Source organism: Chenopodium album, chromosome 17, assembly GCF_948465745.1.
Source record: "Chenopodium album chromosome 17, dcCheAlbu1.1, whole genome shotgun sequence".
In the NCBI taxonomy this organism is placed as follows: domain Eukaryota; kingdom Viridiplantae; phylum Streptophyta; class Magnoliopsida; order Caryophyllales; family Amaranthaceae; genus Chenopodium; species Chenopodium album.
In genome coordinates this window covers 15,587,206-15,659,294 of record NC_137850.1, presented here as the reverse complement: position 1 = coordinate 15,659,294, position 72,089 = coordinate 15,587,206, and the positions used below count along the sequence as shown (strand labels likewise).

At 36.9% G+C, this 72,089-nt stretch overlaps 1 protein-coding gene, 1 long non-coding RNA gene and 2 other non-coding genes across 4 annotated transcripts; 3 read left to right on the top strand and 1 right to left on the bottom strand.

Annotated features, from left to right (window-relative positions):
* Positions 1 to 12,772: 12,772 nt before the first annotated feature.
* Positions 12,773 to 12,878, top strand: LOC145590243 (small nucleolar RNA R71). The gene has a single exon (XR_014101882.1). It is a non-coding gene; the product is annotated as a small nucleolar RNA R71 (small nucleolar RNA).
* Positions 12,879 to 16,672: 3,794 nt separating this feature from the next.
* LOC145590341 (small nucleolar RNA R71) lies at positions 16,673 to 16,779 on the top strand. The gene has a single exon (XR_014101964.1). It is a non-coding gene; the product is annotated as a small nucleolar RNA R71 (small nucleolar RNA).
* An 8,086-nt stretch (positions 16,780 to 24,865) lies between these two features.
* Positions 24,866 to 46,203, bottom strand: LOC145589518 (SNARE-interacting protein KEULE-like). The gene is made up of 23 exons (XM_081646120.1): positions 46,069 to 46,203; positions 45,900 to 45,990; positions 45,193 to 45,263; positions 44,474 to 44,532; positions 43,427 to 43,508; positions 39,185 to 39,263; positions 37,298 to 37,348; positions 37,050 to 37,146; positions 36,925 to 36,957; positions 33,497 to 33,622; positions 33,234 to 33,425; positions 33,063 to 33,146; positions 32,855 to 32,953; positions 32,706 to 32,782; positions 31,752 to 31,848; positions 28,690 to 28,815; positions 28,506 to 28,601; positions 27,246 to 27,362; positions 27,077 to 27,154; positions 26,457 to 26,656; positions 25,734 to 25,821; positions 25,562 to 25,651; positions 24,866 to 25,366 (listed from the first exon to the last, which is right to left on the bottom strand). Exons 3-23 carry the CDS (start codon positions 45,260 to 45,262, stop codon positions 25,316 to 25,318), a joined length of 1,992 nt encoding a protein of 663 aa, XP_081502246.1. The 5' UTR covers position 45,263; positions 45,900 to 45,990; positions 46,069 to 46,203; the 3' UTR covers positions 24,866 to 25,315.
* Positions 46,204 to 46,238: 35 nt separating this feature from the next.
* On the top strand, positions 46,239 to 48,528 carry LOC145589519 (uncharacterized). Its single transcript, XR_014101703.1, has 3 exons — positions 46,239 to 46,505; positions 48,005 to 48,364; positions 48,480 to 48,528. It is a non-coding gene; the product is annotated as an uncharacterized LOC145589519 (long non-coding RNA).
* Positions 48,529 to 72,089: the final 23,561 nt, after the last annotated feature.

Sequence of the window (72,089 nt, the reverse complement as noted above, 5' to 3'; positions counted from 1 at the left end):
CATATTCTGAAAATGGTCTTTATGTGCTTTCTTTAGACAAACAAGTTTATAATGTGAATAATACTACCAAAAGAGCTAAGACCATGGAGTCAAATCAAACTTACTTGTGGCATTGTCGTCTTGGCGACATTAACGTCAAACACATCAAGAAGCTTCTACAAGAAGGCGTTCTTGACTCTTTCGATTTATAATATTTTGAGAATTGCGAAGGATTTTTATTAGGCAAGATGATAAAACAGCCATTCTCCAAGTTGGGAGAAAGGGTTGGTGACTTATTGGGCCTAATACATACAGATGTATGTGGACCAATGAGCTCCGCCACAAGAAATGGACATCGATATTTCATCACCTTCACAGACGATTATAGTAGATATGGCTATGTCTACCTCATGTCGCATAAATCTAAATCGTTTGACAAGTTCAAAGAATTTCAGAGTGAAGTGGAAAATCAGCTTGGCAAGAAAATCAAAGCCCTTCGATCGGATCGAGGTGGTGAATACTTGAGCTAAGAATTCGATGACCATCTGAAAGATCATGGCATACTTTCAGAACTGACACCTCCGGGAACTCCACAATGGAACGGAGTATCCGAACGGAGAAATCGAACCTTGTTAGGCATGGTACGATCAACCATGGGTCTTAGTGATCTTCCTATCTCTTTCTGGGGACACGCATTTTTTACTGCGGCACTAATACTAAACCGTGCTCCATCGAAAGCTGTAGAAAATACTCCATACAAGTTATGGACAAAGAAACCTCCTAGGTTGTCTTTTCTAAACATTTGGGGATGCGAAGAATATGTCAAGAAATTGATTTCTGACAAACTTCATCCCAAATCTGATAAGGTTTACTTTATGGGCTACCCAAAAGAAACCAAAGGGTATTACTTATACAACAAATGGGAAAACAAAGTGTTTGTTGCTCGCGATGGTGTCTTTTTGGAGAAGGAACACCTTTCCAAAATGACAAGTGGGAGGAAAATCGAACTCGACGAAGTTCGTGAGGATGAGCAACAAAGTGATCAAACAGCATCTGTTGACAAAAGTCAAAGTGATCAAAATATGCAAAGTCGAACCGACAATGCAAATGCTCAGTCTATTACCCTACGTAGGTCTCAAAGGCTGAGATCTCAACCTGATAGATATCTTGGTTTAGTATTAACCGAGAATCAAGACATCCTGATTATGAATGGAGATGAACCGGCAACCTACAAGCAAGCGATGGCAAGCACCAACTCTGCTAAATGGCAAGAAGCCATGAGATCTGAAATGGATTCCATGTTTGAAAATCAAGTGTGGGACTTGGTTGACTTACCCGAAGGTTACACACCTATCGGATGTAAGTGGATTTTCAAGTTGAAAATCGACAAAGATGGAAATGTATTCATTTAAAAAGCTAGATTGGTAGCAAAAGGTTATAAACAAGTTCATGGTATTGATTACGATGAAACCTTTTCTCCAGTCGCAATGCTTAAATCCGTTCGGATCCTCTTAGCGATTAATGCATATTACAACTATGAAATATGGCAGATGGACGTCAAAACCACCTTCCTAAATGGTATTTTGGAAGAAACGGTGTATATGACACAACCTGAAGGTTTTGTTGACCAAAACAACGCTGGAAAGGTATGCAAGCTTAAGAAGTCCATTTATGGATTAAAACAAGCAAGCAGAAGTTGGAATCTGCGATTCGATGAAGCCATCAGTAAGTTTGGTTTTATCAAGAATCCAGATGAATCTTGTGTTTACAAGAAGGTCAGTGGAAGTGACATCGCCTTCCTAGTCTTATATGTCGATGACATATTACTCATTGGAAATAGTATTCCGTTACTACAGTCTGTAAAGGATTGGCTCGAAAAATGTTTTTCAATGAAAGACTTGGGAAAGGCTCAATACATACTAGGCATAAAGATCTATAGGGATAGATCGTAAAGGATGATAGGATTGAGCCAAAGTACTTATATTGATAAGGTACTAACTCGATTCGGCATGGAAGGAGCCAAGAGAGGCCACCTACCCATGTCATATGGCATAACCATAAGCAAGAATCAGTGTCCAAAGACACCCGATGAGTGAGAAAGGATGAATCAGATTCCATATGCTTCGCTTATTGGATCGATCATGTATGCCATGATATGTACTAGGCCAGATGTATCGTATGCCTTGAGAGCTACGAGCCGATACCAATCAGACCCAAGAGAGGCGCATTGGACTGCGGCCAAGAACATCCTAAAGTACCTGAAAAGAAACAAGGATAAATTCCTGGTCTGTAGTGGCAGAGATGAATTAGTTGTTGAGGGTTATACCGACACAAGCTTCCAGACAGACAGAGACGACTTCAAGTCACAATCTGGGTACATATTCTGTCTCAATGGTGGAGCGTTTAGTTGGAAGAGTGCTAAGCAAAGCACAACTGCAGATTCTACAACTTAAGCCGAATACTTGGCAGCATCTGAGGCAGCTAAGGAGGCAGTTTGGATTTCCAAGTTCATTGGTGAATTTGGTGTTGTACCCTCCATCATGGGAACAATAGACCTCTATTGTTAAAACAATGGAGCTATTGCTCAGGCCAGAGAGCCAAAAGAACATCAGAAGGTCAAACATGTCAAGCGGCGGTTTCATATGATTCGAGAATGGAAATCAAAAGGTGAAATCAGAATTTGTAAAGTTGGAACGGAGGACAATGTAGCCGATCCACTGACTAAACCTTTGCCTCAAGTGAAGCACAACAAGCACGTTGAGGCAATGGGAATCAGGCACATCGGAGATTGGCTTTGATTTCCTTATTTTAGTGTTTTAATTAATTTTGGACAATTTTAATGTAAAGCACTATGATGAACCATTCAGTTTTGGAGTAATTAAATTTTTCATGCGATTTAAATCACTCCATTGGCTATTTAATTGTGGTTTAGAATTAAATAATGAGTTCATTCGATTATTGGAATATTCAAAATAGGGTATCAAGACCAGTCTTGGTAAGGAAACACCTATTAAGTGAACATTTAATATTATAATAAAAAATTATCCCTAATCGAGGTCATTTAAACAATAGACGATTAATGACCATTTGAGATTAGTGTGTAGTTTGATTTATAGCACCGTTTCTTGTGCTACAAGGACATGATCGTCATAAATCATTTGCACAGGTATTGGTTTAGAATCATACTGGATCGACCTATGAGAATACTTTAAGAGATTAAAAATATCTTCATAAGTATACTTCTCATTATTGCTATCGGAACCTTTTTTCCTCGACCATGAGTATTGTGAGCTTTCTTGTTTGAGTACTAGTCCGCTTTGACGATTGTCAAACGTATGCCGTAACAGGGGATTATAACGGCATCACTCGGGCGGCTAGGTCCTCTCAGTAAGAGAAGCTACATTACAAGACTGGAAATATCCTCCTATTAAATATAGGGAAGATGCCTTAGTTGTTTACAAGGCCTCTCGTAGAGCGAGACTGTAAAAATGCATGGCCGTGCTCGGATGGATTTTAGAAATCATCTTTTTGTTGACAGTCGGACTCGGAATCGAGAAACACTTCTAGACGTAATAAGGATGACAAATTAATCTTACCTTATAGTTCATGAAGAGGCATTAAGTGACATAGGAAAAGGGTTATACACTAAAACCAAACTTGTCCGGAAGGACAAGTGGGAGATTGAAAGGAATAGTGTCCTTCGAACAAGTGTATTATTCCGATAAGGGGTTCGGAATTATTAGAAAGCTAATTTTTCAGTGAGGTCAAGTGATCGGAATGCCTGGGTGGAGGCCGCTTCCGATCAGTAATATTAATGCATAATTAATATTACAGCTTAATCTTGACTGAACCCTTCGGGTCACACCCAAGCAACTAACGAGCCGAAGCGACGAATTAATTAATAAGTCGACCGAGTTATTAATATTTAGACGCCGGAAATTCGAGCTTGGACGTCGAAACCGAGCATCGGAAGTCGAGTCGAAAACAGTAAAATACGAGACGTGAAAATAATAATAAATCAACAAAGACCAAAATAAAGGGGCATAATGCACAAGCATGGTGGCTAGCATGCGCACCAAGCCGGGGCAAGGCTGGCTGGTGCGTGCTAGCGCACCATTGCTAGGAGCCAAGGCGTCCAAGGGCAGCAAGCTGCAGCAACCCGCACTCGGAGTGCGCGGCATGCTAGCAGCGTGCGGCAGCAACCCGCACTCGGAGTGCGTGGCTTGCTAGCCGCAAGCAGGAGCCCGCATCTCCAAGTGCGGGTCGCTGAGCTGTGACGCGGGCTATGGCGTGGCCTGCTAGGCCGTAGCACATGGCAGCCCACCTTGGGTGCCTTGGTGCCCAAGTGTGGGTGCCACGTGGCGCAAAATAAATGGGAGTTGGGGCATTGAGGTGGTCGGTTATGGGAGTGAGAATGGGAGGCACGTTTGGTCCCCCCTCCTCCAAATGGTCCTCACCTACTCCTCTTTGTGAGCTTGCCACTTGTTGATTTATTACTAGTTTGATTATTAATATTATTTTAGCTTTAAAATAAAATGGGAAAATCAAATTCTCCCACATTGATGGGAGAGCTTTTCACACTCATGATTTTCCTTATAAATACCCAAGTTGGGTTATTGGAAAAATCACTTGAGTAAGAGTTGGAAAAGGCATCACTAGTACTGAAAACCTTTGAACTCAAGAGTTGAAAAGGGCATCACCATTGTGAAACCCTTTGAACTTAATTACTCGGGTTTCGGTCGGGCCTTGCTAACTCTAAGGCATTGGACCTAGTCGGTGTTTGAGTTGTGGGTGGACTTCCGTTGGAGGTCATCGTATTTTCGAGGCTAGCTTTTGAAGTAAGAGCCCCTCGAAGTCGGGCGAAGCACGCGTCAAAGGTATAATTATTATCTTAATCTTGTCATTAAGTTAATTATGTTTATGGTTTTATTTATTCCGAGTGCGGTCTTGGTTTTTGGTTTGTTTCCGCGGTGAGTCGAACTCACCAAACCCCAACACCAAAGATACTCTCAAACCGGCAAACCATTGTTTTTAGGATGAATAATAGCCAATGTGCAAGCTCAAGTGGTACTAAGTTTAAAGCAAAAGCAAAATTTAAGAAAGAAAAGCAATGCCTCAAAAAAAATTTATTCATATTTACAAAATCCTTTTTGGTTTTTAATTTTTTATGTTTACTCTTCTTTTCTTATTTTTTATCTTTTTTTTTCTTCTTTTTTTTCAAAGGAAAGAATAAAATCAAAATATATGAAAGCAAAGTGTAAAAGGAAAGTAGAAGAAAATGGAAAATGGAAACAAAAGGAAAAAGAAAAACATAAGAAAATAGAAAAGGAGGAAAAAGAAATAAAATAAGAAATAGAAAAGCAAAAGAGAAGTAGAAATGCAATAAGGAAGTCATGCTAACACACATAAGTCCCAATCGACAAACAATTGAACATTCGGCTACAACGCCAATTTTCCCAAACACACTAAGGTGTTAGAAAGCAAACATCCTCGAACCGTTCAACTTCTCCTAAGCTAAACCTAAACTAAGAATCCAAGAGAAGAGAATAAAAAGAAGATAAGAAGGATCTCACTAGGCGTCGAAGCTATGCTACATTAAACAAAGTGAGAGAGCACCTTAATGAAGCATCAATATCCAAAGCATCTCATAGCCGGATGAACGATCAATGCGGATTTAGAAGTTTGAGGCTCATATTTCCGCTGATTAGAGATACGCTGCCACCACCTGAGTTCACTATATTCATGGTCGCTAGTCATTTTTCCATTGGCCGGATAGACAAGATGGTCTTCATCAACAGCCCAAGGAAATCGAAAGTAGGAACACAGTTGTGACTCCGACAACCGATGATCATTATTGAAAAGTTGAAAGGTCAAAGTTCTCGAAGAGTCACCACTTGACTCTCGGACCACTTCAAGGGATGATAGAAACTCATACGTCACCCTAGCATAGGTAGGGGCGCTCAAATCCAAGAACTCTAAGAGACCGAGGTTCTTGGCTAGGTAGCGAACGTCATCATCTATTCCAAGTAGCTTGGTTGTTGTTTGATCGTAGAATCTTGTTGATTTGAGCTTCCGCTTGGATAGTTGCTTGAACCTATCCCAATGTAATTCCTTAGAGAATTCAATGACGTATGTCTCTACCACCTCGGGGGGAGGTGGAACAACGTGCCTAGCTTTGCTTGAACTTGTTCTAGCACGCTTCTTATGACGGATGGGAACCATCTACAAGAAGCAAAGCAATTCATGAGCAATTCATTTACAATTATCATTGTTCAAGAATACTCAAAAGAAATTGCTCTAAAATCAAGCACAAACATTATTCAATCAAAAATGAAACAAGAAATGGTCACACATGAACAATGCCATGAATATTGAGACATAAGCTTGAAGCAACTAGTCATGAAGTAAAGGCAAAATTGGATACAAGAGACCAAATCATGAATCATTATGAGCAAATTAATCCCAAAACATTGAATAATCAAATAAATGAAACTATCATATAGAATACCCATGAGAGAGAAAATGACCAACAATGGTGAATCAAGGATTCAAGCAAGGTATACAAATTCATCATGAAAAAGCTTCAATTTAACATCCAATAACATCATTCAACACAAATTACAAGTTAAAAGAACCAATAATGGAGTTCTACCATGAAAGCAAAAACAAGGATTACAAGCTTCAAAAATGAGGAAGAAGATGACTAGAAAATGAGAAATTATACCTCAATGAAGCTTTGAATTACTTGAAAATTGCACAATTGATGAACATAGAACAATTAGAACACCCAAAGTTAAGATTCAAGCACCAAAACAAACCCTCAAAAAGTCGAATTTTAGCCCTAAATTTTCGAAAATAAAATCGAAAATTTCAGTTTTTTTTTTTATTTTTGAAATATTTAAATGAGGTTAATGTAATTTTGTGATGAATTGAAATTAAAAAGGATGAATGTGCTTGAATATTCAAAGTGATTGAAAGGGTTTATGAGCAATGAAAGAGTAGAGGAATGAAGGGGAAATCGAGGTAAGAGAAAGGAGTGAATAAGGGGGTGAACAAGGGAGAAGAGGGCATGAAATAGGGGGGCTTGTGTTGTGGCTGGTGCGTGCGCACAGCTGGGTTGGTGCGTGCGCACCAGCTACGGCAAGGTCAGGGCTTTGCTGCGAGTTCGGGGCTGCAACATAGGCCACAAACGCTACCTACCTGGTGCGTGCGCGCATCCACTAGGTAGGGCCTTGGGGGGGCTGAAATAGCTTGTGACGCACCAAAATGAAGCTAAAAATCTGACCCTCTTGGTGCGCGCGCGCAGGGATGGAGGTGCGTGCGCACCAAGGGGGTACGGGAGGGGTTCAAAAACCATCGAATTTCATAAACATGAGCTAAAATTTCTGACCCCATTGGTGCGCGCACGCAACCCATGATGCGTAGAAAATTTCGACCATGAAAATACTCTCATGTTTGCACTAACGAGATAGTTGAAAACGCACTCGAAAAAGAGTAGAAAATCAATGAAAATGCAAACACGAGAGCATAAAACCCCAACAAACCTCTTCACCTAAACTTAACCAAACCTCGTGAAACCTTTAATTAACACCGAAATTGTTGGAAATTTTCATTGATCCAATCTCATGGCACCTTAAATCAAGAAAACAAAGAAGAATAAGATAAGTTCTCAAAAATAAAAGAGATATAGAAAAGGGTTAGAAAATCGGGTTGCCTCCTGGGAAGCGCTTGTTTAACGTCATAGCTCGAAGTTCTCCACCTATTAAGGTTGTTGTCGGAGAAGCAACATGTGAAAAAGGCCAACAAAAGCACCATCGAAATACTTCTTGAGTCAATGGCCATTGACCTTAAATGGAGACGAAGAATCCATCATTGAAACCTCTACAACACCACTAGGAAAGACATTCTTAACCAAGTAAGGACCGCTCCATCTTGACATGAGCTTTCTTGGAAACAACTTCATTTTTGAATTATAGAGAAGAACTTTATCACCAACACAAAACTCTTTCTTCTCAATAAACTTATCATGAGTTTCCTTGGAACGAGCTTTGTAAATACTAGCACAATCATAAGCATCAAATTGAAGCTCCTCTAGCTCATGAAGATCTAACCACCTTTTCTCCCCCGCACTTTCCAAATCAAAGTTTATCTTCTTGATTGCCCACAAAGCACAGTGTTCGAGCTCAACCGGGAGATGGCATGATTTGCCATAGACTATGCGGTATGGAGTGGTACCTATAGGTGTCTTGAAAGCCGTTCGATAAGCCTAAAGAGCATCATCCAACTTGTCCGACCAATCCTTCCTATTTCTTGCAACCGTCTTTTCAAGGATTAACTTGATTTGACGATTGGAAACCTCAACTTGGCCGCTTGTTTGAGGATGATATGGAAGGCCAAATCGATGATGAACTTCATGCTTTCGCAACATCTTTTGAAAGGCATTGTGAATAAAATGAGAACCATTATCGCTTATCACCGCCTTTGGAACACCAAACCTTGGAAAAATGACCTTCTTGAACAACTTCATTACCACCTTGTGGTCATTAGTTGGGGAAGAAATGGCCTCAACCCATTTAGACACGTAATCCACCGCAACAAGAATATATATTGATTTCCAAAAGATGAGGTAAACGGTCCCATGAAATCAATTCCCCAAACATCAAATACCTCCAATTCAAGAATCGGTTGTTGAGGCATCTCATTTCTCTTGGAGATATTCCCAACTCGTTTACAACGGTCGCATGTCTTAACAAAACCCCATGAATCCTTGAAGAGATGCGGCCACCAAATACTGCTTTGAAGAATCTTAGTGGCGGTTTTAGAAACACCCATATGACCACCACTCGGATCCGAATGGCACATCTTCAAAACATTAGGCACCACTTCATTTGGAACACAACGCCTAAGTAAGCCATCGACTCCTCGCTTGTACAAGATGGGATCATCCCACACATAGTGTCTTGCCTCTCTCGTGAGCTTCTTTCGTTAATTCTTAGAAAAGGAAGGTGGAAACTCCCCACATGCAAGAAAGTTCACTAAGTCGGCGAACCATGGGAGCTCCTTTCCCTCAATAGCATATAAGAAGTCATCAAGCATCCTATCCTCAATTGGAGAACCATCATCATGAATTTGAGAATCTTCAAGACGAGATAGATGATCCGCCACAACATTTTCCACTCCTCTCTTATTCCTAATCTCAATATCAAAGTTTTAACGTTCAAGCACCCACCGGATCAACCTAGGCTTGGATTCTTTCTTGGCAAAAAGGTACTTGAGAGCCGCATGATCCGTGAAGACAATGGTCTTAGAACCTAATAAATAACAACGGAACTTTTCAAAAGCATGAACAATAGCCAAAAACTCCTTTTCCGTTGTGATGTAGTTCCTTTTAGCACCATTTAGTGTCTTGGACATATAATAGATCACATGTAGCTTCTTTTCCACTCTTTGACCCAAGACACCTCCAATTGTCGAATCACTCGCATCGCACATCAACTCAAAAGGTAAATCCCATCTTGGGGCTTGAACAATAGGAGTAGAGATTAGAGCCTTCTTCAACTTATTAAATGCCTCCAAACACTTATCACCAAATACATACTCGGCATCCTTTTGAAGAAGATCATTGAGGGGCTTTACAATGAGCGAGAAATCCTTGATGAATCTTCTATAAAACACAGCATGTCCAAAGAAAGATCTCACTCCTTTCACATTAACCGGAGGTGGAAGCTTCTCAATAACCTCAATTTTTGCTTTGTCCACCTCTATCCCCTTGTGAGAAATCTTATGGCCAAGGACTATGCCTTCTTCCACCATGAAGTGACACTTCTCCCAATTCAAAACCAAGTTCACCTTCTCACACCTTGCCAAACATTTCTCAAGGTTTTTAAGACATGCCTCAAATGAAACACCGCCCACAGAGAAGTCGTCCATAAACACTTCCATTTCCTCATCCAACATATCTCCAAATATACTCATCATGCATCTTTGAAATGTTGCGGGAGCATTACAAAGGCCAAACGGCATTCTCCTATAAGCAAATGTTCCCTATGGACAAGTGAAGGTTGTTTTCTCTTGGTCGTCCGGGTGGATAGGGATTTAAAAAAATCACGAATAACCATCAAGAAAATAATAGAACTTGTGCCTCGTCAGTCTCTCAAGCATTTGATCAATGAAAGGAAGGGGGAAGTGATCTTTCTTGGTGGACGTGTTTAGACGTCTATAGTTCATACACATCCTCTATCCCGTGACCGTCCTCGTCAGAATGAGCTCACCTTTCTCATTCTCGACGACGGTCATGCCTCCTTTCTTTGGGATAACATGAACGGGAGAGACCCACCTAGAACTTGAGATGGGGTATATAATTCCCACATCCAAAAGTTTGGTGATCTCTTTCTTCACTACCTCTCCCATTTGGGGGTGTAGCTTTCGTTGTCTCTCAATAGAAGGTAGAGCACCCTCCTCAAGGATTATGTGATGTGTACATAAAGCGGGGCTTATACCTTTGAGGTCATCAATGGTATAACCCAAAGCACCTTGGTGCTTTCTCAAAACATCACACAACTCTTGAGCTTGGCGCTCACTCAAAGAAAAGCTAACAATCACGGATAGGTGGAGTTGGGTCCCAAGATTTCATACCTAAGGTGTGATGGAAGAGGTTTGAGCTCGACCATTGGAACACCTTTACCTTCCTTTGATGTATCCACTTGCAACGCTTCTTCGCTAGAAATGCTCATACACATTTTCTCTTCAACATCCTCAAGGCTTCCCTTGAACACATCTGCATACAAAGCCATCTCCTTATTAGGAGCACCTATCTTTTCCTTATTCAACAAAACATTCTTAAGAGCATCGTTAGAAGTGAGCAATTGCTCATGCATAAAATACACAACATGGTCAAGAGAATCAATCAACATGCAATTTTCTAAAGAAGAACTTGGATACTTCATACTATCATTCAAGTCAAATTCTATCACCTCATCCCCTACTTTGAGTGAAATTTTATCACTTTTCACATCTATCAAAGCACCCGCAGTAGCAAGGAATGGTCTCCCTAGAATGATAGGAATGTTAGCATCTTCGTCCATCTCAAGCACCAAAAATCCACCGGAATAACAAATTTCCCAACCCTCAAAGGAACATCCTCTACCTTACCCTTAGGAAACTTAATTGACCTATCGGCCAATTGCAAAGTGATGTTAGTAGGTAAGAGTTCCCCTAGCTCAAGTCTTTGGTACACCGAATATGGCATAAGGCTAACACTAGCTCCTAGGTCACACAAGGCATTCTCAATTTGCATTTTATAAATGGCACAAGGGATGGAAAAGTTTCTAGGTTCTTTTAGCTTAGGTGGCATCTTGTTCATTATGATTGCACTACAATTCTCGGTCAAGTTCACCGTCTCTACACCATCACAAGTCCTCCTACCACTCAAAATGTCTTTAAGGAATTTTGCGTAGTTGGGTATTTGGGTGACAACTTCGGTAAATGGTAGAGAAAGGTGAAGTTGCTTGAGCATGTCAATGAATCTTCCAAATTGTTCATCTAACTTGTGTCTAATGAATTAATGTGGATAAGAAAGCTTGGGTTTCACAATTTCTTTCTCCACTCTCACCTCACTAGGCTTCTCAATCTCACCCTCACTCAAAGATGCACCATCTCTCTCATCTTCAACCAAAACCTCTTTTGTCCCTTCCTTGGTCTCACTCTTCCTAGGCAAACTCTCCTCAAGAACCTTACCACTCCTTGTGACAATAGCATTGACCGCTCTCTTGGGATCTAGGCCTTTGGAAGGTAAAGAAGAAGGACTAGCATGGTCTTTCAAAGCATTAGCAAGTTGAGAAATTTGGTTTTCAAGCATCTTATTATTAGTCATCATTTCATTAAATTTCTTGTCACTTACGGCCATGTAAGTGTTCAAAAAATTTGTTTGATTTTCAATGATTTCTTCCAAATTGGTTCTATGTGAAGAATAAAAGGTTTGAACATAGGAATTATCATTTTGAGCCTTTGGAGCAAAACCGGGTGGGGGACCCCTTTGAGAATTATTTTGAAAACTTCCCCTATTTTGATTGTTCCAATTACCTCTACCTTGGTTATAATTACCATAACTTTGGTTATGATTTTGGCCACTATAACCTTGGTTTTTATAGTTACCTCGGGAATTTTGGTTCCCATGGTTCATATTACCACCACCTTGGTTGTAGTTGTCAAAATTGTCATGGTTGTTGTAATTCCTATTCCATTGACCACTTTGATTCTCAAACCTAGAATCATTATTATTTGACACATAGTTCACATGCTCATTCACATTTCCATCTTGATCATCACAAACATCCATACATGCATGAGGGCAACTAGAAACATCATGATCATACGACCCACAATCATACAAAACAAGCATCCACTAGGCATGTTATTAGAAGAGGGAGGGAGTGGAGAATTAGAAGACATACCTCTCTCCTTAGATTGGGAGGGAAGACTTAAAACTTGGTAGGTATCACTTTCCAACTTCGCCTTGATAGCGGACATCTCCTTCCCAAAGTTTGTCATTTGTGAGGATAGATTATTGATTGCATTTAGATGATCAACCGAGTACACCAAAGAGCTACTCTTGCTAGTTGACTCTCTTTCTCCATCTTGCCAACCTCTATTGTACCTCACTATGTCTTCAATTATGTCCACCACTTCCTCTTCCGTTTTGTTCATGATAGGACCTCCGGCTCCTCCATCTAAACATGATATTCCTTGAGGACTAAGGCCTCCATAAAAGATTTGAATAATTTGGTATGTAGGAATTCCATGGTGAGGACACTTTCTTTAATACTCTTTGTATCTCTCCCATGCTTTATAAAGACTCTCACTAGGCTTTTGCTTGAAACCTTGAATCAAAGCTCTAGCCTCGGTCGTTTTCTTTTGTGGATAAAAACGGGATAGAAACTCCTTGGTCACCTCATCCCATGTCCTTAGAGAATTCGGCTTGACATCCTTGTCTAGCCATTCCAAGGCACGCCCTATGAGCGAAAAGGAAAAAAGCTTGAGGCGAATGAATTCTTGGGAAATTCCATTCACCTTGATTGTATTGCAATACTTTTCAAACTCCTTGAGATGATTTAGTGGGCTTTCATGCTTGGCCCCACTAAATTATCGCCTCTCTATCAAAGTGATCATTGCCGGTCTTATTTCAAAGTCATTTGCTGGTGTTGTAGGTGGAGCAATCCCACTCTCAAATCAATATGCACCGAGAATCCCCAATTCTTTCAACGCCACCCTTGGATTTTCTCCCATTTTTGCTTGTTCCTCTTGTTGTGGTTCTTCTCCACTTGAAATGCTAGGGCTTAAAGATCGTCTAGCACCCCTTAACCTTGTAATAGTTCTCTCAATTTTCGGATCAAATGGCACTAGTGAACGACCACGTGCTCTATGCATAAAATCTCAAAAGAAATGGTTAGTATCATGGCTACAAATGTAGCCTAAAAGAAAATATTTTTGTATTTTCAATTAAAGGTGAAATAGACTCAACAACTATAACAAAGCACCAATATCACTCCCCAGCAACAGCGCCATTTTTGACGTAGAGAAAAGTAGGTCGTTTTCCACCCTTTCCTAGAGCCAAAGAAAATTTATAAACACTCAACCAACCTAATACGAGTATATGGTAAGTCAAGGGTCTAACCCAAGGGAATGAGTAGGTGCAAGCTATACCCTAGGTCAAGCTACTTCGAAGATTATGGGAAGATGCGGTTGGTAACTAAGGTATCGAGAAAACTATATTAATCAAGAAATTCAATATACTAAACACTAGGGATATTGGTTCCACATGCAAGCTCAATGATTATGCTAATTGAAGGATCACTCAATCAATTCAAACGTTGCAAAGGACAAACGATAGTTGTAATCAAAGGAATTAAAGGGCTATCTCCTATAAGCCAAGCTAGGGTTCACTATGAATGGCTAACTAGGAAAATCACAATCAAATTCAATCAATTAAAGCAATTCTCAAATCAAGGGTTCATGTCATTGAAATTTGCAATGCAATCTAGATTAATCTTATAGGTTGATCACTCCTAGTCTAATAAATCACATGCACAACAATGTCAACCAATTTAATTGCAACAATTCAATCAATCAAGGATCATCAACTAGCAAAAATCATCAATCTAGCATTCTTCCCCTTCTCCCTAGCAACTAATCTACTTACTAATCATGGTGAAATTAAAAAACAAAACAAATTCAATCAAAATCATATTCATTTCAAGTTTAATCAAGAAGGAATTCAATCTCTCAACAAATTCTAAAGCAAAGAATGAAATTCAAATCAAACATTCAAGAATTAAAGGAAATTGCATTGAAAGTAAATTCAAAGGAAAGAAATCTCACAAACTTTCATTGATGAGAAGAAGAAATCCAAGATCAAGTTGAAATCAAAGATTAAATTCAAGTACAATCAAGTATCTTAAGCTTCTCTCTCTACTTTCTCTCTCTACTAATTCTGGAAAAATATATGGCATGTACAATTAAGTCGTCTCCCTAAGGGTGTAAATAGAAGAAACGAGCGAAGGGGGCGGGGCGCCTGGTGTGCGCGCACCCGTGCTCGGTGCTCGTGGCCTTGTCTCCTTTGCTTGCTCGATAAATCTCCGCGCTCTCGAGCATCCTTATCATTGGTGCACTCGAGGCGATGCTCGTGAGAAGGGCAGCTCCTTTATCTTCCAAGCATTTGAATGCCTCAAGCCAAAGCATAACTTCCAAGGCCCTTGAGCTGCGGAGCTAGCTTGAATTGCGCTTTCGAAATCCCGAACCTTGCTCCATCATCTTTCTTGAATGCGCTCAAGCTTTCTCCTAGGTGATCATACCTCGGGAAACTCAACACACCTACAAAACAAATCAAGGGAACAAATAATCGAGAGGAATAGTCGAGAAATGAACAAAATGACAAAAAAAACCATTAAAAGCATGCCTTTCTCTAAACTTACACACAAAAACGCAAAGCAAGAATTATTATGTAAAAACACGGAAAAAAGACTAAAAATGAGAATAAAACTATAAAGAAAACCTAGCCTAAGAGTGCCATAAATGACACTCATCACCACATTAATGCTAAAACACTTCTCCTCTATCATGGGGCCTTTAGGGGCATTATTCAAATTAAAAATAATATTATCATCCCCTACTGATAGTGATAGTTTACCTATTTTCACATCTATAATTGCTCCTGCAGTATGAAGGAATGGTGGACCCAAAATAATTGGAGTTTGCAAATCTTCCTCCATATCAAGAACAACAAAATCAACAGTTATATAAAATTTACCTACTCTAACAGGAACATCTTCTAAAACACCTAAAGGGTATTTAAAAGAACGATCGGCCATTTGTAGAGTAATATTGGTAGCTTTTATATTATCCATATTTAGCTTAGAGCACATAGACGATGGCATAACACTAACACTAGAGAAACTACCCGGATCTTTTAGTTTAGGTGGAGATTCATTTTGTAGTACAACACTACATTCTGCAGTAAAAGCGACTCTCTGTACCTCACTAATAGATCGTTTCCTAGTCAATATTTCTTTCATGAACTTAGCATACGAAGGAATTTGTGTAATTAACTCTACCTGCAAATTTTTCACCATCTCCAAAAACTTACCAAACGGCTTATTCAATTTAGTCTTCAAATGTCTATTGGGGAATGGTAGTTTGATAACTGGTTTTTAAACATCGCCACACTTATCTTGAGTTGCAACCTTCCTTGGAGTTGTACCCTGCAATGTAGCATCAAAAATATTAGTACTACCCAGGAGCCCTGCAGGGCTAGCGTTAAAATCATTAGATATAACAGAATCATGATTAGCAATTTTTATTAAAACAGGTTCATCATCTCTGGGCATAGGAGGCCTATCATAGTGTGAACCACTCCTCAGGGTAATTGCAAAAGCTTGATCTATAGGTTGTACTAGCTGCGATGGTAGGGCTCCCTGTTGACGAGTTTGTAGAGTAGAGGAAAACTACACAATTTGATTATCCATGATTTTATTATGAGCTAAGATCAAATCAATTTGAGCATCCTTACTCTCCATGTGCTTTTGCATATTTGATAGCATCGCTCTAATTTCTGACACAGCAGGGTCAGAAGATGAGGAGGGTTCTGATTGGGTTTTCTGGCCAGAGTTAGGATGGTAATATTTTTGTTGTGGTGGTTGTTGTGGAGGTGGAGGATTTTGTACATTGTACTCCGATAGGAAAGCTATGGATGGTTCCGGAGGCTAGGATTATAAGTGTTGGAGTATGGGTTATTTTGCCTATAGGTTTGGAAGGCATTAACTTGCTCCATGGAACTCCTACAATCTTGCTCCCAATGTCCTATAATTCCACAATTTTCACAAAAAGCTTCATTAGTATTATTGACAGCAGAAACATTAGCTACAAAATTAGGAATAACAGTACTAAGATTATCTAATTTCTGGCAAATAGATGTTAATTGAGCCTGCACAAAGGATACGGAATCAACATTATGTTTCCCTTTGTTAGAAACCCTCTAGGATTCCCATATTGGGAATTATGAATTGCCATATCTTCGATAACTTGACCTGCATTATCAACATTAAGATTCATAACCCTCCCACTAGCTGCAGAATCTAGAATTGTTCTAGATGTGTTTCCAACCCCATTGTAAAAAGCTTAAATCAACTGCCATTATGCTAAATTATGGTGAGGGCATTCTCTCTGCAGATCCTTGAACCTTTCCCAAGCCTCATATAGAGTTTCATCTGGCTCTTGGGCAAAGTTTTGAATTACACTTTTCAATAAAGCTGTCCTCTCTGTAGGGTAATATTTGTTATAAAAATTCAAAGAAAGTGTCTCCCAGTTAGTAATACCAAGTGTAGTTCTATTTAAACCATTAAACCACAATTTAGCTTTTCCACACAAAGAAAAGGGAAAAAGAATCTTCCTGATTTGGTCCTGTGTGACCCCAGTTTGCCTAAAAGTATTACAATACTGACACAAATCGGCAATATGAAGATTTGGGTCTTCACCCTTAGCTCCACTAAACTACTTCCTTTCAATCATCGTTATGAACTAGGGTTTGATCTCGAATTGTACTCCCTCAAGATCTGGAGCAGGAGAAAGATGTGGAAAATCCGTCAGGGACGACTACGAATAATCGCTAAGCGTTTTAGATGGATTTCCTGTCATCTCTGATTCTAGTTCTGAAGAAACTTCCGAATCAGTAGAATTAGATGGAGGGTCTCTAGGAATATCACCTAAGAACCTGCAGGTATAAATTCTTTTGTCTATGGAAGGAGCGCTCGATCTCAGGATCGAATGGAATGTAACCTGATCTGGAACACCTGGGCATAAACAAAGAACTAGACGACAAATATGAGAACTGTCCCAAAGAACTCACGTTCTCTGGGACTCACGTTCTCTGGGACGAAAGAGAATAATCTAGACTACAAAAATAATCAGAAATAAAAATAAAATCGTTTCCCCGGCAACAGCGCCAAATTTTGACAGGGTAAAGTCGTATCACCTAGTCAAAAATAATTCCTAAGTCCTCTAACTATGCAGATAGGGAAGAAGGGTCGAACCACAGGGAAACGAGTCAAATTATTCTTAATTAAATTAAATAATCTAAATTATTAAGTAACCAATTTATTATTATGAAAAGAACTAAACTACGAAGATTAAAGTTTTAGGAGAAAATCAAATAATAAAAGCCTAGGGTATAGATTCACCAATAAATAATATTCTGGGGTAAAACACAATAATCAATCATCAATGCATCAATTAATCAGATCATAAAGGGCTTTCGCTACGTATTACAATCACAAAATTAATCTACCGGTATTAAATCGCATCTGCCAAATCTTGACTTAACCATTTATAAATTAACATGCCTATTGAAACTAAGCCTAAACATCAATTCTCATATGTCGAATCTCGAATCAATATTTCTAAACTCATACAATTAAACCAGGCCTAATCTAATTGCATAGCATTAAATCAATCAATAGGAAATTAATTAAGCATTGACAATCAACAATAACAAATTACCCCTTCATATTATTTATGGATCCCCACAACCCTAGAATAAAAATCTACTCACACATAATTAAATCTAAACTAATCAAAGCAATTAAGCAAAACATGGTGAACAAAACAAATAAATTATTGGAATAAAAAGGGAAGAAATTGTTACCAAAGTTAACGGAAATAATGAATTGAATTAAATCAAGAGTTGTAGAGAGAGAAACAAGAGAGAAAGTAATACTAAGAGTTTAATTAAGGGGGGAGAGAGAAAAGTTAGTGAGAGAAAGAGAGTGAGAAGTCGTGCTAAACTCGCTCAAAAACGTACTTATACTAAGCTAGAAAATCCTAAGCTAAAACAAAGTAAACCGACACTTAATCTTCCTCCAGAAACACGCGCCCGATCGGGCGAGAAATCACCCGATCGGGCCCGCCTTTTTCATCAGGGACGCTTATCTTGCGCCCGATCGGGCGCGAGACAGGGCGAAGCATGGCCTTTTTCCTCTACCACCCCGCCCGGCCAGGCGCGTCTCAGGCGAGGACCCTTGAACCGGGCGATGACTCTTTGGGCATTCTTGGACTTCGATTGGGCTTCACTTTTTAGCCCACTCCGGATTTTTACTCTTTGGGACTTGATAACTCGGTCCAATGCCTCATCTTCTCATATGTCAAGCCCTTAATCATTAGTTTGATGACTCCAACCGTCCTTGGGCTACGAAAGGTGGTCGTACTCCTCTAATGCTCGTAGTTGCTCCAAATAATCCCAGGAAAATGCTCTAAATGTGCAATTTTCTTACAAAATGCTACCAAAACTACGAAAACACTGGAAAGCGCACATTAGCAATAAAAGTGGCTCTAAAGAGCCAAAAATACTCCTAAATATGACCAAAGGACGAGGGAAAATCACTATGTAAAATAGACATATCAAGAGGTAAGCCACCTCATCTTTCACCGTAGAGCCGAGGTTTGCCTTGAAGAATACGGCGTATTGAAGGAGCCGGGCAAATTATTCTAAAAGTTATATGAATGAAGTTGTTGAATTTTGCAGTGTTGGTGCGAAAAAAAGCCTCGGTGGAGATGCTCCTCCACCATTCTTATTCATTATAAGGGATGCGGCACATTGAGGTCATATTGGAAGGTGATATCATTTAGCTCACTCTCGGTTAAGGAATGGTCTTAGTTGAACATGCAAAAGTGAATAACAATTTGAGATTCATTCCCTTCATCATCTTCCTCTATGACCTCCTTGCGGAAAGAAGCAAGGAACTCCAATGTGACCCGCTCATAGGTGGGAGCGTAGAGGTTGATGAACTCGCCCCAACCAAAGTTTTGTGCGAGCCGGACTACTTCATCCATGATGCCAAGCCTCCTTAAGGTTGTGCTACAAAAGAATGTAGATCGTATAGGACGATCTATGAGAGACTTATAGAAATCCTAAAAGTGCTCATTCGGAGCGATGATTCTATAATCGTTTATGCCGGGTGAAGGTGGAAAAGTGGGTGTTGATGATTCACCCATCCTCTCCCTCTTGGAATTGCCTTTGCCAAAAAAGATGCATTGTGAATCTACAAAATTACCAAGAACTTTCATTAGGAAGATTCAAGCCAAGAGGTGACACAAGAAGCTTGCCAAGATAAAAAGTGTGTGCAATGAGAGTAATAGCCATGAGGTTTGAAACAGATGTAGAAGATAACAACAATATAATTCAAGGAATGTCCTATGGCAATCAAATACAAATCCTAAAAAAGTCTGGTGAATGTGGGCATGATGTCCCCCAAAATTCATGAAAATAACTCAAAACTCACCAAAATCAAACCAAGAACAATGAGTAACAATCAAAAAATACATCCAACTCAAGAATTTCTCGATCAAAATGTAACATGAACAACCTAGTGAAAAATCAACATATTCAAGCAAATACATTGAAATCATGGAATATCAAGGCATACATGCATATTCATCATGAAACAATTTCTACTATCAACAACCAACCAATTACAACAAGGAAATCCCAAGAACCACATAAATCAAACAAGCCATTACTAACAATTTCAATAATACCACAGTTCATACTTTAACATGTAAAACATGGTGAAACTAAGAGAAATCAAAGAAATGAACTTGCATAAGCTAGATTAACCATACCACAATTGATTGGAAGCAAGTAGAAACCCAAAAATACCAAGTCACTCAAACCCTAGAAATTGGGGAAAAATTGAAAATATGGATTTTTGTGAGGAATTTTGGGTGGAAATTGTAGAAATTGAGTAGTAGATGAAAAATAAGTGAGAAATAGAGGAGATTGGAGTGATTTTATGGAGATTTGAGGTTGGAGGAGGTGTGACAATGGAGTTTTAGAGTGAAAAGGAGAAGAGAAGAGAGAGAAAGTGTCGAAAATAATGAAGGACAAATGAGAGTTTTGGCTTTTTTTTAAATTGGGAGCTGCTCGACAAAGGTTCGGCCAAACCATGAAAAGGTTCGGTTGAACCTACCCGGGGTTAGGTCGAACCAACTCAGGGTTCGATCGAACCTGTTCGAAATTCCCAAATTCCGCAAATCTGGTAGAATATAACCTGATTTCATTTCCAGAAGAGGAGCGGCCGAACTCTAGAAAGGTTCGGTCAAACTTTTCAAAAGTTCGACCGAACCTTTACGGAGTTCGGTCAAACCATCCAATTTATCAAAAATTGTCAGTTTGCAACACGATTTCATTTCTAGAGTAAGAGTGGCCGAACCTTGATGGAGTTCGGTCGGACTTCCCCAAAAATGCTTAATTGGGTGGAATCATTTTTTTGGAACAGTTTTAACCCTTTTAGGGCTGTCCATAAGCCAAATTCTGCCTGAAAATGCTATTTTTGAGGCATTTTTTGTTTTGTAGAAAAAATTTTAAATCTTTAAACCTTGATATTTTAATGGCATATTAAGTGTTCAATACGTGTAAGGTTATTTCAATTAATCTACTACATTTATAAGTCTTTTTTAGCATTATTATAAAGTTATAATAGGTGCTTAAATGGTTGGCTCGTTTTTCACAACATTGCAAATCAATTGCTTCAAGTGTGAAAATTTTGTGTTTTTAAAGCCCTTCAGTATTAAAGCTCTAACCTTTAATTATTTTAGTTGGTTAGAATTTTATCTTACTAGATTCCATGTTGTTTATTGAACTACGTTGATTTAATCAATTTTCAAGTTGATTAAAGTCATAAAGGTTTAAACTTGTGATTGAAATTTAATTAATCTTCATATTGGAAGATGTAATTTTTCAAATGAACACAAGTTAGTGTTGGAATTATTTTCTTTGGATGATTATTTTATTTTCCAACATCTTTTAATTTTGTCAAAACTCATTATTAATTTATGTTTGGTTCAATTAATTATGAGATTAGCCCTTTCAATATAAGGCATCAAGTTGAACCAAAATTATTTAAAGATTGGTTCTTGAATTAGTTTTTTGTTCTACACTTAAAATTGAATTTATTTAAGTTGGACTTGTTATATTTTCATTTTTTTCAATATTAATTCTAAAATTAATTTAGAATTACTTATATAAACTTCACACAAATCGGGATAAAATCCCGGGGCAAGTGCACGAAAACCGAAGCACAAATCCCACACAAAGCCTTCGGCTAGCCAGGCTGCTTACGCAGCCTGCATGTGGCTACCGAGCCTGCGGGGAGTGCTTTGGCAGTGTTGTTGTGCATGGGCGCAAGGGCATGTTGCACGCTTGGTGCACATTGTTGCGGGCTAGCAAGCCAAGTGCATGTGGCTACGCACCGAGCAATTAGCAGCGAACGCTGCTAGGATACCCACGACAGCACCTAGCATGTGTTGCTGTGCTGAGGTGCGGGCACACGCACCATGCCATGAAGCCCGAGCTGCTAGGCAGCTGTTGCGGCTAGCAGTGGCGCGCGCCAAGGCTGCCTTGGTGCGCAGCCCACATGCGTATAGTGGCTTACGTGCCATGTTTGGTTCCTAGCAAAATTTTTGGCTCATAGCTACACACTTGACATTATGTAATTTTACAATTTTTGCCAATTTTAATTATTTATTTAATTATTTAATTAATTTTTAATTAAAATGAGGCTAGGCCTCGGGTTTCACCAGCACATTCAAATTATTTGGCAAAATTTGGGTTTACCGGCTTAATTAATCGGATTAATTAAGTTGGATGCGGAATTTAGTGGGATCTTCATTATTTACTTGAGCTATTTTATCGCGTTTAATCACATAATTGGTTAACAACTTTGACTAGTTTAATTAGGCGTGTTAATCGGATTAACCACCTAAGCTAGTTACTATTTTAAGCGTAATATTGCATTGCTACTTGTTTTCGTTGTAAATTGCATGGGCCATTCACATAGTGAATGGATGAATGGAATGAACATTCTATTACAGGTTTTATGAAAATGGAAACTAGTGGGGCCCGATTAGGATAGTAAATACGGACTGCGATCCGTTACGTATTTTTGTAAATCTAAATACGTTTTGGGAACCGTTGTGTATTTTTGTACCTTAATATTTAGATTAGTCCTACTCTAAATCTCTAGTAGTTGCATAATTGATGGTGATGGCTTGAAGACGGCGTTTCTATGAAGACGAAGCCATAAAGATGCATTGAAGACCCTTGAAGACTTGAAGACTCAAGGGGTCTTGCTAGTTGCCAAATGCATCTTTTACTTATGTTTTTGATATATAATTATGCTTATATATGAATGATATGTTAGATGCATGTTTAGGATTTCGAATGTTGTGATGATTAATTAAGTTCACTTAAATCAACCAACATAGAAACCCTAGGTCCCTACAATATTGAGTCAAATTTTCCATTCCAAGACAACACTTACCGAACTAACGAGAGAAGTGATGGGCTACACCAAAGCGAGGCATCACTAGTTTCCTAGGGACGTAAGGTATGTTACATGGGCCAAAAGAAGACATCATATACACGTTGATTTTGGTTAAACTCAACGATATCAGTAAGGAGTCCTTAGATGTCATGGCAATGGAGATAAGCGTCATGAAATCATTAGATGCGACGTCTTATCGAACCGAGCCGGCCCCTACTCCGAAGCTTAGTCGGGGCTAGACTAAAAATTACTTAGATTATTAGAACAAAGGTTTCTCTCTTTGGAGAACCCTTCAAGTTTACCAACTCAAATGTAAATCCCAATACCCCATGATGGGTATTTATAGGGAAATCTCCTTAAGAATTTCCATCACCTTTTAACGTGGGATAGTTGGTAAAGTGAGAAAAAGCATGAATTAATTTAATTCTAAATTAAATTAAAAGCCATGAAACAAATGATCAAATGACAAGTGTCCTCGCACAAAGAGGGAATAGGTGGGAGGACCACCTTGGCCTAGGAGACCAAGGCAAGGGCTGCCCCACATCTACCCGGTCAGCAAGGGCAACTGCCCGGCTTTGGGAAACAACGCTGCCAGCCTTGCGCCCCTTATTGCTAGCCCATGCCTGTTGCAGCAGACCCATGCGCCTACCGCAAGCAAGCAGCAGGATAGGCCCAGCAGCTTCCTCGCAAGATAGATAAAGCCTTAATATGAATATTCAATTCAAGCAGGGATGTCAGAAGAGCAGGTCGAGTAGAAGACCTGCCCCATCCCCACCCTAGTGGAGCTGACATGGTTTTCGATTTGTCAGTGGTGAGATGGGGATAAAGGATAAAAATCATATCCGCCATGGGTGATGGGGTGGGTGGATTTTAAGTTGTACCCACCATATCTCCACCCTGCCCACTCGCCCTACTTCGTACCCGCCACATATCCACCCTATACATATATCTTATAAAATACAATTATTTACCTTTTTATATACTATTTTGAAAAAAAACGTGTAAAATAAAGTATTAAATATAATATTATGTAATAGACTTTCTAAAATAAACAAATATATGTAATATTAACAATGATTTTTATTAAAAAAAAAAATTGTAATCTATAATATTTGCTTAACTTTTTTGTCTAACTTTTTCTTTTTTTTTTAAACACTTTTTCCCCCAACTTTGACCATCTTTTACTGCTATATACTTCCTCTGTTTTTTAATTGTTGCAACACACACTTTTTCACAGTAATTTAAGAATTGTGGGATTCACATAATATAATGCACTTTAATATGAGGTGAGTGGTTGTTAGGAGTGTAATTTAGTGGACCATGTGCTTTAAATAAGGGAAATATTACATCTTTTCCCTAATACGAAGTATAACTTTCCATTTATAGTGTTGCAAATATTATGACATTTCTATTTTAGGAAAGTGTTGCAAGTATTAAAAAACAAATGAACTATATATTATCAATTATTCAGGAATGGAGGAAGTAAAAAAAAATGCATTTATGGACAATAACATTGCTAAAAGTTCCACTTTTTACCTAGTTCAGTAGTTCTCATGTTATGTAAATATGTACAACATTTAAAGCCAAAGTGATAGGTATATAGGTTATTTAATTTATTTAATTTTTCTGTAAACATGTGCTTTCATATTAGGGTTTAATTAATCTTAATTTTAATAATTTCAAGCTATATCACAACACGAGACATAAGAAAGTGAGGTATAGCTCATAGCTCAAGTGGTTAGAGCTTCCCTCTTGAAGGTCCTGGAATCGATTCTCACCCGGTCACCTTGCCCTTGTGGCTCTCAAAAAAAAAAAAAAAAAAAAAAAAACGACACGAGACATAATCAAGAGTACTAACTACAATATGACAACCATGTAAAGCTTAAGTTTGGATGACAAGTAGCACACAGTTGCAGTGAGCATCACAGCTATAAAATAGACATTTCAAGCGACAATCAAACTTGTGCCACCTTAGCCATTAGCCCGTTACCCCAAAAAAAAAAAAATAAATAAATAAATAAAAATAAAAATAAATATATATATTTATATATATATATATATATATATATACACACACACACACTTACAAGTTACAATCAGCAACAATGTACAACAAAGGACAAGATTCACAAGATGGTGCAGGTACGCCGCATAAAAAATGGTGTACCGTGTAGTTACATATAAACTACATACATAGAATTGACTGATGCAACTGAAATTTCAATACATCACTCGGTAGTACAAAATTATTGATAGAGAGATCTCGCTTGATCCACACAACACAGCAAGATAGCTGCAATTCTTCTGGAATCAAAACCACATTTTTTTTCTTTAATAACGGTAAGTATTGATATGAATCATATGATACATTTTACGATGAGAAATAGAATTCAGGAACTAATGGCACACAATTTACACAGTAGGTAAAGAATATGAATGATCAGGACGAACAGTTTCATGCAAAACCTTTATATCTCAAGGTCATCCAACGAAAGTTCGCTTGAAAGCAGCTTCAATTTCTGCACAAAAAACCATAAGTGATAAGTTGAATTGACAAATAGACAAGTGATGCACCACGAGAAACAAAGAAGTGCTAAGTTGAATTGACAAATAGACAAGCTGATGCACCACGAGAAATAAAGAAGTGCTAACCCATCAAGTACCAGACTTGAGAAATAAAAATAACAATTAAAAATGAAGCCATGAGTTCTTACCGTGATAAATTGTGGAGGATCATCAACACTAGAGGAGCCCAAAATGACTTCCCTGTTCAACTTTGTCGTAAGCTTGTGGCAAGCTCGCAGCTGTAAGAACCATAGATTTTCAGCTACAAATCAAAACCACTAAAAGAATTGCAATAGCATAAATGCACCAAACTTCACTTACCTCCGACCTAGTAGCACCACCCACAATAAATACAAAGATACGCCTGCCCATCTTAAAATCACTAGAAGCGTGTCTGAGAATTGAATCACTAAACACAAAAAGAAAATCAAATTTAAATTATAAATTTCAAAAGAACACAACACTCGAAAGTACAAGGAAAATATGAATTGAGCCACCCTTAATTTGCAATAGAGTCAGCCACATAATAGGTAATTGGAAGAGAGTTAACATACACTAATTTCGGATAGAGTAATATGGAGGGAAAGGGAGAGAAGAGATAGCGAGGGATTCATCTTTCCCAGGTTTAATCTGAATCAGGGAGGTATTAAAGATATCCATATTCTTTCCCTATTATTAAATCAAATGAATCAAACACTTCCATTGTTGGAAACATTTTAAAGGTAAATGAAAGCTCACTCTTCCCTACCCTCACCTCCCTTTCTTCTCTCTCTTCTTCCCTCCCCTCCATTTCCTCCTACAATAGCTATCCAAACATGACAAAAGTAGACAGGGAATGGAAATGTATATGAACGTATAAGGAAATAACGAAAAACTGCATTTAATAGTCTGACCTCTAGCAGAGACTAGAATAGCCAGACAACCATTAGAGGATTTGACTTGTTCAATAAAATAATAATACTCCATTGCCCAAAAGCATGAAAAAATATTAACAAGTGGCCAACTACAGTAATCTACTATTCAATAGAAAATACCAAGTGTTACCTCGAATAACCATCATCAGAATTACGAGGTCGAGAAGCCCATGTTGGGGTACGTCTTGACCTCATGGAGTGTGCAACTGGGGTCTCAGTATATTGTATCGCAGCAGGATGTGTAGCACCATGAAATGTAGGACTTGGGTCATTCATACATGGGTACTCATTCTTAGGAAGCTCACCTTTACTGAGTTTTTCAACAAGTTCCTGGAAAGATTTATTGGGTCAAGCTCCCTTACTGTAATCAGAATATATACACATTTTATAGGTAAAATAAGTAAATTGCCACAATGATACAAACATTCAATAACTAAAACCACCATGACATGTCATCTAAGGTAACAACGTACCTTGAATACGATGACAAGTGCCCCCACAAACTCAAGAAACCCAAAAATTAAAATAAAGTAATAATAATAATAAATAATAAGGAAAAAAAACACAGGGTAAAACGGAACAAGCTAAAATGAATAAATCAGAACACAAATCCTTTCTCCTGGTTTCAAACGAGATCATGAGCAATCTTCAATGTTCAAAGCACCTTAACGATTTCATAAACAAATCACCAAAGTCATGAATTAACGAAGCAGTCTTTCTTCTACATGGTACATGACACATTATGCATACCTCAACCATTGGATAAAATCGAGATAATTGCCATGCTGTTTCTTCTCCAACACGTTCCTTTCTGACTCCATGTTTTTTCTGATTACAAAAAAAATTTATGGGAGGGGGAGAAGATGCAGTCAGAACAAGACATAGTAAGAACAAAGAAATTTTTAAGAAAATGGCACACCTTATTATCAAATTTTAACGCAAAAGCTCCTATAGAGCTTTTCTTTGTTTCAGGATGTGTGCCAAGCAGTTTCATGTTATTAACTGCATTTGTATCATCTGATAATAACCCTGCTAGCTGAATAAATCAAGAACCAAGTAATATAGTTAACTAAAACTGAAAGTAAAAATCTAATTTTAAAATGTAGAAGACTTGAAACAGTGAAAACATTTTTGCACCAATATGATAAAAACTTAACCTACTTCCCCTTATTTTTCCCCTCTTTTCTCACTTGTCAGGCAAGTAGCACACATACACCCCTCTATCCAGCAAAAATAAAAGGCAAAATTGTGACAAATTGACAAAGGATCCTCTCGTGACAAATAAGAGATGAAACAGCCGTAGAGATTTATAAATATAACACATCTGCAAGTGCATTGCAAGTCATATAAACTTATACCCACCCTTCACCTACCCCTAAACAGACACAAAGGAAGAGAAAACTTTATGCTAAATTGCTAATCAGTATCACACAACGTGTAACTTTCATTGAAACAACTTTCAGAAAGAAAATTTAGCATACATTCAATTGTGGAGAAAATATAGAGGCAACGATGTAAAAAATCCTCCCAAAAAAGTTCTCTCATTTTTCGTAATTAATAATAGGATTAAGTACCCAGAAGTTTTCCGATTTTTCAACCTAGGGTAAATGCTTTCCAGAACACTCACCCTCTACTTTACATAGAAATCCAAAACAGTCTACCATGACCATCAAACAACTGGGGGTGAAAAATGTCACACAGGAAATGGCATGGCTAGGGAGAGGAGGTGAACCGTGAACGTGCTTGGACAGCAGTGACAGTGGAGGGTGTGTGACTATAGGAAAAGGGGGATTTTAAAATATCGTCCAGAAATATGATTGCTTTTGAATATTTTCACTCTTTAAGAGAACACTTGGAAATTGATAACAGGAAACTAAAGAATATGGAAGACATATTTTTGACTAAACGCACCCTTAAGAAGTTTCCAGCTCCAACACAAACACTTAACTGCATAATTCTGAACCCTTTTATCACCCTTGATTGGACTAGACTGTGACTAGAAGAAGAGGGAACTCAAACTTATTCAAGGCTTTCTATAGCTATAAATATTTATATTCTTTAAAAGCACTTGGAAACTCATAACAGGAAAACAAAAGAAAATGAACGGCAGAGAGAGAATATATAAATTTAACAGAACACACCCAGTATATTTTTTTGCAGCATTAATACAAACACTTACCTGCATCAACTGTGAACCTTTGTCACCCTCAAATTTCTCAGGGTAAATAGCCGCATAAACCATCAATAATCGCAACTTATTTTCACGGCTCAAATCCTGTCAAAGGGGCTTCTACATTGTCAGAAAAGTATTATAAACTTCATATTAGAGAAAAGTTGCATAATTCAGACCACACAGTCCCTACCGCATGCATGCTTAAAAATTTGATAACTTCTTTAGTTCCAGCATCACCAAAGACAAGATCCTGTTCCAGTTTTCCAACCTCCCTAAGTTTTTGCTCTCTTATGATACGGTTTATTTTTCCAGCAATCTGTAGGACCAAATTGAGTTATCATAAGCACCATGGAGAAAAAAAATTACAATTATCTCCATTCTCTATCTATTACAACATATAGTTGGGCGAAAAAAATTTAAAAAAAAATGGAGGATGGGGATGGACCACTTGAACCATAGGATTATGTTAACGGGAGAGAGACCATTGGACCAATGGCAAGAATGTCATATTGGATGTCAAAATCGAAATTGACATGAAAGATGAAACTTGCAAAGGAGATAAATGTTGCGACAGAAAAAGAACAAAGGAAATATAATGGAAAATTTTAACATTTTTACGATTTGACAATGTACATAAACTTCAGTTTTGCATTAATTTCCATACCATAGCAGTTCTCAGATAGTGTAATGGTCTAAACTAAGATACATTGTCAGAGCTCTGATTATGCCACAACTAACTAGTTTTCTGAATTTAGAGAGGAATATTTAAAAAAAAATGCAAAAGATTTCCACTACCATAGATCTGGTTCTATAAACAAGAATAAAGTTTGCATCGCCATGCTAAAAGAGCCTATCAAAGAGGAACTAGAACTTATAATAGCCCCATCTGCAATGTCACCTCCAACCTATCCTTGATGAATAAAAACATATTCCCTCCGTACCCAAATAATAATCTCATTTCACCCAGAACTCTTGTCCCTAAATAAAAGTTCCATTTCACTTATAATCAACCAAACCCCACTATATTCCTTTTTTATTCACTTTTGATCAACCAAACGCCACTATCTTGTTTTTTTATACTCACCTTTTATCAACCAAACCCCATTATCTTATAATTTTATTCACTTTCTGAAAAACTTGTGGAAAAGGCAAATGGGACTTTTATTTGGGGGCAGAGGAGCATTAAACAAGAAGATAGACTTGGTAATGGATGCATTGCAAAGTCACAATTCATGTGGTCTTGCTGTTGTTTGCAGGAAAGCATCACTTGGACTATTGCTCATGGCTGTGATGCCATAAATGAAAGAGTGGAGAAGTAACACATGGTTCATGGAGGCGTTAGTGTGTGACACTACAGCTTTATTATTGTGATTGCAAACAAACTGGGCAATGACACCACAGGTTGGCTGTGACCTTCCCATGATTTCCATGTATCAGAAGTGCAGCATGAAGTACAAATGATACATGAAGCTTTATTGTTTAGTTAGAAAAAGTTTAAATAGGAGAATAAAAGTCAGCCAAAGCATTTGTTAATGCACTAAATTAAGTCGTAACTGTGGCAGAGTTATTACTATTCGTTTGAAAGAGAAGGCGAAGAAAGAAGGAAGACAAGAGGAGCCAAGGATAAGATGGTGGACTCTAAGGGATGAAAATGATAAGGTTTTTACAGAAAAAGTAATCCAGGAGGCGGATTAGGGTGGAGAGGCGGATCCAGACATGACTTGGTTACAAATGAAGAACCGTTTCTTGAGAATGGACAAAGAGGTCTTAGGGGAATTAAGGGGGGGAAATGAAGAGGAAAAAGCAGTAATTAAGCAAAAAACGGAAAGCAATGAAACCTTTGCAACGTATAAGGAAGCTAAGAGTAAGGCAAAGGCAGCTTTTCGCCAAGCGAAAGAAAAATTTATTTTTTAGCGCACTAATGTTGAACTGATTTTTTTTTTTTTTTTTTTTTTTTTTTTTTTTTTGCTAAAATTTTCTGAAACCTTTTTTTAATTTATTTATTCTTTTACTCCAACGTTTTAACAACTCTTTTAAAACTTTCTTGTTCGTTCGCTTTTATAACTTCCTCAATTATTCTTAAATGTTCTTTCGTTAACTCACTTTACTTATCTTTTTCCATACTCTTTCAATTGTTTATTTTGTAATGCCCTTTTCTTTATATCGTATAAATCCTTATGGCAATTCATGTTAGCCAACCCCAAACATTTTGGGACTAAGGCTTTGGTGTTGTTGTAGAGTAAAGCATGTAACACTACCTCTGGTTGGGAATCAAACAAATACAATAAAGCCCATGAGCACAAGGCAGTGAAGAACCCAATACTTGCACCACCACTTTGAAGAAGGAAGGGAGGAGGGGCGCATGTACAAAAGGAGGGAGACAAACAGAAGTCACCAGAGGGGACAACGGAAAGCAGGGCAGACTCGGCAGAGGACAAAGTTACTTAATGATACACAAAGGGGAGGTGACACAACCCACAAGAATATTGCAAGTCTGATATAATAGAGACAAAAGTTAATTGATGCTAGGGTATTCTTGTCTTGTAGTTGCTTGAGTATATAGATACAGAGATTGTAACTCAGTAGTAAGCTATTATGAGAATTTGTAAGAATTACTTTTAGGAGATGAGATTAGTAGCCTTCAGCTACTAGGCAAGAGATTGATAGCCTCAAGCTATCCGTTTGAATTTTGGTTATTATTAATCAAACACCTCTAGCTTTCACCTTTAATCTTGTTGTTTGTTCTTCAACTTACAGATCAGAATACTAGATTATTACATTAGTATTCCAGAAAACAAAGAAATTTCATTTGGGAAATCAGCAGAAATAGACCGTGAACAAAACTATACAATGAGCATACTCCAATCACGCATATGAACCTCTAAATAATAGGCTAAGAAGCCAATGAAACATCCCATGAGAAAGCTTGAGGCAAATAATCTAATTCATATTTTCCCTGAAACAAAATTTCCATCAATGCTTTGCAACAAACGTGCTTTTTTATTTTATACTAGGTCTAAGTCGCACAAGTTCTGATACTTCATCAATAAGGAATGAAACAAAAGAAATGAACATTTTCAAGGCCATTCTCATGAAACGGACACCAACTCCATCAATAGGGAATAAACAAACCAAATGAACATTTTCAAGGCAATTGTTCATGAAACGGATACCAGCTCCAGAACAACAATTATAAAGGCGATCATAAAAGCAGCCACAAAAAGCTTGGTGCTTGCCCATCTGGAAACTAACCTCAACATGCAGAGAAAGCTTGTCAATTTGTTCACTATATTGGGGCAAAGCTTGAACCATCCTTTGCAACTCACGTGTCGACAATTCACCACTTTCTCTGAAAAATAATTCAAGCTCAAGGGTAAGATGCACATTGAAAAAAAAAAGTCTTAGTAAAAGACTAAAAGCAGCTCAACGATTACTTATATATCCAAATGCAGCTTTGCCCAACCCGAAGTAGTTTAAAATAGATGTAAGCTTATATGTTCATAATATGAGCCAACAGATATAACAATGTTCAAGGTCAAATCAATATCTATTTTTCACCCCTCACTTCCCTATCATTATGGTGAACTTCAAAGCCTAGCGGTATCCAAAGAGATACAAAAAAATAGTCAATGGCACAACTGTGAAATTTCAATTAGAAAGTCATAAAAATAAACAACAAAGATTCAAAAACATATATATATTTTTTACTACACAAGCTCAAAATTGTGCTTTTTGAATCCACTTTCACTTGAAACTTTTTTTGGATCATAGAAAATGGAGAGAAAGGAAGGGAAGGGAAGGGAAAGGGAGGGTAACAAGTTTTCCTTGTTTGGAGAAGGTAGGGAAAAGAAGGGGAGGGAAAGGGAAGAATCTATTTAAACACCATCTCCCCAAAATTGAAGAGAATTGGAGGGAAAATGAACTCCACCCTCCCCTTTCCTATCGATCTTGCTATCCAAACAAAGTGTGTCAAAATGCCAAAAAGTTGCACCTAATTTCCAAAATTCGGAGATCAGAATCAAATTACAATCACAAACAGCACAGTCCTACGCATCCACATGAATAATCTTTCTCCCATCCCTCAAAGAAAGCATGTTTCCACTATAAGAGACTTTCCACTTGAAAGCTAGCATAAATATCTCACAAAATAACAGCTGAGGAAGGCAATTGTTCTTTTGACTCACTGGCATAAGATCAACAGCTAACCTTGAACTATGATGGATTTGCGCGGCTTTGTTCTTTGATACAAAGTTGGTCATTTTCTCGTGTAGTCGTTCGCTAGCCTGACACCACAGATTAAGATCAAAATATATTCACACATCTTAATCGAACAATAAATTAAGGATAGCACGCACATCAGCTATATGTAGATGTCGAAGCTCACACCAGATAGGATCATGCTCCTCCAAAAGGACCTCCTTTTTCTCTGGAGGCCCTCCAGTTTTGCTTGGAACCTGAACAGTTTACTCTTTAGATATATAAATATAAATATGAAAACAATAAAGTAGAAGAAAAAATGCAGAATTAAAAAACAGGGATGAACATTTGATACCTACAACACACCTCATAAACATACTTATTCCCTTCCAAAAACAGAAGGTCATGGCACATGGCATCATAAGTCCACTCATGTATGACAGGAGCAATCTGAAAAATAGAGTGGCAAATATACTCAACAGGTAAAGAGTAACAATTATTGGATCTAGCATAAAATCAAGCAACAAACTTGTATACCTGATCAACAGATCGATCTAGAACAAGCAACTCACAAGTTTCTGTCTGGGGAAAGTTAGCAATGCTTGTCTTATATTTTGTCAGATGATTCCAGATTCCAGCAGCTAGCTTTGTAGGAACTAAATCACGATAGGTGGTCATTGTGTTGGTATCAAGAGATTTAGCAGCACGGTAGCGAACAAAAGGAAGCTCCTAAAGGCAACACAAAGTGAGCTAAAAACCTTTTAACATATCCTAAATCATTGATAGGATGATATATATACCCTCATAGAAGCAAACGCTGTAGCAGCTCGAGCAGCCATTATACTTAAACATGCGTCAGCTTTACGGTGATTCTCGTCATTTCCAAAGAGCTCCTCCATAGCCATTCCATTATCAGTGACAAAACCCTAGACAATTTTACAAACTATAATTAGGCTTTATTAAATAAACGAGACAAAAATAGGGGACAACATCCATAAATAGAAGAACAGTCAAAACAAATAAGAGCTAGTGTGTTCGAAAACAACAGTATAGGAATTTTGAACCTATGTTGCAGTAAGCTACCTATCAGACACATAGCCACAAGAATACAAATAAATTCTTTGCTCTTCGGGATAACTGTAACTTAGCCTTAACAAACCTCCTACATGGGGACATAATATTAAGTTCAACTAAAATAACTATGAGTTCAAATAATAATCAGTAAAAATTTGGCTTTCTTTTCCTCACCTTATTCAAATAATATTCAATTAAATAATAAGTAGAGCCAGTAAAAATAAGTTCAATTTAGTAACCTTTAAGAACATATATAAATAAAAAGAGGATACACCAAATACAAACTTTTTCCCTCTCCTCCAAACTCTCTGTTCTTTCTCCTCCTCCAAAACAAAGCTACTGCCGGAAACCTAGGGTCTCGTCGGAGTTCCGGCGTCGCGACTGGTTCTCCGACAAGCATCCCCATAATTTTCCTTTATTTTGTGGTGAATCTTCCCTGATTCAGATTCTCGTCCCTTGTCGTAATCGAGCTCCCCACCTCTTTAAGTCTCTTGCGGTTCCACCGGCGGTGAAAAGGAAGCAGAACCAAGTCGACCTTACACCAAAAATCTCCACCTCCATTAAGCTTCAACCTCGTTTCGCCGGCAAGTATCTTCTTTTGTTTGGTCAATTAGAGAAGATTCTTTGGCTTGTTAACCTCGTGGGAAGCGTTCAGTGTTGTTAATTTCTTTAGTTCAAGGTTTGTGGACTTGTGTTCCCTTATTTTGTTCATTTTATGGAAGCATATTATTTGCTCTTTATGGCATTAAATATCTAGCTACCAGTGTTGTTCTTTGTTTTTCTGTTCTTATTTCAAGTACTATGGATGTGTTTGACGAATTAGGGGGGGATTCGTGTTTTGCTCAGTTTGAAGAGGAGGATTTCTCTTCTCATAGGTTAGAGAAAATAGTTGGGAATTGGGGAATCCTTTTGGTATTCTGAAATTTGTTAGGAGTTTAAAAGATGAGGGTAACTTATTGTACAAGCAGAGTAATATGGTTTTAGCCATTGCAAAATACTCTTGCACTCAAGATCTTGTCCTTTGTTCTGGTTTGTAATGATGATGATAAATCAGTTTTTTCGAGCCTTGTTGTGTCTCTTAATATGAACTTGGGGGCATGTTATGTCAAAGAGAGGAAATTTGACAAGGTTGGTCAATTGTGCTAGGTGGTGTTTTGTGACGATAACTCAAATGTGAAAGCTTACTTTAGAAGAGCGGTAGCAACTTTAGAGCTAAACAAACTTGAATTAGCTTTCATGGATCTTTCGCAAGCAATTAGGATTGATCCCAACAACAAAGAGTTTCAACAAAAACTCAAGGAGGTGACGTCTAGATTAGGCTGGTCTCAAAATTTTGTTGATGATGCACTTATGGTTACAACAGAGGATGAGAGGTTTACAGACTTTGTTCAATTTGGGAAGGAAGGAAAAAAAAAAAAAAAAGGAAAGGTAGGAAGGAAAGAAGGGGAAAAGGAAAGAAGGAGATTGTCATGAAAATGGGTATGTACGTAGATGTATTGGTGTAAAAGATGAATCCAAAGAAAAGAATCTTTGGATTTGGAAGGTAAGGTCGACCCCTCCGATCAAGATGAAAGGCCCAACATTATTGATAACATTTCTATTTTGAAGTCAACTTCAGAAAAGAAAGAGAAAGAGAGGAGAAAAAAAAAAAAAAAACCAAATCTTGCACACCAAGTCATCAGTTTTCAAATCGAAAACAAACTGAATCCTATTTGCATCTCCCCCCGACAATGTATGGGGCGGTTTCCAAGGGATGAACACTACTCTACTATTGTTCTTCCCGGAAGAATTTTATTAGCATTCAAGTACTTGATCATCCAAAGAAGAAGGATAGTGTTGAAACTCAAGTTTCTACACCATAGAATAAGTCACCCCTCTTTTGAAGGGCATGATAGGCGTGAAAAAATTCTCCAATCTTGACGCAAGAAGATCCGACTATAGGTATAGTCACTCATGCGTCATCATGCAGTTGAACTCTACTACGAATCCCAAAACGTGCTCCTCTAAGACATCAAAGATATATGCCTCCTCCCACCGCTCCAAAGTTCGAAGGAAAATTGTTTGTCAAAGAAAACTCCCTGAAATATTACTAACTCCTTATTTTGCAAGATGAGTGGATCTAAAAGAGGAGCATCTTGTTCCTCCGAAGGCATTTGGTTCCCCAATAAAAAAAGATTGTATGGTCCTACCCCTAATGTTTTAGTGTGTAACTTGTTTTATGATTAATATAATGCTTTTTCCAATGTAAAAAAAAAAAAAGAAAAATAAAAAGAAAAAAGAAAAAAATAACATATATAAAAAAGAATCAGTAACAAACTAACAATCAAAGTCATCATAAACAAGACTCAACTATGAATCAAAAACAGTTTTCAAAATTGAATCGTAAAATCAATCGAACATGCATAATCAAGATGTCATACTCAAATTTCATTAAATGCGTTTATATTATATTATATTATAGTTGTGAAGCCAATAATTGACAAATTATATGTATACAAATAACTTTATAGGCATTTTTTAAACTTGTAAGGTTTTCGCTAGGTTAAGAGAAATATGAAAAAACTAGGTAGAAAAGTAAATCGAATCATAAGGCCATACATTAATTGTAAAATCATAATTTTCTAAGATTTAAATCGCAAATTCTATAACTATGATTACAATAATCTAAGATAAGTAAAACTATTTTAAATTGAGTACATATAATTTAAGTTCAATAAAAAAAAAAAAAAAAAAAAAAAAAAAAAAAAAAAAAAAAAAAATCAATTCAGTACAAACAATTTTAGTTCAACAAAAAAATAATATAAGTTCAACAAAATCAAGGTTGAGAGAACATGTCCTTAGTCACTACAATTCCAACTGATTTTAAAGAAGACAGATAAAAGTATTTATCACATTTATCACAAATTATTAGCAAGAAGAAAGATACTGCGGAGTATTATATTAAAAACCATATGCTAAGATACAAATAAGTGAACAAGAAGTCAAACAATCTTATAAGATGGCCCAAAAAAGGGCTGCCTTGGCCTATATAAATAGTGTAAGATGGAGGGATAGAGAGAGATCAAATTTAATCAAAATTGTCTGATTAATGTAGGTATCGGTAACAAATATAGCAGAAACAAAAACAAGTAAATAAGGAATCAACATTATTTACCTGTCTATCAAAAGCAAAATACTCCAGATTCATCTGCAATTGATAACAAAAAAGCAGTTATACATCTTTTAGGTAAATCAAGAACCAATAAAATCAATACAATACCCAAAAACAAAAAAAACAACCTCACTCAATGCTCCTATTCGAGGCAAAACTGTAGCATCCTTCTTGATAAGACCAACCAATTCTCTAGTAATAGGTGAACTAAAGAAAACAAAAGCTCTAGTCCCAAAAAAAGAAGGAACAAAAAAGTAAATTAGATGGATAAAATAAAGAAACCTAAATCACATTTTTTATGTTCAAGGTTCACAATAAAACAAAGAACAAAAGAAGTGTTTATAAAGATGACATTTATAAAAGAATTGGAACTTACTTCTTGTATAAAGGCTTTTTCCCGGCCATATCAGACAAAAACATGATAACACTGAAAATTATCGGAAAAATAAAAGGGAAAAGTTAAGAATGTACATGCCACTCTATTTTATAAAGTGTTAACACACAATATAATGAAAGAACTTATAGCATCAGGGAGAAAAGGGGGCAAAGAATGATAAGAAAAAATGCAAATTAACACCCAAGGGTTTTCTCTTTTTCTTTTTATTTTTATTTTTTTTGTTGGTGAGATAAAACACATTTGCGTCTCATTTTTCAAAAATGTCACTGATATATACTTATGTCATGTGTGCCACTATGTTTAACAACTAATTTCAAAAGCACCATTATTTTTCTAATACTGCATATTACTGTCTTTGCTTATCATTCCCTTCGAATTATTTCAGTAAGAGGCCTTTTTATGGGGAAAGGTTCTTTCTTACAATAAACATTAATCATATTTAAATTACATATACTATGTGTTTAAATTTAAATCCCTGAGTCCACAACTTAATATGAACACCTATTAATGCTATCCCCATCTTCAGTTACAATGTTTTTTGATCCATACCCAAGCTTAACATAATTATCTGAATGCAACCAACAGAAGTTTGGGCAAGCCAAATTGATTCAGTCCATTGTATTCCAAAAAACAAAATATGTTCTTAAACTCCATTAACAAGAGAGAATTCTACAGAAACATATATCAGTTCCAAACTGTGAAGAGAAAGCACTTTTGCATGTTATCCAATAATCATATAGCAAAACAGCTAGCCTCAAGCATTCATCTAGATTTGTGACCTCTTTCTTAAAAGCAAGAAACACAATATACGGCTTCGAAAAAATGGGGCCAAGAATAAGACAGAAAAACGAAAACACACATCATGTGATGGTCCTGACTAAGCATCACCGCTGAAAAGTAAGGTGTTCGGGACCTTATGCACAAACTAACCACCAAGACTGCACTGGTTATTGAAGCCAAAAACAGCATCATTGACATACACTTCTCCCCTAAATTCTAATACTTTAGCTCATCCTGCATGGACTCTTGGCCTTTTTCTTTCTGATTCTCTTTGTACCCAAGTCCACAGGAACAACGTTTTCTTATTTATTAGTTCAGTGTCCAGCTCTAGCTTTAGAGTACTATGATTTATAATGTCAAATATGACATTTAAACTAATTGTCAAAAGTCATCACCTCATGGAATAAGGACAAAGAAGTATGAGAATATTCAAAATTTGCAGTTACACTGATGGCATGGCAAACATAAACTAAGGTTTTTTGCTCACTAACAGCCACTGCAATAAGAAACTGGCCATGAACATATATAGAAAACAACAAAAAGATGTAATAGACTAGCCAAGGGGTAGGGGTACTATTGGTCTGACAATATTAGTTCGTTAGAGTTAACTTGGAGCCTGTACATAGTGCCTGACAATATTGTTCAGGGGGATTGTCATAGTTAAGAGCCTGGAGGAAGTCAGAAAATGCCTGTATATAGTGCCACTGATCAGTGAAGGTCACTGCAGTAATAAGCTAGCCATAAACATATATAGAAATCAACAAAAGTAGAAAGATGTAATAGACTGCCATTGTAGCCAAGGGAGAGGGGTACCTATTGGTGTGGGCAATATCAGTTGGTTATAAGTAGTTTGGAGGAAAAGTCAGTGAGTTTGTCAGAGGTGAGACTGAGAGAGGGAAGTAAGCTGGAATATGCATATAAAGAGAGCCATAGAGCCGTTAAGAGGAAAACAAGCATTGTTCCCCAGTTCTCATTTTCCTCATTTCTATATTCTGACTTTCCAGTCTATTACAGAAGAATAGAACATACATAATTTAAAAATTAGCAACATGACAGACAACAGTAATGAAAGAGCAGAAACATTACTTCTCCTTAGATGGCTGGATAAAATATATAGCATCCATTGTGGGTAATGGCTGCCTTCTTTTATATATGTCTTCCACCACTGTTTCAGCAAATAAAATAAATAATTAAATAATTAAACAACAACAACAAAGCCTTAGTGCCAAAATGATTTGAGGTAGGCTAACATGAATCGTCATAAGGAACCCTGCGATATAAAGAAAGGTACATAACAAGATAATCAAATGAAAGAGTTTGAAAAAAAAAGGTGAGAAAAGAAAGAGCATCCAAGAAAAATTTAGGGATTTTTAAAAGAGAACCAAGAAAAAAATCCAAAAAACTTTTGAAGGAATGGTTAAAATGTTGGAGCGCAAAAACGATAAAGGTTTGAGAAAACTTTAGCAAAGGAAATCAATATTGTTCATAAAACACTAATGGGAGAAAAATAATAATGGTAAATACTAAGATAAATTTTAAAAAGTATATATATATATATATATATATATATATATATATATATATATATATATATAATCATGACACGTCGTTGACGTGAATTTTCTCCCTCCACACCACCCTATCTAGCATCAGATTTTCCTCAATCCCCAAAGCACTCATGTCACTCTTAATCACCTTCTTCCAAGTTTTCTTAGGTTTTCCCCTACCTCTTGCAACCCCAACATTTTGCCATTCTTCAAGCCTCCTTACCGGAGCATCACTTGGTCCCCTTACATGGCCAAACCATCTTAACCAATTTTCCCTCATCTTGTATTCAATCAATGTAACCTCTACTTTCTTCCTAATTACCTCATTCCTTAATCGATCCTTTCTTGTATGGCCACACATCCATCGCAACATACGCAACTCCGCCACATTCATCTTATGGACATGGCAATGCTTTACGGCCAACATTCTCTAGCATATAACAACAAAGCAGGCTTTATTGTCATAGAATTTCCTCTATAATCTATGGGGCATGCCGGGATCACATAAAAAAACTCGTTGCACTCTTCCACTCTTCCACTTCAACCAACCCATTGTGATCCTATGAGCAACATCTCCATCCTTTTGAATAATAAATCCATATATTCGACAAAAGACACAAAAGCAATAAAATGGCAAGTTTATCGTCAATCAAACTTTAAACCATAGGTGGTCAATGCAGTTCTAAATCAAAGTAATCTTATTTTGACACAACGTAATCTTGTAAATGTTCTATATAATAATTTTTGAAGAAAAATAAGTAAATTAAATAAAACCATAGGTGGTCAATGCAGTTCGAAATCAAAGTTCAAGCTCATTTTAGTTTTCGAGTTGAAATGCAGCTTTAATGTTTCAAACTAGTTTAAGTAATATTCATAAGGCCCCTAGTAAGCATAGCAATAATCTACAACTATATAACAAATTCTTAATCTATGAAAATCTACTATGGATGGCTCTTCTTCCATCCCTCTTTATTTCTTCTTATCTGGTGAAAGAGATTAGATTTGTTTATCATTGACAACAACTTTGCCTAAACATCGAATCCTATTCAATCCATGTAATTTCTTGATCACTTACATTGTATATATTCTTAATATAAGTCTCTATCTCATAACGTTACAGATCAATCTTTTTTACTCTTTCCTTTTTTTTATGTTCTTACTCGTTATCTGTTTAGGTCCCTTCTTTTGTCCTATTCACCTCTACTTTATTCTATTTTTGTCGAGTCTCTTTTACTATCAATCTCCACATACACTATCTAAAAACTTTGCCAAGAACAAGGTTTTGCCGTTATGGGTAATCATTCGAAATTGGAAAACCAACTTACATCATGAATTATTTGATTCATTTCACATAATTCCTCCGTTCTCTTTTATTGCAGCATTTTGACCTTCATGTTTGACAACGCATTACTTAAACTCTTTATATCTCTAATTATAGATATTTAAAAATATATAAAAATTTGATATTATGAAAATATATATCTATACAAATCTAACAAGATCCACATGAATATATGTTACCTAACATATAATACAACAAAAAAGATCAAATACAAGAACGTGATAAGTGCAAACTTCAAAATGTTGCAACCAAAAGAAAAAGAGGTAGTTTTTTCACATTTCTAGAGCGTGTCGAATGACACAACAACCAAATATAGAGTGGCCTTATATGAAATTTATTAAATCTAGAGGGTCCATCACCATGTCGGACACGACACCCAAATCCAAATATGAGTATCATAGTTTTCATTTATCTATGTGGCATCATTACTATGAGAGCTTAAAAGAGGCATAATTTCCTTTTCAATTTAATCTACTTCACTTTGCATATGTGCACCACTTTTGTCTGTGGAAAGTAATTTCACTTCTACAAACAAACTGATCACCATCTCAACTTTATCTAATATCTAGTTCGTTTAGTTTAAAAAGCACATCCTCAATAACGGCGAGGTCAAACACCTAGATCTTGTTAGGGGCAACACATTCCAAAAGCCAAGTAAAAGCGCACACCACAAGCCAGCGCAACGCCTAGCCACTCAGGTTCAAAAGCGAGAGAAAGTATAGAGTAGAACTGAGTCAAAATTGTAAGGAACCATCAATTCTTTTTCCAATTACACCTTTCCCGGTCTTTAAGAAGCTATTTCCCCCAATTGAAAAGCCCTAATTTTATAAAACCCTAATTCTAAAGATCTGTAGGTCATATATCTATAAAAATCCAACCATTTGTAGATCGCAATACATATTACCAATCTAATCGGCAACCACCACAATAATTCGCTCACATAACTAGCCTCATTTTTTTCTACGAGAATCTAGTGTTCACACTTTAAAGATACGAAATTTTGTGAGTAATTACCAACTAATTATCGAGCTTTGAACTAAAAATTATTATTTTTGAAAATCGACTACCGATTAAGTGATTAAAAAATCTTTATTTGAATAGCACTAAAAGCTAACGATTGCTTAAACTTCCAATGATGGTGGGTTCTTAGTAAAAGTTAAATAATTTTGATGGAGGATATTGGAGTTACAGAGAAAAGGAAAAGTTAAAAAATTTAAGGGGAGTTAATTATGATAAGTGGAGATGTGGGGCCTAACAACAACAACAAAGCCTCAATCCCAACACGATGATGCAGGGCCTACTTGCAAAAGTTATTAACAGATAACATTAATAAAATTTCCTAGCGAGTTAAAAAAAAAAAAAACGTATCCATTGTGCACAAGTATTTGAATCTCATAAAACTATCCATCAATAGAAGGGCAAAAAAAAATCAAAGACTTTTATAGGGCACCCATTTCATTATTTAATCTAATATAATTACAAACATGTATAAGAAGTCATTTACATTTTAACCTTATAGAACAAAAACAATCATCTTAACATGAGTCCATGACATCATCACCTTCTTAAGCACAATACATTTTAGTTTAAAGTTTAAACAATTTCAACTAAAAATAAGATACCCTTATAAACAAGATGATATTATAAACACAATGACATTATAAACAAATGAAAGCACGATTTAGGTCTAGAGTCCCATAAATGACAATTTCCGCTCCCAAGAATGCAAGTCTTGTTATTCAAGTCAATTTTGTAAACATCATTTTCCTCCATTATAAGACAATTATTCCTGACATCCTCCACATGATATAAATCCCTCAATTCTATGATGGATTGATTTTTAGCTTGAGTATTCCTAATTGAAACTACCTTTTATCTACTCTAGTAACCCAAAGCCCCCAGACAATTACCACTATCAGGCTAACTAAACAGCCCCTAGACCCCAATCATAGTCCCTTACAATGAATTATGATGCAGCTTCGGCATAACTGAAGGTGTACAAGCAGAAGGTAGGCATTCTCAAAAAAAATCTAGCTCTCATTTCCAAAATGGTCTTCAAATATTAAAGACATGATACCCCCACCTCCCTAAACTATTCTATCAACAACATCAACTCTCACTAAAAGCTATAAACAACAAGGCATAAAATTGAGGGCATACTTTATTTCAGGCCTTGCACAAGATTCCAGAGAGACTCACAGACACTAGAGAATTCAAGGAATAATACTATAAAAACCCTTGAATCAGCACAGCTACAAAATGTTAAAAATAAACTAAAGATAGCAAGAAATTTAACGGGAACAAGATAGTAACAGCACTATGAATTAACTGCTGTAAGCACCTTGTTTTCTGTTTCCATAAGGTCACAAATAACATCATGAGCTTGGTTAGCTATATAGGTCCAAAATTCAGAGGAATAAGTGGGTTTTATTTACTTACATGAGACTCCCGCTTCAGTGATGTCAGCCATTTTGCAAGCATAAGACATTATCTTAACCGTTAATCTGTCCATGATGAGAACCTAAATAAGGTGCACAGGTCAGACAGATATGAATTATGATCACATAAAACCTGCGAAGCTCGGACTCGGCCAACCACCCCACCGTACCGGTGTCGACGCGACGCGACCCGGGTGCGGACACGGAATCCGGGTCGGACGCTTGGGAGAAAAAGTGGACTCGTCAGTCATAAACCCTAGATCTAAAATAGAAGGTCGGATTCACCAAAACAAGAGTCGAAATCTTAGGGCTTTTGATCGGAAGGGAAAGACGAACAGGCAGCACCAAGAAGTTGCCGGTTTTCTTAGCCGGTGACGGGAGGCTGGGTTGTTCTAATTCTTCGACGTTTTCAAGTTGCAATTTCTGTTTTCTTTTTTTTTTTTTTTAATTGTGGAGGTGGGAGTAGGTGGGGATAATAACGTGTCCTCTAACTCCTCTTTACCAAGTTTACCTTTTCTTTTTTCCCTTTTCTTTTATCTTTACTTTAATCTGAACAATAAATGTACTTTGACTTTTCTTTCTTACTTTGTTTTTTTTCCTGTCGGGTACAGAACTAAACAAAAAATTTAAAATAAAATTAAAAAATCATTGAATAATTAACTATTTTTTTTATTATTATAGTATTTTTTTTTTTTTGCATTTCCGTGTCTCCGAGTCCAAATCCAAAATTTGGACTCTTTAAAAGCGTGTCCCCGGATCCTTAATTTTAGAATTTTCCGAGTCTGACACTTAGACCCATACCCGAGTCCGACACCCGTACCCGAGTCCGTGCATCCTAGCATAAAACGCCTACCATAAGTCACCCGAATGATAGGGATAGAGATAAATACAAAACAACAAACTAACAGAATTTTTGCGGAGACCATATATACTGCAGTCTCCTCAACTAAATGGACAACTTAATTTTCTATTTCAGAATTTTTGAGCTATATCATCAAATAAAAAAGAGGAAAAGGAGCCATCAACACCAAATGTAATCCAAATATACCTTCCAAGTTGACCGAGAGTCCCCCTTCTTTGTTGATCCAAGCATTTCATGAAGCAACCCTGATTCAAACATAACACAAAAATGGAAGGGAACTTCAATTAAGTTTGACGAATAACAGATAATAAAACCGTGTTTATTTGAAATTGACCTTTTTCTTTTTCATTTGCATGATAGACTAGTTGATCATCTTTCTATTTCTATTTGAATGTGGTCTACAATGAGATACAAGGAGGGAAAACTAAATAAATTAAATTATTCACTGCTGTAATAGTAACTAGGACATATTAAATTGAATAGTAACTCAAAAGCTGATACAAAATCTGTTAGTTAGTTCCCTCCATCAAAGATATCATAACCTAAATAACGACGGTCGTCTCAACCTTTATGGAGTCTTTGTGCAGATACCATTCTAAAAACTAGTACAAATTTTTAACTCATCAATCATTGCTAATCCAAAATAAGCTTTTGATACTCCCTGCCTTTTTTTTTATTGAAATAGACTCACCATTCCTATAAAAGTGACAGCTGGTTAACCATCCCACAAAATCTAACAATAATTTAGTATTTAAATACCAAAATATCAGTTATTTTCTAAGTTCAGATGTAATTCGACAAGTAGATTCCTATTCAACATATTTACACTAGTTCATTAGATTGCCTTAAACCTTAAAAATATCACAAATCATCAGCTCGGGTGTAACAGTAGACAAGAGACTTACGATCACGAGTAATTTGCCGAAAGTACTTATGATCGCCAGTATGTGAACTATCTGAATCCGACATCGACATCCTAAAAATAAAGGCAAATATAAATCAATTATCAAATTAGGCTCAAAAATTCACATAATTTTCTTATCTAGCAATAAAATCGCTCATTATGAACTGGCTGCACCCCACTTAATCAGCCTGAGAAACAAAATGGTGTAAATCAGGTGGCATTTTGGTTATCATTTGCATTGGGATGCACAATATATTCATATAATATTATTTTGTACATTCATTTACATGAATAACAGAAAAGGCTTTACGAAGTTGGAGTTACGGCCGTTAGTAACGTCATTTGTTGATTGTGAAGGTAAAACAATTCTATGTTCCTCGAACACATCTGTTTGAAGAGGGATAAGGGGGCACCATATGAGGCGCTCTGCAGCGACATCTGGGAGATCGTGATCTACTGTGTTTCTAGAACTAACATACCTATTTTTACTGATTGAAATTCAAATTCAAAACTAATTTCAACACTTTCAACACTACCATATACATAATCAAATGCTATTCAGGTTCCATACCCAGGTCAATAACTTTTACACAAATGATTAACTACACAATTCAAATCAATACCAACTTCAACAGATTGAAACTCAAATTAAAAACCTTTTTCTTCATATTATACACTGGTATTGCTCTAATCGAATCAAATACATACCTGGAAGATGAAATCAATGCCAATTCGACCTCAACGCCTAGCTTCGATTACCAACAGTTCAAAAATCCACTTGAGAAGAACCCTAAATAGACTAAACTGACAATTAAAATTTCGCTTAACCCTAGATTGCAAAATTGATGTTCAATTATCACAAAATGAAACCTCTTACCTCAGAAGCAGCTTCAATGAAGAATAGAAAAATTAGAAGTCGCCTCAATTCAAACTTGGAGTCCGATTTAATGGGAAACTAGAGGGAAAGAGCGTGGAGGAGAACAGACGTAGTTATGTGCTTCGTGTTTTTTTTATTTTGGGATTTTTCATATGTTATAACTAAGGGTATGTTTGGCATCATTGCTGTTTTTGGTTTTTTTGTTTTTTACCCCCAAAATAAAACAAAACAGTGTTTGGTAAAATAGCTTAAAAAATAACTTTTCAGCTATTTTGTAAAAATTACAACGATAAACCTAAAACACCTCAAAGCAGTTTTAGAGGTTTTGTTTTTTTTTTCCCCTATCAAAGCGTCGTAGTACTCATCTCCTTCACATAGTATCTCATCTTTCTTCCTCAAACCTTAATTCTCAAGATTCAAGGAGCAAGCAATTACAGGTATAGAGCGTTCTCCTCTCTCTTTTCTTTTAATTTCTTTATAATCACAATGTTTTTCCCCTGTTTTTCTTTCTCAATTTACAAATTTATTGATGCTTTTGTTGCTTAAAAATTTCGTTGTATTCAATTTCTCTGATCAAAATTGGTGATCTTTGTTCGTTATTTTTCTTAATTTTAATCGTTCTTTGTCTAATTTGTATATAATTTACTGGGGTTAGTGTTAAGGTTTTCTTCGTTTGGTTGAATATTGTTGAAGTGAGAAGGAATGATGATGAACTTGAGTTTTTTGTTGGAATTGCTTCTGCTAATTTCCCTATTGATAATTTCGAGGAGTGTCCGCAATGTGGGTGCGTCAATCATGGTGAAAATGATCAGGTTAGGCTAATGTGGGTTTGAGGGGTTTTAATTTGAGGGGTTTTAATTTGTGGGTTTGTTTTGTTTTGGGGTTAATTTTAATGGGTTTTCTTTGCATTTTAATGTTTTGTTGGATCTTGCTGTGATTAAGCAAGAAAGATTGAAATTAACCCTTGTTGTATGTAAATTTGGATAACGAGAAATAATGATATCATAAATCTGTTTTGCTTTGATGTTGTATAGTTTTTAATGGTTGGTTGACTTTATGCTTTGTGAAATTTATTGCTTGAATGTGCATATCGATTGTTACTTTGTTAGTACTGAATTACCAACAGGTACTTGAATCAGCCGGTAAGCGGTTGTTCCTTCCCCCCACCTATGGTTTTGGGTGATCTGGGATGGATAGCATGTTAGATCATTTCTTTTTATCAAACATTTTTCTACTCTATGCTCTTAATACCTTGTGGCAAGTCTTGGCTCCTAGAAACTTACTTTATACTTGGATAGTATGTATGAATTTGAATAAGAATGAGAGCTATGTAACAACTAATAACATAAGTTTACGTGTTGTGTCAATTTGCTGTAATATGTAGTGGCAATCTCAGCCTAGTTGAATCGAGTATTATGAATCCATCACCCTATCTTCTATCTGCGTGTCTTTTTTGCTTATTCCTTCTTTTTGGCTTAGAAATCAGAAACCTACACTTTAGAGCATATCTGTTCTAAATCTTAAAATAAACTAGTCACTGAGTCATTTTTTTTCTGGAATTAACACTTTGGCAGGGTATTATGTATTTGTGCTTATCAAATTAGGTTAATTGGTATTAGCAAGCTATTACTATTTTGGAGCTTTAGTAATTTGTAGACACGGAAGTTTAGTGTGTTTTGCTTAGAGTACTAGTGTGGATTGTTGTATTTTACACCCCTTTCTTATTTAGTGGAGGAGTTTCATTTGTGGTATAGTTTATTAGAGTTATATGCCAAGGTAGCTTATATAAAATCAGTTCTTTATGAAGTTTGTATATTTAACATAATGGTAATGGGAGACAAATGGATATGTTGTGCTCTTGTTTTTCTAGTTGCTGCACATTGGTTGTTTCATTGAATTAGATGATTATTATGTCTAATAGTGAATTACTTTATAGATGTCAAATTTGAAAAATGATGAGTGCGAAGATGAAGTTGTTGAGATTGAATCTACTGGAGTAGTTGGAGTATGGAATGAAAATATTGAATCTTACCTTATAAGCTTGATAGAGGAGGAGGTAAAAAAAGGAAATAGACCAACAACCACTCTAACCAAGCAAGCTTGGAGGCTTATCAAGCAAAAACTAAAGGAGAAGACAAAAAAGGATTATAGTCAAGAGCAACTTAAGAACAAATATAATCAACTAAGACAAAGGTGGAAGGAATTTAGTAAACTAGTACAAGAAACTGGAATGGGATACAATGCTATGACTTTTCAACTTTCTGCTGAGGATGTTGTATGGAAAAAGTTGTATGAGGTAATTGTCAATAAGTTTATTTTTATTCTATCCTTTTATGGATCAAGTAGGGACATTTTTAAACTAATAAGATTTTATGTTTGTGATATTTGATGTGAATGTATGGATGTTACAGAAACATAAGTCTGCCAAAACTTTTAGAAAGAAGGGATGTAAGCATTATGCACAATTTATGGGGATACAACCGCTACTGGTGCTAGTTCACATCCTTCTACTAAAAGCCCTTCTGAGAGTGAGGATGAAGATGACATAGATGGAGAAGGGGGTGACTCAAGAAAACAATGTGAAGAGGGTCCTAAAAACAAAAAAAATCAAGCCTAATGTCAATCGTAAGAAACTTAGGGAAAGTGTTAATGTAGCAATGGCGGATGCCTTGGTTACAATGAGTGAAAATTCCAAGAAAAAACTTGAACTTATCGAGAGAAAATTTAATGGCAATGATGAAGGTGGGCATCAGTCCAAGGAGGATCATGATTTGCTCATGGAATGTGTAGATGCACTAAGTGCTCTTGAGGGAATTGATGGAGCTTCATTTGCAAAGGCAACTAAACTAATACATGATGATCCATTGTGGAGGAAAATGTTTCTTAGATTTCCAAATGATAGGAAGATAGATTTTGTGCTCAACCTTTAAGCATTATCTCATTAGTACAAATTATTTTTCCCTTCAATAATGCATGTTTGAGTGTTTAAACTCAATTTAGATCTTGTCGTAAGTATGCTTTTTTTTTTTTTTGGATTTTGTATTTGGGTTTGATTTAATAAGAGTAATAATGGTGATCTTATTCTATATGCTTGCTTATAACATTTATATATACTGATAGTATTCTATCTGCTTGCTCATAACATTTATATGTAAAAAATGCAGACAGTTATGGATTTCGACATTGAAGAAATTTTATCGGATTCTGATGAGGAAGATTTTCAACAAATTTTGACAATTTATATTAACTTACAAAATAATGGGTTCCTTAAAAAGAAACCCCGTTTGCAAAGAATTTCAAAGTTAACAGGTCACCAATATGTCCTTGAATTGCTTAACGGTCATCCAATGACATGTTATGATATGCTTCGAATGACTCCTGAGATCTTTATTAGCTTGTGTGAAGAATTGAAAAAAAGGGAAAAGTTGAAAGATTCCAAATTTATATCAATTCAAGAACAGGTTGCAATGTTTCTTCTTATTATTTCTCATAATTCGAGGCACAGACTTATAGCGGATAGATTTCAACATTCCTTAGAATCTACTCACCGCCATTTTCGAAAGGTTTTGTATGCCATTGCATCATTATCGAAGCATTGGATTGTTCCTCCGGCATTTGACGAAACACCTCCTGAAATAAAAAATAACCCAAGATACTATCCGATTTTCAAGGTAATATAATTTTTTGTCATTAATTTTTAATTTATACATATTATCTATGTATTAATTCTTAAAGTATGTAGTTTGAATTTAACGATTTATTATAGAATTGCATAGGAGCTATTGATGGAACTCATGTATCAGCACGTGTGCCACAAGATGATCAAATTCCCTATCGTGGAAAAGAAAAAAAGCCTACGATGAATGTAATGTGTGCTTGCTCATTTGACATGAAATTTACATTTGTGATGGCTGGATGGGAAGGTTCGGCAAATGATTCAAGAATTTTTTGGGAAACAATTACAAATGTTGAAGAGACCAAGTTTCCGATGCCTCCTACTAGAAAGTATTATCTTGTAGACTCAGGCTATACAAATATGCCAGGATTTCTTTCACCGTATCGTGGAGAACGATATCATTTGCGTGATTATAGAGGAGCAACGAGCCCACAAGGTCCTGAGGAAATATTTAATTATACACATTCTTCATTGCGAAATGTTATTGAAAGATGTTTTGGGGTATTAAAAGCTAGATTTCCCATTCTCAGAGATATGCCTTCATATGACTTGAAACGACAAAAATATATAATTTTGTCGTGCTGTGTTATCCACAATTTCATCAAAATGTGCAAGGACGGAGATCCTTTGTTTATACAGTATGCAGATGAAAATGTCGAACTAGAAGATGATGCAAGAAACAATAATGGATCCGAGGACCTAGTGACTCCTTCTGTAAGTCAACAAGAACTACAAAGAATGGCTCAGTTTCGAGATCGTTTGGCAACACGATTGTGGGAAAGACAAAATTCATAATGAAAGTCTTCAACGAAAAATAAATATTACATTGCATTTGACTATTTTATTGTTACTTTTTTTATTTCCGTAGTTGTTCCTTTAAATTTTGTTACAACCTTATTCGATCAATAAATTTATTATTGAAATATATGTATATTTTTTTTTTGTGAAAATAAATATGCAGCTATTAAAAAAATTTAAAAAAAATAATAAATAATAATTATAGGTAGTATATATAAGAGTTGATTAAAGCTATAAATGATGTGGTAGTATTTTGAGAGTTGATTGTAAACTCAAAACTGAAAAATGAAAACAGTTTTTAAAAACAAAGAATCAAAAACTGAAATCAGTTTTCAGTTTTGAAAAAACAAAAAACTGAAAACTGAAAACGATGCCAAACAAACCCTAAAATTTTGGTTTTTTCATATGGTACCCAAATATATACTTTCTTCCACGTGGTACCGCCCAAGATTATAATTAATTATTAAAGTGACACTCTGTTAATTAAAACGGTTAAAATTGGCAAACTTGAAAACTTGAATAAATTATGAAGTATAAAAAAAGCCAAAGAGGGATATAGTTATATTATTACCAAACCCCCAATTTTCATCGAGAACGATATTGCTATTCAATTCTTTTATGCATCGTAGGGTCATGTTTAGTTTCAAGTCAGGTTTGGTTCAAATCAATAATTTGCGGGTTATGATTAGGTCAAGTCAGTTCCAAGTCGGGTCATGTTCGAGTTTAGGTCTCAAATATTGGGTTAATTTGGGTTTCCGGTTGATTTCGGGTCGAGTCATCTTGGGTTCGGGTACATTTTTTGGGTCAGTTTGTTAACTGTTCATGTAATGACGTTCACGTTTAATCATTATCAATTACTTCATTTATTGTAAAATAAATAATTTTAGATAAGTTTAAATTCGAGCTAATAAGTTTATATAAGATCTACATAATATGGCATAAGGCTAACACTAGCTCCTAAGTCACACAAGGCATTATCAATTTGCATCTTATAGATAGCACAAGGGATAGAAAAGTTTTCGGGGTCCTTTAACTTGGGCGGCATCTTGTTCATAATGATTGCACTACAATTCTCGGTCAAGCTAATTGTTTCTGCCACATCACAACTTCTTTTTCCACTCAAGACGTCCTCAAGGAATTTTGCATAATTCAGCATTTGGTCAATGACATCGGTAAATGGAAGGGTAAGATGAAATTGCCTAAGCATCTCTAAGAATTTGCCAAATTGTTCATCTAATTTGTGCCTATTGAACTTTTGGGGATATAGAAGCTTGGGTTTGACAACTTCTCTTTCTTTCTCTTGTTCTTTTTCAATTGGTTTCTCACTTACATCCTCACTCAAAAAGTTTTTTCCTTCCTCATCCTCAACAAAAACTTCCTTAAAACTCTCCTTAGCCTCACTCTTCTTAGGCACTACATTCTCAAGAATCCTACCACTCCTTGTCACTATGGCATTAATTGGTCTCTTGGGATGGCGATCTAAACCTTGAGATGGTAGAGAAGAAGGGCTAGCATGCCCTTTCAAAACATTTGCCAATTGAGAAATTTGATTCTCCAACATCTTACTATGAGCCATCATGTCATTAAACTTCTTATCACTAGATGACATGTAAGTATTCAACACCTTGATTTAATTTTCAATGACATCCTCCAAACTACCTCTAGAAGAAGATGGTTGGGCATAAGAGCTATCATTTTGTCCTTGAGCCTTTGGAGTGAACCGGGTGGGGGACCCCTTTGATTGTTGTTTTGAAAATTACCCCGATTTTGGTTACTTCAATTGCCCCGACCATGATTTTGTCCATTTTGGTTATGATTACCATAATTTTGATTATGGTTCCCATATCCTTGGCCTTGGTTTTGACCACCATAACCTTGGTGGTTATAGTTGCCTCGGAAACCTTGGTTTCCTTAGTTTCTATAACCCCCATTGTGGTTATAATTATCAAAATTCCCATTATGATAGTTCTTATTCACATTATTTCTTTGACTATCAAATCTAGGTCTAACATTGTTATTAGACACATAATTCACATGTTCATTCTCATTGCCAACATAGTAATCACATCCATCAAAACAAGCATTAGGACAATTTGAAGCATCATGATATATGAATCACACAAATCACAAAACATATAGCCACTAGACATGTTTCTAGAAGAGGGAAGGGGATTTGAGTTAGGAAATGTACCTCTCCCCTTATTTTGGGAGGGAAGAATCGGTGCTTAAGATGAAGCACTCTCAAGTTTGGCTTTGATGGAGGTCATTTCCTTCCCTAATTCCGAGATCTGTGAGGATAAGTTGTTGATGACATTGATGTGATCAACCGAGTACACCAAAGTACCACTTTTGCTTATTGTTTCACGCTCGTCATCTTACCAATCCATATAATGTCTCACTACATCTTCAATGATGTCCACCACTTCCTCCTCCGTCTTATTCATTATTAGTCCTTCGGCTCCCGCATTAAGGCAAGATTTTCCTCAAGGACTTAGACTTCCATAGAAGATTTGGATGACTTGATAAATAGGAATCCCATGGTTTGGGCACTCTCTTTGGTATTCCTTGTATCTCTCCATGCCTCCTAAAGACTTTCATTGGGTTTTTGCTTGAAGCTTTGAATGAGAGCTCTTGCTTCGGCCATCTTCTTTTGAGAATAGAACCGAGATAAAAACTCTTTTGTCACCTCATCCCATGTCCTCAAGGAGTTTGGTTTCACCTCCTTGTCTAACCACTCCAATGCACGTCCAATGAGAGAAAAAAGGAAAAGCTTAAGGAGAATAAACTCTTGAGAAACCCCACTCACTTTGATAGTGTTGCAATACTTCTCAAATTCCTTAAGATGGTTGAGGGGACTCTCATGCTTTGCACTACTAAATTGACGCCTTTCTATCAAGGTAATCATGGCCGGTCTAATCTCAAAGTCGTTTGCCGGTGTCGTAGGTAGAGCAATCCCACTTTCATACCTATAGGCTCCCAGAACTCCTAACTCTTTTAATGTCACTCTTTGGTTATCTCCCATGATGACTTGCTAGGAAGTAGCTAGGAAGTGTTCCTGTTACAGTTTGGTGAATCTCCGATCCTTATAAAATCTCTTTGACAGGGTTGCTTTTGCTTGTCTGCCTCATAGGAGGATGTTTACTTTACTCCCTTTTGCCACACAAAAGTTTCATTTCTATTTTGTAAGTGAAAGTCAAGTAGTTGTCCCTTATGGTCTTGTAGGATATAGAACTTTTACATGTGGGATCAAAGAAATTTGAAGATTTATTAAAGTTAATTCTAATAAAATTGAAGTTCCTTACTTGCACAAAACAAACCTAACCCGTGTCCCTTTATTCATTACAGATAACTCAGAATGTCATAGTTGGAGAAGATGGGTTAGATATATGGATTGATTTACGACATAGCTCTGTTGTTAAATACTAGTGATTTCTTTTTAAAAAAAATTCCTTACTAGTGATGCGTTGATATGTAGGCCTTCACCTGCATTTCTATTTTGGTTTATGCCTTTATAAGCATGTTGATTTTTTTGGGTGCATTATTAACTTATGGTATTAAAATAGTAGTATATGGAGTTTATATAAACTAATTCTTATTACATACATGCAGGGTCAAAGAAATGATGATGAATTTGATGGAGTAGTGCATTTTGAGATCAAAAGACATATACACATGCATGGAACAATATGATTGAAGATGGATAAGAACAATTTAGAACTACTAGATCTTTGCTATATTTTTTTGTATAAACAAAATTGAGAATAATGTATGGTTACTTAATTACATAGTGTCACTGATGTATAATATATTATTGTTAAAAGTCCACTTGTATATTTGCATAAGATATAAAATAATAAATCAATATAATTTATTTAATTGTACATTATTTTTTTCCTCCTTCTCCTCAATAATAATAATAATAATAATAATAATAATACTATATAATAGATGTTACCTATTGATTAAAAAGATGTTACATTAGTTTACAAAAAATGATACATAATGTCGAATATAGTGTTACTTTATGTCAAAAGATGATTAAAATGTGTTACCTAATAATCAATAGTGTTACATTAGTTTATAAAAGTGATACATAATGTTTGAAAAACTACTACTATAGGATTGAAAAATGTTACTAAAGATAAGTGCTACATAAGAAATAAAAAGTAACACTTTAATAATAATACTAATAGTATAAAAAGTGTTACATAAGAGGGTTTATAGTAACACTCTTTAAAGTGTTACCATACGTCACCCAAAGTGTTACATAAGACCTTAGGTAACATGGGCGGATGTATCACCCACTAAAGTGTTACCTATTGTCTAAACACTTTTACTACTTTATATAACACTTTTTGGGTGTTACTTAAGGTTAAATATGTACTAGTGGACCATTGTCTTCACGGATCATGCGGCTCTCAAATACCTTTTAACCAAAAAGGAATCCAGGCCTAGGTTGATCCGTTGGGTGCTCGAGCTTCAAATTTTTGATATAGAGATTAGAGATAAAAAAGGAGCGGAAAATAATGTGGCGGACCATCTTTCTCGCCTTGAAAATTCCCAAATCCAAGATGATGGTTCTCCAATTGAAGATAGGATACTTGATGACTCCTTGTATGCCATTAATGTGAAGGAGCTCCCATGGTTTGCCGATTTTGTAAATTACCTTGCATGTGGGGAGTTTCCGCCTTCATTCTCCAAGAATCAAAGAAAGAAGCTCAAGAAAGAGGCTAGACACTATTTGTGGGATGATCCCATCTTGTACAAACAAAGAGTTGATGGCTTGCTAAGGCGTTGTATTCCAAATGAGGAGGTGCCAAATGTTTTGAAGATGTGCCACTCGGATCCTGGTGGTGGTCATATGGGTATTTCTAAGACCGCTACTAAGATTCTTCAAAGTGGTTTGTGGTAGCCTCATATCTTCAAGGATACATGGGGTTTTGTTAAGTCATGTGATCGATGTCAACATACCGGGAACATCTCAAAGCACAATGAGATGCCTCAACAACCTATCCTTGAGTTGGAAGTATTTGATGTTTAGGGAATTGATTTCATGGGACCGTTCCCTTCTTCATTTGGGAACCAATACATATTTGTGGCGGTGGATTATGTGTCGAAATGGGTTGAGGCCATTGCCTCCCCAACAAATGACCACAAGGTGGTGATGAAATTGTTCAAAAAGATCATTTTCCCAAGATTCGGTGTTCCCAAGGCGATGATTAATGACAATGGCTCACATTTTGTGCACAATGCCTTTCGAAAGATGTTGAAAAAGTATGGGGTTCATCAACGTTTTGGCCTTCCTTATCATCCTCAAACAAGTGGACAAGTTGAGGTATCCAATCGTCAAATCAAGTTAATTCTTGAGAAGACGGTTGCTAGAAATAGGAAAGATTGGGCGGACAAGCTTGATGATGCCTTATGGGCATATCGAACGGCTTTTAAGACTCCTATCGGCACCACTCCATATCATCTTGTCTATGGCAAATCTTGCCATCTTCCAGTGAAACTTGAGCACCGTGCTCTTTGGGCGATCAAGAAAATCAATTTTGATTTAGCTAGTGCAGGAGAGCAAAGGTGGCTAGATCTTAATGAATTAGAGGAGCTTAGACTTGATGCATATGATTGTGCTAGCACTTACAAGGCGCGCTTTAAGGAAGCTCATGACAAGCTTATCGAGAAAAAGGATTTTTGTGTTGGTGACAAGGTCCTCCTCTACAATTCCAAGATGAAGTTGTTCTTTGGAAAACTCATGTCTAGGTGGAGTGGTCCTTTCATGGTGCAAGGTGTTTTTCCTAATGGAGTTGTGGAAATTTCTTCGATGGATTCATCATCTCCTTTCAAAGTCAATGGTCATCGGCTCAAGAAGTATTTCGATGGTGTTTTTGTTGGCCTTATTCACAGAATGACTCTTTATGATCCACCTTGAGAAACGGTGGAGAACATCAAGCTAATGACGTTAAACAAGCGCTTCTTGGAAGGCAACCCGACTTTCTAACCTTCTTTCCATTTTTCTTTTGATTTTATCTTTCTTCTTGATGCTTAACCAATTTTCTTTGTTTGTTGTGATTTTAGGTAGTTTTAATATGATGGAGTTTAGTTTTCCAACGATCTTGGTAACAAATTTTGAAGATTAAGTGTGCTTCACTAGTAGAAAAACAGCAAAGGGCACCCTTATATTGCCACCGGTTCAAGGCAAACTGGTGGCAAAAAGGCTAAGATTGAAGCAGCATTAAACCGGGCTAGACATTTGGCACCGGTTCAGTGTGAACTGGTGGCAAAAATGTAAAGGCCATCGGTTTGAACCGGTGCCTTTTAAAAAAAAAACGCGCCTTTTCTTCTCCTTCCTCTCTTTCTCTTTCATTTCCCTAGCTTCAATTCCCCGACTTCCTTCACTGTTTCATCAGAGAAACGAACCCTCCCCCTTTTTCCCTCCACCACAGCCGCCACCTTCACCGGTCATCAGGGGTGTCGAAAACCACCGCCCTTCTCTTTCAATTCTCCCCTGCCCTTCTCTTTTCCCTTTCTTTCTTTTTCAAAGTTGCTGCCTCCACCAGCATTGTTTGAAAACAGCAGCTCCACTGCCGCGCACCGCCTCCACCACTCCACCGCCGCGCTGCCTCCACCATTGCGCATCACCGCTGCTACCTCCACCACCGAGGGTCGTCCTCAATCTCTCCTCCCCTTAGCTTCTTCCACCTCCAACTAGTTTAGGGTACGTTTTTATTTTTTTTGTTAAAAATTGAACAATTATTTTGAAATATGTAATTCTATTATTTTCAATAGCATTTTGAACAATTATTGTTAAGCAAATTAAAGTCAAGGAATGTATATAATTTTACCCTAATTTTTTTAATTTTTGAATTGGTTGTTTATTTAGAAATTTTGAATACATATTATAGATTAGAGTAATTTTGTATGTTTAGAGTAATTTTGTATGTTTAAAGTAATTTGAATACATATTATAGATTAAAGTAATTTTGCATTACCTTTTTCCTTAGTTGAAAAATTTGTATGTTTTAATGGGTTATTTTGAGGCTGATTTAATGAGTAATTTTGAATATAATAGAGATTAGTAAAAATGTTACTTAATTAGTCCAATTTTGGTATGTTTTAATGTGTAATTTTAGGTTATTTTAATGGGTAATTGTGAATATATTAGAGAATTAGTGACCTTGCTACTAATTAGTTGTGATTAAATTAGAGAATTGTGAATAAATTAGAGAATTGTGATTACATTAGAGAATTGTGAATAATTTAGAGAATTGTGATTAAATTAGAGAATTGTGCATAAATTAGAGAAATAGTGATATTGCCACTTAATTAGTTGTGAATAAATTAGAGAATTGTGAATACATTAGAGAATTGTGAACATATTAGAGAATTAGTGACGTTGCTAATTTTTGTTTTTTTTAATAGATTCATATGTGAATTGAAGCACGAGTTTAGCTTGAGGACTACATATTGAGCTCAAGTGGGTAGTTCATAAGTGTACATCCATTATACTTGCTATATTGGTATGACTTATAAACTTTACTAAGCTATATTTTTTTCTATTTATCCATTTAATAAAAGTTTATTCATGATATTGCAACTTGTGTATTGTTTGATTGCAAATAAATACAACAATATATAGAATACTTGCATCATTATATGCCTGGATACCCGTTCCCCAGTTGGGACTGTTCTTGAATGTGTACTCTCAATTAGGTGGTGAATGTATGTTTTCTTTTCGATTTTAAGGAACATCTTGGCTTATCATTTCCTCACCATGTTCTCTGGGTACATATGTGGGTAATTAATTATCTACATCGTGTACTTGGAGAACTAGGGGGAAATGCTGCCAGATTTTCCTTAAAATTGGAAAGTTGACATACATTCACTAGTGAGAGTAGACATTCAAGGAGGAGTTAGGTTGGAGTGATAAAGACCCTTTGGAAACATGCATTTTTTCACTATATGAATGGTATGTTCACGTTTTGTACTTGAATTTGATTTACATAAAATATGTAGCAATTACACATTATTCATTATATGTTGCTATATATGTTTAGAGACAATTTACTAAATGGAGAAGGATCATGGTTGGATGTATGGTAAACGCGATACATTGGAATTTTGGAATGGGGTTCAAGAGTTTTGCGAGAGGGCTTTAGCTTATCAACGCAAACTGGGTGACAAAGGCCTTTATTGTCCTTGTGTTAATTGTAATAATGTGAATGTGGTCGATAGTGTTGAAATCATTAGAGATCATGTATTATGTCGTGGGTTTAGGCATAAATACCATGTGTGGATTTGGCACGGAGAAGGTGGAGAGTACAGTGGGGATCTTGATCGGATTGATGTGCGTGTTAGAAGCAGTGAGATTCATGTGGACGAGGAATACGAGAATGATGACTATATTGTTGATAATGGTGAGGATGGAGCCGATGATGATCAGGCGGATGAGGTCGAGGATGAACACATGGATGAGATGTTTCATGGTGTTGAAGGTGGAGTGTTTGAGTTATTATCGGAGGCTTCCAAAAAGCCTTTGTATCCTAGGTGCAAAAAATACTCCAAACTATCGGCCGTGCTAACACTTTTCAACAATAAGTCGAAGCATGGGTGGACGGACATTAGTTTTACTTCTTTGTTGACTGCATTAAGTGATATGTTGCCTGATGGGAATGAAATTCCTAAGTCTTACTATTACGCAAAGAAGCTCATGTGTCCCTTTGGTTTAGAGTATAAGAAGATACATGCATGTCCTAATTATTGTATTCTGTATCGAAATGAGTATGAACAATTGCAGGAGTGTCCACGATGCAAGCTGTCGCGCTACAAGCGCATGAGTTGCAATCCTGGTACGGAGGGACCTCCTGCTAAGGTGTTGTGGTATCTTCCCATTATTCCAAGGTTTAAGCGTCTATTCTTAATACCAAAAGACGCTAAAAACTTGAGGTGGCATGCAGAGGGAAGAAAGAAAAACAGAATGCTGAAGCATCCAGCTGACTCTCCACAGTGGAAGAACATTGATTTGAAGTTTGAGAAATTTGGTGATGAAGTAAGAAATTTAAGGCTTGGGTTGTGCATGGACGGGATGAATCCATTTGGCACTCTTATTACCCAACACAGCACATGGCCGTACTTTTAGTGATTTATAATTTGCCTCCTTGGCTGTGCATGAAACGTAAGTATGTAATGCTTTCATTGCTAATAACGGGGCCTAGGCAACCTGGAAACGACATAGATGTTTACCTTGCGCCGCTTATTGACGACTTGAGAAAGATGTGGGACGAAGGGGTTTTCGTTTTCGATGCTTATCAGAACAAGACGTTCACATTGCGTGCAGCCCTTATGTGGACCATGAATGACTTCCCTGCATATGGCAACTTGTGTGGGTACAAGGTCAAAGGGAAAAAAAGCATGCCCCATATGTATTGATGACACATCAAGCGTATACCATCCAGGATGTCTACTTGCGGACTCGAAGGTTCCTTAGGCGTGATCACCCGTACCGTAGGCAGAAAAAGGCTTTCGATGGAACAGTGGAAGAGGATACTGCACCTAGACCATTGACTGGTGCTGAGATTTGTGCTCGGGTGAAAGGGATACGAACGGTGTTTGGAAAATCAGAAAAAACTGTGGTCTCAGCTGCTCTGTTTAAGAAAGAATCAATCTTTTGGAAGCTTCCGTACTGGAGAGAACATGACGTTAGGCACTGTCTTGATGTGATGCATATAGAGAAGAAAGTGTGTGATGCTCTTTTGAGAACTCTTATGAATATCCAAGGCAAAACAAAGGACGGAAAGGGTGCACGGTTAGATTTGAAAGAGATGGGGATTCGTCCAGAATTGTGGCCTCAGGAAAAGGTTAGAAAAGGGAAGGAACCGAGAAAAGAAGATGAAAATGTTTTGAAAAAAGGGAAGGAGAAGAGCAAGGGAAAGGGAAAGGGAAAGGCCACAGATGCGTCAAAGAAGAAAGTTGAGGGTAAAGGGAAGGATGAAAAGATTTATTTACCCCCGGCTTGCTATAAATTGTCAAGGGTAGAGAAACATATGTTTTGTGCATGTCTGTACGGCATTAAGGTTCCATCAGGGTACTCATCTAACATGAAAAGATTTGTAACCTTGAATGGAGAATTGAAGCTGACAAGTATGAAATCCCATGATTGTCACATTATGATGCAAGTATTCCTACCGATTGCAATCCGTGGTATTTTACCGAAGCTTGTGAGGGAAGCGATTACAAGCCTTTGTTCGTTTTTCAATACAATTTGTAGCAAAGTGCTTGATCCTTGTACACTGGATGCTTTGCAAGTAGATGTGGTTGTGACTTTGTGCAAATTTGAGTGTATTTCCCACCCTCATTTTTTGACATAATGGTTCATCTGATTCTTCATTTGGTGCGTGAGATTAAGTTGTGCGGTCTAGTGTTCATGAGGTGGTGCTACCCTTTTGAAAGACACATGGGTATATTACAAGATAAAGTACGGAACCGGGCTCACCCTGAAGGAAGTATGATGCAAGGGACCGTGGGTGAGGAGATAGGTAACTTTGTGGCGGACTATATAGCCCTTGCTCAACCTATTGGTCTTCCTACTTCTCGACATGAAGGTAGACTTGATGGTCATGGCACAATTGGGTCGAAACGAATGTCACCTGACCGAGATCAGTTCTTACAAGCACACCTTTATGTGTTGCACCATGTTTCAGATGTGCACCCATATTTAGACGAGCACATGGCTAGTTTGCGTGACGAATTTCCATTGAAAAGTGAAAGGGCACTTATGCAGTTGCATAATAAGAGGTTTGTTAATTGGTTTCGTGATCGAGTAATGAGTCGATTGGATGATACTAATGTGACCGATACGGTACGGTGGCTTGCGTACGGTCCTAGGGATGATGTTCGTTCATTTGAGGGATATGACATCAATGGATACACTTTTTGGACCAAGGGTCGTGATTTGAAATCTTCCTCCACCAAAACAGTGGTGTAACGCTTGTGGCATCATTAAGGGAGTTTGCAAGTGCTAAGGATAAATCACCTGTCGATGTAGAGTTGTCATACTATGGTCGAATTCAAGAAATATGGGAGCTTGATTATTGTAACTTCACGGTTGCTCTTTTCAAGCGTAAGTGGGTTGATAATATCATGCGTAACGTCAAATATGAGGACTTTACTCTTGTAGATCTTGGCCACTTGAATGATAGTGCGGAACCATTTATCCTTGCATCTCAAGCTAAGCAAGTGTTCTACGTAACTGACCCAGTCGATTCAAAATGGTCTATAGTGCTAGTTGGCAAAAGAAGAATCCTAGGCATTAGAGATGTTGAGGATGAGGAAGAATATGATGCGTTTGATGATTCCACACCTTTCACTGTTCCTGGACCTGTTGTACTAAATGACATAGACAACGAAGAAGGTTATGTGCGATCAGACCACAACGAAGGAATTTCAGATTGAGGTAGTATGATTAAAATTTAGTAATGACCACAACATGTTTGTAGTTCGAAATTGCCTAAGTGTACTCATTATCATGCATGTACAAGGTTATAGGACCATAAGTACGTGAAAATGGCTTAAATGAGCTTCTAGTTAACCCAAGTCCTTTGTTTTGTGTATGAACTAACATTTAATCATTCTAACAACTCATATTCATTATATTTAACATGTTTGTAGTTTGAAATTGCCTAAGTGTACTCATTATCATGCATATACAAGGTTATAGGACCATAAGAAGGTGAAAATGGCTTAAATGACCTTCTACTTAACCCAAGTCCTTTGTTTTGTGTATGAACTAACATTTAATCATTCTAACAACTCATATTCATTATGTTTAACATGTTTGTATTTTGAAATTGCCTAATTGTACTCATTATCATGTATATACAAGGTTATAGGACCATAAGTAGGTGAAAATGGCTTAAATGAGCTTCTAGTTAACCCAAGTCCTTTGTTTTGTGTATGAACTAACATTTACTCATTCTAACAACTCATATTCATTATATTTAACATGTTTGTAGTTTGAAATTGCCTAGGTGTACTCATTATCATGCATATACAAGGTTATAGGACCATAAGTAGGTGAAAATGGCTTAAATGACCTTCTACTTAACCCAAGTCCTTTGTTTTGTGTATGAACTAACATTTAATCATTATAACAACTCATATTCATTATATTTAACATGTTTGTAGTTTGATTTTGCCTAAGTGTACTCATTTGCACTAATACTTTACTATAAACTAATATTGTTTTATGTTTGTTTTGACAGGTGCTTATATCTCATGGAGGACGATCATGACCCTGATTGTGTAGAGGACATTGAGGATGATGACTATGATGACGAGTACGAGGATGAGGACGAGGATGAGCCTTATGATGTGAACAAGGAGGTTGACTTGGGTGAGCCAGAGGATCAGGCTCAAGATGAGTTTGAGCGTAGGCTTGAAGAATTTGAAATTTCAGCTGAACGTGCACCGCCTATTGTAAATACAACATGTGAGATTGTTGGTGAGAACTCGACTCCTAAAACTCATGGCCAAGGAAAAGATCAAAACAACACAGGTGGTGGAGGGGGGGGGGGGTAAAGGCACCGGCTCAAAGAAAGGGAAGGGGTCCGATGAGAAGTTTTAAGAAACCGGACGGTCCCATGGTCTTGGAGTATGACAACAACGGCCAACTCGGGGGTGAATGGCATCGACAATATGCTAATCATGTTGGCATGTGTGCGCAGAAAATCCCCATTACACTTGTAATGCGACAAGTACCTCCGGGTTTGATTCAAACCTTTTGGGATGATACAAGGGTAAGTGTGTTTTTGGCACATTTAAACAATTTAAGAAACCTTCACCTTATGGTTGTTAGTAAATAGAAACTAAAAATCGGTTTGTATTTGTGCTTGCAGAGGCTGTTTTCTATTCCTAATGATGCCGAGAAGAGAAGGGTGTTTGAATCTTTATTAGCGGAAAGATTCGGAGGCTTTAAGACCACCTTGACTAATGGATGGATCTATAAGAAGAAGAAATCAAAGAAGAAGAAAGCTGTTGAGGATGACCTTCTCCCGTGGCAAAAATGGCCGACCGTGTCAAAAGAAGACTAGGAAGAGTTCGTTATTCAGAAGACTCAAAAGAAAGCCATTGTAAGTTTGTGTAAATCTGATCTCAATTGAATAATAGCTTTACTCTTTTTGTAGTACTGATACTAAAATTTGTTTTTATGTAGGAACTTCGAGAGCAAAATAAAAAAAATGCATTGAAGAAGGAGTACACCCATCATATGGGGGCTAAGACATTTGCTGAAAAGAGACCTGAGTGGATCAAAAAGGGTTTATACCCTACATCGCTTCTAGTGGCATCGAAGGAACCCTCTAGTTCCACGGTCACTACTTTGGTGAGTCGTGCTGGTGATTTCTTTTGTTCTCTCCATACGTTTGATAAGGAAACCGGAAAATGGGTCATCAAGGGTCGGAAACCAAAAAAATGGCAGATAAACTTGTAAGTTACCTATGAACTGTTGAAATTTAAGTCGCTTTTGCATCAAAATCACTATACAAACCATTAACAGTATTACTGATCCTTTTTCCTTTTGCTACAACTTGAGCACATTCAAGAACTGGTGGAGGGCAAATTGGTCCCAAGTGTGGAGAATGACCCTTTCACCATGGCTTTAGGAAGGCCATACCATCCAGGACGAGTAGTAGGTTCGGGAGGGTCATTTCTAGGATGGCAAAAGGTGATGGGTCCAGAATACACGAAATTGGGTAGATCTCAAGCCAGTGTTAACTCACCGGGGGAGTTGGATGCCAAGGTGGCATCAATTAAGGAACAAGTACGCAACGAGTTAATAGGTGAATTCAATGCTTGGGCAAAGCAGATGAACTTACCGACTTTGCCGTTCCTCGCGACTACACCGGTCGACTCATGTTCTCAACCAAAAGGACAAGGAGAAGGTGATAGACATGGAGGAGATGAGATAAATGGAGAAGATGTGCTACCTAATGTAATTTCAATTGGATTATTAAAAGTTTTAAAATACTAAGTTAATTGAGATCTGAGGTGGCATGATTGATGAACTGTTGCAGGTTCCTACTCCTACACATGCGGACTCGAGGGAGATTGATAATCCAACAACGCATGAATATCCAGATTTACAGGTGATTTGTAACCCTCTACCTTAATGAATTTTGTTATATTATCAATGGTGTAGTAAAAGACCTATTTAGATAATTTCTTTTTGTACAAGTGTAGGAAGACACCCGGTGTGCACTTCTAGCCCCGGGGCATGCAAATAGTGTGCAATTGAGTTTCGTGGCGTATGGTAGTGCACAAGCGACGACCGGTGCTACGGCGGGGCCACATCATTACTCGGTTGGGATCGCTTCGGTGGTTGAGGGGTTCAAAGACATCCCACTACCCGTACCAATAGAGGAGGTTGAGATAACAAAGCTTTGGCAAGTTATAGGTAGCTGCGTTGATTGGCCACCTACGTGGGTGAAGTTGATTAACGAGGTAATTTATTTATTTTCTTTTTTTTTTTAGTGTTAAATAACCGCTAGGCACTCTCTAACTGCACCTTTGAAAATAAAACCGCCGAAATAGCACGACTCCCTAGCCCCCATCTCCGATGCCGAGGCAGCGGCGGCCTCGGCTGGTGCTCCCTGCGCTGCTCCGGCCTCCGGAGCGGCTGCCCGGGCTGCTCCGGCCTCGGCAGCCGCTGCCGGGGCTGCTCCGGCCTCGGAAGCAGCTGGCCGCCTGGCCTGCAACAGCCCCGGTAGCCTGTTGCCTTGGTTACAGCAGCCTCGACAGCGGCTGGTTGGGCTGCTGCAGCCTCGGCAGGTGGCTGTCGGGGCTGCTGTGGCCTCAGCCTCGGCGGCGGCTGCCTGGGCTGTTCCGGCCTCGGCGGAAGGTGCACTTTTTTTTTTTTTTTTTAATATTTTGAGCCATTATTTTTTTTCTTAACTCACTCAGTCGTTGAATTTATATCATAATTACATATTTATAAGTGATTGTGACTTGCAATAACATAAAAGAAGCTAAGTTTTAAGTTTTTGGGTCCATTTCATCAAAATAAAGCCATTTTGAGCCGAAATGGCTTCTCACATGCCTATTTTCTTCATTTCTCAACTTATGAACTTATTCATTCTCAAACCATATCATAATTACATATTTATAAGTGAATGTGACTTGAAATGACATAAAAGAAGCTAATTTTTAAGTTTTTTGCTCCATTACATCAAAATAAAGCCATTTTGAGGCAAAATGGCTTCTCACTTGCTTATTTTCTTCAATTCTCAACTTATAAACTTATTTTTTCTCAAACCATCTCAAAATTACATATTTATAAGTGATTGTGACTTAAAATGACATAAAAGAATCTAATTTCTAAGTTTTTGGGTCCATTTCATCAAAATAAAGCCATATTGAGCCAATTTGGCTTCTAACATGCCTATTTTCTTCGTTTCTCAACTTATAAACTTATTATTTCTAAAACCATCTCATAATTACATATTTATAAGTGATTGTGACTTGAAATGACATAAAAGAAGCTAAGTTCTAAGTTTTTGGGTCCATTTCATCAAAATAAAGCCATTTTGAGCCGAAATGGCTTCTCACATGCCTATTTTCTTCATTCCTCAACTTATGAACTTATTCTTTCTCAAACCATCTCATAATTACATATTTATAAGTTAATGTGAGTTGAAATGACATAAAAGAAGCTAATTTCTATGGTTTTGGCTCCATTTCATCAAAATAAAGCCATTTTGGGCAAAATGGCTTCTCACTTGCCTATTTTCTTCATTTCTCAACTTATAAACTTATTGTTTCTCAAACCATCTCATAATTACATATTTATAAGTGATTGTTAGTTGAAATTACATAAAAGAAGATCATTTCTAAGTTTATGGGTCCATTTCATCAAAATAAAACCATTTTAACCCAAAATAACTTATAATGTGCCTATTTTCTTCATTTCTCAACTTATAAACTTATTCTTTCTCAAACTATATCAGATTTCGCATGGAAGCAAAACTTCATAGAGAAAGAGGGTGGAGAAGCCTAAAAGCATTGATCAACCTAACAAGAAGCTAAGTGAACAACGGTCCAACAGTGAACAAGCATCGAAGTTGCACTCTTCGAAAGGTTCACCCATGCAACCTACTCCACTTGTTGAAGACATTGTTCTTCAATCGTTCTCTGCTGACATGACCTTTCTTCACAACCGTGCTTGTCATTTGGTCGATCCCATGGAAATTGCACTTCCTAAGGCAATGTTCCACTATGATGAGGATGTAGTTGCATGAATTAGCAAAGAAGATGTGAAGGAATTTCTACGTGGTGCAAAGCTTAACATTTCCCTCATTCAAACATTCATGAGGTACTTCAATGCCCACATAATCTACACTTTTTTCAAGTTATTCAAATTTGTGGTGATTATCATTCATTTGATTAATTATTCAATGTTCATGCACGCAGAGCACTACAGGAGCACTTAACTGAAACTGATTCTCCTTGTAAAGTTGGGCGGTTATGCCCCGAGCAGTTATCCACTACTAGAATCATAGGCAACCCCCGTGACGTGTTGTACTATGTTGAACAGAGTATCAGGGAATCAGTGCGTGCGGGAGACAAGTTCATATTCGCCCCATGTTATAGAGAGTAAGTCTAACCATGTCAAATTCAATCGATTTGGCCTCATTATATGTTGACTCCTTATTATTAATTTGCTTGTATATTGTGAAATTATGTAGGGAGCATTGGAGCCTCATGGTTATTTGTAATTCCAATAACACAATTTATCACCTTGATTCAGCTCGATCATCGGAGAAGTGGCTAGTGAAGTCTATATTGTAAAAGTAAATATATATAGCTACCTAGTGATGATTATTGCTAATAATAACTAATTTAGTAGTCAAACGACTAATCAAAGTTGAATGTACTTTATTTACTACAGTGTTATGAAGAAGCTACGTTGTCGTGCTCCTCAGGGTCCAACATGGAAGTCACCGTTGGTAATTTACATGATATTGTGATTATCTTCAAAAACTATGTTAGTAAATATTTGCTAATTTCCTTTGCTAGTTTCACTAATGTGATTTGTTCGTCATATGATAGTGCGCACAACAAGAAAATGGACTTGATTGTGCTTTGTATGTGATGAGATTCATGCTTGACATAGTGACTCATTGTACGGACAATCAACAGCTTGATGAGGTAAGTCCTAAAACTTAATGAAATGCTATTTTGATGTGATTTCTAGCCTTAGACCCCTAATATTACCCAACATTGACATGTTATGAGAATTAAGTGGGTCATTTGATAAGAAAGGTAGAAAATGGGCTGAATAGAAGTCATATGGGCCATATTTGGGCCATTTTTGTGTCAATATGCTCTTTTGATGAGATTTCATTCCTTATACACCTATAACTAGATAATATTGACATGTTATGAGATAAATAAAGTTCATTTGATAAGAAATGTAGGAAACGGGCAAAGTAAAGTCATATAGGCCATATTTGGGCCATTTTGAGTAAAAAGCGTCTTACACCTTAATAAAATGCTCTTTTGATTCAATTTTAGGGCTTAGACACATAAAACTAGGTGACATTGACATGTTTTGAGAAAGAAATAGTTCATTTGATAAGAAATGTAGGAAATGGGCTAAATAGAAGTCATATAGGTCATATTTGATAAAATACATATTGTTTAGCCTAATTAATTAATTCTATAATTTTTTTGTATTTCAAGTTTTGCAAGGTACAAAAGGATGGTCCGTTGACAATCAAGGAACTTAATGAAGTTCGTGACATGTTGGCGTCTTTTATCACCTTCAACATGTAAATGTCATTTTAATTGTAAATTTATGTTAACTTTTTAACTATAAATTATTATTCATTATTTAATTACTATCATTTGTATATATATAACACCTTTTTTTTTATTGTATTGCATTTGGAAATATTTATATCGATACATATATGAATTCTTGTTTTTAATATTATTTGTATCCTATTATAATATTTAATAATATTATTATTATTAGTAATAATAATATTATTATTATTAATTATTTTATTTAATATTATTGCTGGAATTACAGGTTATTATTGCTGGAATAACAGGGTGTTTTTTTTTTTTAATATTATTGCAAGAAAAAAGGAAATATATATATATATATATATATATATATATATATATATATATATATATAATTGAAAAGGCACCGGTTAACCGGTGCCAAAACCGGTTTATGGCACCGGTTTTGAACCGGTGGCAAAAAGGGGGGTAATTGGCACCCCCCACATTGTAACCGGTTCAAACTGGTGCCTTAAGCCGGGTTTGAACCGGTGCCCTTTGCTGTTTTTCTACTAGTGTTTATTGGAAGTTTTGAGTAAGAATTGAACTTTGGTGGGTGCAAGATGGTGGGTTCATGAAATTTGGATGTTGAACCCATTGCGAAGGGGTTTAGAAACTGCCCATGTTCGTGTTTATCATCATCAAAGGTGTTTTGCGCACCAGTGTGCGCACGAAAATTGCAAAGGGCATGAGCAACCTCAAGTTGTGCGGTCGCGCGCGAGGCCTGCGAGGGCGCGCAGGGGGTGGCGTGGGTACGCTGGTCTACTGCGTGCTCCCTTTAATGCACCCCTCTCTTTTCTCTCTTTCTCTTCATTCATTTTGCTTCATTTTTCATTGTAGTGTTTAAGCATTTTCCCTATTTTGCTCCTATATTTCATCATAAGATCATCATTGTTCATTTTCCTTGATTGATAATCACTTCAAATACTCAATTTTATGCTTTATAATTGATTTTCTCTCTCAAAAAGTTGGAAATTTGGGTATTATTTATTGGGGTTTTTGGAACTTGCAAGTTTGGGATTATTAGCTAGTAGTTGTGCTTTCTACTCCATTTCATTTGAATTAAACACTCATTCAAGGTATGAATTCTCTATTTCATTTTATTTTCATGATAAATTTCTCACCTTGTATGGTCTTGTTAGTTTTGAATGTTATGGTGTATGCTATAATGGTGTCTCTACTTTGCCTATTTCATGTCCCCAAATTTTGTATTCATGATGATTATTGGTGAATATATGAACTTGTAATGCCATGGTTTTGCTTGATTGTATTACAATTTTGTTACCACCATTGTTGGTCTTCACCCTCTTTGAAATGGTCATGGATGCTTGTAAGAATTTTGTTATTCACTCTTTATTCTCAAATGGCTTATGAATCCTTGCTTATATTGTGGTTTGAATGTGCTTACACACTTGTTATGTGCCAATTTATTCATTCTATTTCAATGATTGATTGTGGATTCATCCATTTTGGTTATGCAACTTGTTGTGAGCACCATATCTTTCTTGCTTTTGAAATATTGTCTTGGCTTGTTTGTGTAGATGGCTCCACCCCGACGTCCTAAATGAGCCCGTGGCTCTAGTTCCCCTGAGGTGGTGCCACCACCGCCAAATACAAGTGAAACTTACGAAATAGAGTTTACAAAGAGCGAGCATTGGGAGAATTTTATCCGGCTTTCCACCTGGAAACTTCTACCAACAAGGTTTTATGATCGATCAATGACTACAATGCTTGGTATAGATGATGATGTGAGGCTTTAGGCCCGGAATCTTGGTTTGGAGGATTTCATTGGCTTAAGTGCTCCAACTTACGCCCGTCTCACTTTTGAGTTCCTCTCTTCCCTTGAGGTGCATGAAGAGAAAGAGGGTGGTGAGCTTGTTCTTACCTTGAAGTTCTAAATGTTAAACAATGACCACTCCATCCCGCTTTCTTACCTAATGAGATATTCAAATTCCCCGTACCTTTCTAAGAATCCGAGTATATCTACCTGGCCTTTGAGGTATTGCAAAACAATCATGGGTATAACGAGGGTCGTTGGTGGAGGCATATCTCAGTCGAAGGGTCATGTCAACCTCAATATTCCAAAGCGGCTTCAATCATTCATCTGGCCTTGAGGTATTTTAATAGGTTACTTACCTATGCTTTCTTCTCGAAGGAATCCCTCGGTGCCATCTCTAGGAAGGAGCTTAGTTGGTTATGGTTGGCGGATCAACCATTTGAAGAGATCGGGGTTATTGATTTTGGGATTCAATTGCTTGATCGATTTGTTGATATTCATGATGGTGTCTTTCTTTCCGGAAGCATCCAATTGGGAGGTTTGATCACCATCATTGCTCTTTCTCTCAATAAGAAGTATGAGAAGATGATCTTGTCTCTTGAGCCCATCCGGGACAGTCGAGAGAAGTCATCGTCTTATCTCCTCAACACATATGCTTTGATCAACCAAAAGTTTTTGGAGCGGACTTCTAAAGAGGATTTGTTTATTTGGAAAGTTTCTCGAACTACCGATTGGTGCCCTATTGATATGTCCATTTTATATAGTGTTTTGCCCCCGTCCCTTGGTCATAATTGGTAGTGTTTTTGGCTCTTTAGAGCCACTTTTATTACTAATTGGTGTTTTCTAGTGTTTTCGTAGTTTTGGTTGGCTTTTGTAGGGATTTGCACTTTTGGATCATTTCCCCGGGATATTATGGAGTGACTACGAGCATTGGAAGAGCACGACCAGTTTTTATAGCCCAGGGCCAGTTAGAGTCATCGAACCGGTGATTAAGGGCTTAGCATTTGAGATTTCGAGTCATTTGGACCGAGTATTCAAGACCAGAAGAGGAAATCCTGATTGGGCCGAAGAATCGGAGCCCAATCGAGAAGTCCAAGCTTGCCCAAGTGTCCGGGCCCGGCCAAAATAGGCACCGCCTGAAGGCGCGCCCGGCCGGGCGAGGAAGATTAGTTCGCGCTCGACCGGGCGCGAGAGATGCTCATATTGGAAAAAGGCGGGCCCGATCGGGCGGCCCTTCGCCCGATCGGGCGCGAGGTTTTTAGGAGCTGATTTCGGCGATTTATCTTAGTTTTATTTAGGAGTGATTATTTTTGTATAAATACGATTTAATGCCTTTTGTTTTAGGACCTCTCTTAGACTTTCTCTCTCTACTTAGTTTTTAGATTATTTTCTCTCTGTACAACTTTGTTCTTAATTCAACTCCTTAATTCTGATTACTTTGGTAACGATTTCTTCTTCTTTAATCTCAGCTATTTACTTTATTTCTTTCATCATGTCTTCTTTAATTGCTTTGTTTAGTTTATATTTAATTATGTCTGAGTAGTTTTCTTTCTAGGGTTTATGAGGATCCATAAATAATATGAAGGGGTAATTTATTATTGTTAATTGTCAATGCTTGATTAATTTCCTATTGATTGATTTAATGCTATGCGGTTAGATTTGGGCAGATTTAATTCGTATGAGCTTAGCAATATTGATTCGAGATTCGAGAGATGAGAATTGATGTTTAGGCTTAGTTTCAATAGGCAGACTAATTTATAAATGGTTAGGTCGAGATTCGAGAGATGAGATTTAATACCGGTAAATTAACTTTGTGATTGTAATACGCAGCGAAAGCCCTTTATGATCTGATTAATTGATGCATTGATGATTGATTATTATGTTTTACCCTGAAATATTATTTATTGGTGAACCTATGCCCTAGGTCTTTTA

What these genes read in the sequence shown, in the direction of transcription:
- LOC145589518 (XM_081646120.1), bottom strand. Translation starts at nt 45,262, where the DNA reads ATGTCGATGTCGGATTCAGATAGTTCACATACTGGCGATCATAAGTAC. An exon ending in GAATAGGAGCATTGAGTGAG is followed by an intron (nt 36,958 to 37,049) that starts GTTGTTTTTTTT and finishes TATCAATTGCAG; the next exon opens with ATGAATCTGGAGTATTTTGC. An exon ending in GTGGTGCTACTAGGTCGGAG is followed by an intron (nt 25,652 to 25,733) that starts GTAAGTGAAGTT and finishes TGGTTCTTACAG; the next exon opens with CTGCGAGCTTGCCACAAGCT.